The sequence below is a fragment of the Mauremys reevesii genome, linkage group 10, assembly GCF_016161935.1.
Source record: "Mauremys reevesii isolate NIE-2019 linkage group 10, ASM1616193v1, whole genome shotgun sequence".
Lineage (NCBI taxonomy): Eukaryota > Metazoa > Chordata > Testudines > Geoemydidae > Mauremys > Mauremys reevesii.
This window is the reverse complement of record NC_052632.1, coordinates 3,668,460-3,736,650: the sequence shown is the minus strand read 5'-3', so window position 1 is coordinate 3,736,650 and position 68,191 is coordinate 3,668,460. Positions and strand designations below refer to the sequence as shown.

Genomic DNA, 68,191 nt, shown 5'->3' with positions numbered 1-68,191 from the left:
TACCAAGCTATAGGACAGCCTTAAGTTGTCTCTTTGGCTCAATAATTGGTAATTATTTTTAAGAAGTGGCAATTGATAGAGGTTCATCCCAGAATACCCCATAGCCTACTGCTTGGGGCTCTCACTTCAGATGTGGGCAACCCAGGTTCAAAGCGGAGCAGGGACTTGAACTTGTGTCTTCCACATCCCAGGTACCTTAATCCCTGAGCTATTGGAGTAGGTAGGGACATGTGCTCTCTCTCACAGAAAGTTTGGTGGAAATGGATAAACAACAGGTTTCACTTTTGACAAATTAGCATTTTCTGACCAAAAAAAATTGTCGAAAAATTCCCGACTAGTTTAGTCTCAACAAGGAAAATTTTTCTCCCAAGGAGTTTAGTTAACAAACACAAACAAAACCCAAAGAATTTGAAACCATCTGAATAAAAATCACTTTCACTTAATCAAGTTTTCCCTTCCTTGGTACCTCTGATATCACCTCAGTCTCCAGTCACCGATAGTATTCAAGATCTGAGTTGCTAATGTAAGATGTCAGAAACAAGCAGGAAAAAGGTTTCCTTTAAACAAAGTAACTCCATTTGTTATATCATTATGTAAATACCATAAAGAGGCAAAAAAGGGTTAAAAACATTTTTTTTTCATTGTAGGTTACCTTTGACACACATAGGAAACCCTTTGAGTCTTTCCCTTGAACAACTTTACTTCATTCAGAATAGTTTCTCAGAGTCAATTTGCTCACTCTCAATTTAGCTTTAAATGTTTGCTTACCTGTTCTTCCATGTGTGCGGTCAAAAGGGTATTCAAGGTTACAAAATATTTAATGGTCACATCTTGAGAGGGGCTAAGCACCTGCAACTCCACTCAGCGACTGGCAGGGTCAGTCCTTAAATGTTCACATTTGAACTATTTGCCATGTCTGTTTGTGTAAGGTTTTAGTTTAAAAATAAGACCACTGAATGGTTCCATTTAACATTAATTATTGGCAATTTACAAGGAAATACTGAGGCCAAGTGTATATTTTGTCATCCTTAGGGTTTGTTTGTACACAGTGTTTGTACCTATATAACTTTCTGTTTAGAAAACAGTATGGTTATTTGATTAGCTATCCTGATAAAAACACCTTTGTACTGGTATAACTGCATCTACCGAGGGTGCTGCATGGATTTAACTATATCTGTTTCTAAACCAATGTAGTTAAATCAGAACAAAAACTGTGTGTTGACAAGCCCTTACTAAGACTAATTCTATAGAACAGCAGAGCTGCATAGTGCTCTACTGTGAAGAGATTTCAGCTGAGGGCGAACAGAAGAGATTACTAGAAATGTAGGGCTGGAAGGGATCTCAAGAGCCCTCTGCGCTGTGGCAAGACCAAGCAGACCTAGATCATTCCTGTTCCTAAAAACCTCCAGTGATGGGGATTCCACAGCCTCCCTTGGAAGCCTCAGATTGAATTTTTGATCCACAATAATTTCCAGATCCTTTTCAGCAGTACTACCACCTAATCAGTTTTATTCCCTATTTTGTAGTTGTGCATTTTGATTTTTCCTTCCTATGTGTAGCGCTTTGCATGTGTTTTACTGAATTTTGTCTTGTTGATTTCAGACCAATTCTCTAATTTGTCAAGGTCATTTTGAATGCTAATCCTGTCCTCCAAAGTGCTAGCAACCCCTTCTGGCCTAGTGTCATCCACAAACGTTATAACTATACTTTCCACTCCATAATCCAAGTCATTAATGAAAATACTGAATAGTACCAAACTCAGGACAGACCCTTCAGAGACCCCACTACATAAGTCCTCCCAGTTTGACAACAAACTATTGATAGCTACTTTGAGTATGGTCTTTAAACCAGTTATGCACCTACCTTATAGTAATTTCATCTAGATCACATTTGCTTATGCGAATGTCATATAGAACTCTGTCAAAAGCCTTACTAAAATCAAGATATATCATGACTACAGCTTCCTCCTGGCCACTAAACCAGTGTTTCTCAAACTTGAGATGCCGCTTGTGCAGGGAAAGCCCCTGGCGGGCCGGGCCGGTTTGTTTACCTGCCCTGTCCGCAGGTCTGGCTGATCGCGGCTCCAACTGGCCGCAGTTCACTGCTCCAGGCCAATGGGAGCTGCTGGAAGTGGCACAGGCTGAGGAACGTATTGGCTGCCGCTTCCAGAAGCTCCCATTGGCTTGGAGCAGCGAACTGCGGCAACTGGGAGCCACAATCGGCCGAACCTGCGGACGTGGCAGGTAAACAAACCGGCCGGCCTGCCAGGGGCTTTCCCTACACAAGCGGCGTCCCAAGTTTGGGAAACACTACACTAGACCATTGTGAAAGATGGAAAATAGGTTGGTTTGGCATGATTTGTTCTTGAGAAATCAGGATAGTTTGCTGTTATGCCTTTAATATTGTCTCTCTGAATAACTGCTTCCCCCACCTGACTTTCTTTGGAAGGGACACCCAGACTGCATTCCCAACAAGGCATGACTAGGACCTGGGTAGAAGTATCCAGGGTCAGGATGCCTATCTGGCCAGGGCCCCCAGAGGTGCTGGCTGAGAAAGAGCTAGCAGTGTTATTGGCAACATGCCATTTTCCTCCCATTGTGAGTTTTTCCTCATTAGAATACTTGTAATTTTAAAAAGCAAGGAAACAAAAAAAAATCCACACTACCTCCTTGCCTTCGTCTGCTGGCGAACTCAGCTGGCTAGCTATCTTAGTCTCCCAGCTGTCATCTTCAGTTCAAGAAAAGGACAAAACAGTTTAGGAAAAGAAAGGAGTAGAGAAGGTTTGGTTAGGAGAACAAGGGGTCATTGAAAAAGTTGGTTTTGAAAGAAGGTATCTGGCAGATAGGAATTAGGAAATTGTTCCAGTTTTGGGGGCACCATGGAAAAAGGTGAAAAGCCAACGGTGGGATATTGTGAAGAGTAGTTACCATAGTAGTTGTGGTTCTTTGAGATGACTGCCTGCATGGATCTACACTGGACATTGTGCTCCTCTTGAACACGTAAGCTTGGAATGTTTGAATGGCGGAGTCTTTTGGGGCAATGCTGTCCAAAAGTTCCAAGCTTGCTCAACCAAAGACATGCACCTCCCTTGCAGTGGAGATCTAGGCAGGCAATCATCTTGAAGAAGAATCTGATCTAACATTTGTGTGCCATGCCCATCACTGTGGTGTCTGAGCAGCCAGCAGATAAAGATGAAGGAAGGAAAGAGGAGAAAGGTTTGGGATTCTTCACTGATTCTTCTTCACTGATTTGGATCATTCCTTTATAAAAATTTCTAACTTGAAAATGGCAATGGAATCCACTGACCTGTGTATTTTTGCCCTCTGGAGGGAAGCAGTACGCTACAAGAAGTATGCTACATCCCACCTTTGGATGGGGAAGAAGACAGCTCTTAAAAGACAGTCATATGGCATAACAAGTAGGCATGCTACCTATACACATACAGAACAGAAAAATAGACCATCTGTGGAGCCTGATCCCTGAAGAAGGGAGGCTTTCTGTTGCAATGATGACCATCCCTCCTCCAGGACTATTCTTGCTCAGCATGGGAAAGTTAACACGATTTCATGCAGTAGCCTATGGTATGCCACTTAGGGCTGCTCTACACTAACACTGTAAGTCGATTAAGTTATGCTACTTAAGTTATGTAACTGAAGTCGACGTAACTTAGGTCAACTTACAGCTGTGTGTACACCGCGCTACGTCGACTCCACCTCTTGGCACATGGATGAGAGAGCGCTTTCCCATCAATTTAGCATGTCTTTACTAGACCTGCTAAATCAACATTGCTGTATTGATCGCAGCAGAGCTGATTTAGCCGGTAGCGTAGACATGGCTTTACACTGAAAGTAATTGCAAATCACTGCTCAGCTACTTCCATTTGTTTGACAGGGGAAGGATGGTCCAGGACTTGGCTCACTAGCCCAGGATTTAGAAGATTCAGTTCAATTCCCTGCTCTGCCATAGACTTCCTTTGTGACCTTGGCCAAGTCAACTGCTCTGTGCCTTTGTTCTCTATCTGTAAAATGGGGATAATACACCTCAACCTTAATATAACGCGACCTGATATAACATGAATTCGGATATAACGTGGTAAAGCAGTGCTACGGGGGGCGGGGCTGCGCACTCCAGAGGATCAAAGCAAGTTCGATATCCGCACTTTCACCTATAATGCGGTAAGATTGTTTTGGTTCCCGAGGACAGCGTTATATCGAGGTAGAGGTGCAGTATTTCCCTCCCCCATAGGGGTGTTGAGAGATTAAAGATTATTAGGTGCTGAGATACCATAGCGATGGGTGCCAGATAGGTGCCTAAGATAGATAGCTCTATTAACCAGTCTATTTTACTCTGCTGCCATCTACCATTGGGAATAGTCTAGATAAGTCCATGGGAAGAGAGGCACTTGAAACTGCTGAAGTCAGATTAATCTCTAAATGTTGCTCATCTTTATGGTAATTCTCTCTCTCTCTAAGTTTTTCTAGACACATGTAGTTCTATTGACATCAGTGGAACTACTAACATGCATAAAACAGCTACATAGGTGTTTGCAGGATCAGGGCCTTAAACCAGTTAATGAGAACACAGTTTTAACCTATCCCTGGAATGATAACTTCTGGATATAATTAAACTGTCCAAAATTCTTTGTAAAAAGAGCCTAAATTCCCTCTAAAGATTTACAATGGTTGTAACTTAAAATTAATTTTAATTCAGTAAACAAACAGCAGTGTTATCTTAGCCAAACTTCTATCTAATTAAATATTTACTGTACTTATGTATCTGGTGACTTAACCAGGAAGCTGGAAGTGCTTATGCAAGCATCTCTAAAATGGCATATCTTGTATTTCTGCAGACTGACAATCCTGACCTTGGCTGGCTGACCCTCCACCTCCCACTCCTTCACTTTGTTCTGGCTACTCTCACCCTGGCAGTGTCACTGTAAGTCTTTGAACCCTGAAGCTCTCTTGGCTTGTATGGATTTCATTTCCAAAAATCTCTTGACAGGTGAAAATGTCTGTCTTTGAAGTTGTCTTGAGAGGCAGAGTCCCCTTTGGTCTGCAGCTTGCCATATGAGACTCTGCCTTTATTGTGTTAAAGGTTCTGTTTGGTTTATAAGCCTTTTGCCCCTGTTTTCCCTTAAAATATTCCTCATTAACAAAGGCGACTTTTAAAATTATTCTTATATATTTTTTTAAATTGATCATTCTTTGTAGACTGGCTCACAGTCCCTTGATCTTTTGATATTTAACTGAAAGGGAAGTCTTTAAAACCATTTTCTGACTCCCCCTAGAGGATTTCTTTCACAACCTGGAAATAACACTACAATGTGAGAGAAACGGAGCATTCAGTCACTTTTTCTGCACAGCTGGGTCTCCGTGCAGATTATATCTTTTTCAGTATCCAGAGAATGCTTATTTCTGTCAGCTCCCGGTAATGACTCCCTGATTCTATTCCCTCTTTAAATATAAAAGCTTTTTGTCCATTTTTCCTCAGACACCATAAGGGTCCAGTATTCTCTGCCAATCCAAATACTCCATCACTGCCCAAAGGTTTCCCATTGTTGTAATTCTACTGATCCCTGCAGATCAAGCTAGAAATCCTAATATCTTTCTGGTGGATCATCTCCACTTATAATATGCATGAACATTTGACTAACTATTGTAAATAAACTCTCATCTTCTTAAGGATGTGATACATTTTTCCTCTTATCAAGGACCACAAACTGTATTTGTTGGAGATGAATCAGTATCTTTACTATTCTTTGGCCAATACAGAAATATCTACTAGTAAAGTCACGAAAAGTGTTACACCCTTTCTAGAAAACCATACCTAAATGTGGTTCTTGTTAGAAAGGGACTAACATAATCTCCGTGTCCAGAGGGAATCTCAGAGGATCTGTTCTTTTTTACATATAATTTAAGTGCATGATTTGTGGCCCTACTTAGGGTCACCAGATGTCTTGATTTTATAGGGACAGTCCCAATTTTTGGGTCTTTTTCTTATATAGGCTCCTATTACCCCCCACCCCCATCCCGATTTTTCACTTTTGCTGTCTGGTCACCCTAGCCCTGCTTAACAATACAATACCACTCATTTGCCATAAGAATGGTCTATTAGAGGAACATTGTTAGCTTAATATGAACAAAAAAGATCTGTCTTTTTTTACTATCTCCTTTAAGTACAAAATGCATCCAAACTCTGCTCAGCAAACCACGGTGTGATAAGGTGGGTGAATCAAGGCTGAAAGAAAGCAGGACTAATGACTGTACTAGTCCATTTTCTCCAGTTGAAGTTGGTGGCACCCATCCCTAGACCACTCTCTCTTTCCTAAAGGAAATGTTTTTATTGATTATGAGTAGCAATATTACAATAGTAAGTAGAGGCCCCAGTGTGGAGGCTCAGATTTTTAAAGGTCACAAGTGCCTAAATTCCTTTTGAAATGAGATTTAGGCTCCGATTCAGGTGTTGCAACGCTGAGTACAACACCTGAATTCCTGTAAAAATTTGAGCCATGGTGAGAGAGAGTCTTGCTTGCCTTAAAAGCTCATATCTAAGTTCTACTGAAAGTCTGGAACAACCATTTTGGTTTGTTTAGAAGCTGCCATCCATGGAAGATCTACATCCCTTTTTTCCAGGTGCTTACGTACTTTGATCACATTAGGGATAGAGAGGGAAATAACCTTGAAAAAATTATTAGGGAAGGAATGGTGGAGAGTCATTGTAGTAGAGGACAACTAGCGAGGAGATGGATGGATGATGTGCGACAGATCACTGGAAGGTCAGCTACTTAGTGCTGGAAGTTAGCGAAGGATCATGAAGGCTTCTGAAAATTCTGGGATGTCATTGAGATTCATACATAAATAAATAGATTTACTTAGCCCTCAGAAAGGAAATTCAGAGATGAAGAACCTCCCTATTTAAATAAAGTTAAGCATGTAATATTAATATAAAAGCCAGGAATTTGAAAGCCACAGTTAACATTCTTAAATTTATATTGTGTTGTATAAATTTCCACAACAGCATGGGCCACAGACAGTAGCAGATTTAACTTTGTTTGTTTTGTATCATGGCTTTTACCTCATTAAACAAATCTTTGCCAATGATTATAGGCTGCAGTGCCAATGCACAGAACTGAGTTTTGCAGATTTTATTTGATTCAATTAAATTTTATTAAAATCCACTGTTTATGTGTAGGTTGTGGGTTTTTTGGATCACTTGGCAAACCCCCACAAAAACATACAGATGAAATAGCACATGGAGAATTAGGAGAATCAATATGTGGTTTGCCTGAAGTCTTTCTCAAGGACACATGCCTAATCAATAACAGCAGGCCACAATGTTACAATTGAAATAGCTGTTTTTAGTCTTAGAGCCATTTTAAATCAGAATGTATTTCTCAATCCTAACTGCAACAGGTTCTGACTTAAAGATACTTCATATATGCATTCTTCTACGATCCACAGATGATCCCTAAATGCCTCAATTTTAGAGTATGTCTACACACCAGCTAGACACCTGCAGCTGGCCTGTGCCAGCCTATTCAGGCTTGCAGACCTGTTTCGTTACTGTGCAGACTTCCAGGCTCAGGCTGGAGCCAAAGCTCCAGCAGCCTGTGAGGTGGGAGGCTCTGGGACCCTCTGGGACCCTGAGCTCCAGCCTGAGCTAGCAAATCTACACAGCAATGAAACACCCCAGCAGTGAGGGCCTGAGTCAGATGGCATGGGCCAGCCGTGAATGGCAAGTTGCTGTGTAGACATACCCTTACTTTCTTACAGAGATCTGTACCCTTCTGATATTATTAAAAAAAAAAAAAAAAAAAAAGTAAAAATATTGAGGTATCATTAAAGTGCTGGGTTTTTTTAAAGTAAATTCTAAGATAAGGCTGAAATATACAAAAGCTACATGTAAGCCTCCTGGAACACATCTGATGAAAGCCATTGTGCCATGCTATAGATCTCCATCGAACTAGGGTGACCAGACAGCAAGTGTGAAAAATCAGGACAGAAGGTGGGGGGTAATTAGGGTGACCAGATGTCTTGATATTTGGGGCTTTTTCTTATATAGGCTCCTATTACCCCCCACTCCCGTCCTGATTTTTCACACTTGCTGTCTGGTCACCCTAGGGGTAATAGGCACCCATGTAAGAAAAAGCCCCAAATATCTGGATTGTCCCTATAAAATAGGGACATCTGGTCACCCTTCCATCTAAGAGTTGTTTTTCAATCAGGGCCTTTCTTTTTGCAGGTTTGAGTTTTGCATGTGCAATAAATTATGCTCACTGTACTGTTCCTATAGCAAATTGCATGTAAAATGCATGAATGAATTGCTGGTTTTGAAAAAGAGGCCCTGAAATGTTGGTTGTGACTAATGTGCATCAAGCTGTATGGAGGGCACTGCTGTTACCCTCAGGGATGAAAATTCTTTGAGTTGTGGGAGTGCTAAGGAACTAAGAACCAGATGTGAAAATCCTGAAGGGTAGTGTGGCTGGTGGAGTGGCAGAGGGAGGGAGCTTTATGCCTCTGTGTGTGTGTGTACAGGGACAGTGACAGGTGGAGTCAGATGCCTGGTGTGTGTGTTGGTGGGGCAGGGCTGGTACCCAGTGTGTGGTGCTGGTATGTGTGTGGGGGGTGGTGGTGATCTGTAGGGGGAGCTAGTGTGTGTGGGGGCACACAGGGCTGGTGCCCGTGGGGTGGTGGTGATCTGTAGGGGAGCTAGTGTGTGTGGGGGCGGCGCCCTGTAGGGGAGCTAGTGTGTATGTAGGGGGGCACAGGGCTGGTGCCCGTGGGATCGTGCCCTGTGGGGTAGCTAGTGTGTGGTGGGGGGGGGGGGGCACCGGGCTGGTGCCTGTGGGGGCGGCGCCCAGTGGGGACCGCGGGGCCGATGCCTGGGGTGGGGCGGGGCACAGCTGGTGCCCGCGGCGCGGGGCGGGTTCGAAGCGGCGCGCGCGGGGGCCGGTGACGGTTGCCCGCCCGCCCGCCACGAGCCCCGGGCCCGCGGCCCCTGTGTAGCGCGGAGGATGGCCGGGGAGCGGCTGCTCCTGCTCGCCGCGGCGCTCGCCCTCCTGCCGGCAGCCCCGGCCCTGAGCGCCTCCGCGGAGGAGCCAGCCCCCGCCATGCAGGGTACGGCGCGGGGCACCGCCCTGCCCGGGGTGGGGGGAGCTCGCGGCCCAGCTCCTCGCACGGGGCTGCCCCCCGCTGGGGCCTGTCGGGTACGCAGCCGCCGCGGCCCGTGCCGGCCTCCAGCCCCGCCTCGCCCAGTGCGCGGGCAAAGGGCGGCAGGAGCCGCCGTTAGCAGCCCGCTCCCGCCTGCGGTAACAGAGCAGGGCCCAAGCAATAGGGGCCCCGACTGAGGGCCCAGCAATACCTGCACGAGCCGTTACTTTAACCCAGGAAACATCCCGGTGCAATGTTTGATTAGCGCTGTCAGGGGAAGGATGAGAATCACACAAATAACCCCCCTGTCAGGCTGAAGTTGTTTAGTGCTGTTTAATAGTGTACATCGTTTTACAGGCTGGACTCTCCATTGGGCAGCTTGAGCCATGCATGTAAAAAATCATGGGCTCTGTCACTAAAGTAGCTGACTTTTAATGCAGAAGCCCCCCAAAGGCGTGGGGTTTTTGTCAGGGAAGGTATTACGCCCATGGTGAACATGCGCCTGGCCCTGATCAAATGCAGTCACATTCTAAATAAAAACTCTAACACGTGCAGCACTAAAGGCTCTTTGGATAAGGTTCTAAGGACCTGCTCCTGCTGCCTTTGATTTCAATTGGAGCTGGATGGATCAGATCCTTAATGCCTTGTTTCAAGATGGCTAATTGCATAGCACATGTAATATTTGGACAGAGCATTCTGCGGGTGTGGGGCTGAAGAAACAAAAATATTGGCAGTAGCTTAATCCGCTGGAAGAGAAACCCGACTACTTCAGACCTAAGAGGGCGCTCAGCTGCGAATTACAATAATGTACTAAAAGGCATTTGTTGTACTTACAGCAAATATAAACCTTATCCTGCAGTCAGGTCTGCTGGGGTGAACTTATTGATTTCACTGGCGTTATGTGTTGTCTCAAAGGTCTACCAACATGTAGCCCCAGTGACTTCAATAGGTCCACGTGTGTGGATTCAGTTGCAGGCTTGGAGCTTTATATATATTGGTTTTGAAGTTTAGTGTAGGCCTGTAAAAGGAGCTAGTGATGTCAAATAATTGTTACTAATAGAGCTATGGAAAATTGGCATGACTTACTAATAAGATGCCTGATGTGTTTAATTGCATACATATTTCCCAAACAAATGATATTATTATGAATGAAAAGGGAAGGGGGGTTTATATACCTAACTGAAACAAATAATAGGGATCTGGTGTAAGAACATTAGATATACCTTTTCAAAGTGGTGGATGGAGATTTAGTCCAACAATTAATTTCTTACATTCCTCTTGAAAATATGTATGTAAAGGCCTAAGTCACACTGTTTCTCTAGGGTATTAAAAATAACAAGCATGTTCTGTAGTTAGAGGTCAGGTGTTAAAATTACTAACCTGTCACATCACCCAGAACACATGGGATATAATGTTCACATATTTGGGGGAGTGGCAAGGCAAAATAGAGGTTTTGAAACTTTAATGGATTGAGCCTCTCTACCAGCAAGTGGGGTAGTGTGCAAATTGATGAATGAATCTGACCAACTCTCTCCCACTCTATTTGTCTCTGGCAGTTAATTTGTGTGTGGGTTTTTTTTTTCTGCATTGTTTGTTCATTTCATTCTCTACATATTTATTAAGGTTACCTTTTATCTTGAGTCACATTATTGACAGAAATTTAAGTAAGTGGTTAATAGGTTGCTCAGCACCTCTGGAAAGCAGGTGATAGAAGTCTTAAATCAGGCTACCAAAACCAAAGACTTTCAAAATTAATGGAGGCTTAAATTTTTTTACCTATACTGGTAAATATTTGTAGCCTACATGTAGCTTCTGCTAACACTAGCACTGGAGCACAACAACCTTATTTTCCTGTCTGTTTACTGTGCAAGAACTTGCAAGATTAAGAGCAAAAGGTAGATTTTCCTGCTTGGAGATGGAATGAACTGTGTGGATCTATGACTTTCTCTATCCAATTTTTCTATACCTTTTTACTGAAAACTTTTTTTTCCAGTATTTAGGCACTCCAAATCAGTTCAACAAAAATGAAAAAAAATGTTGTCCACTTCTATTTTTTACTAAAAATTTGTACTTTACAATTTTTATTTGTCCTCACAAATTCCTGCCTAAATGGAGTTCTTAAAGTGGTATTCTAATCTTGGGTTGGGGGCTCAGGATGAACCTGTTGCAAGGGCATCCCTTACCTGCAGTCTTTTCTAGTTTGCCCAAAACATCATCAACATGTCAAAAGTTGCGGGTTAATGCAACCATGTAAAAGGTAATGCTGTGCCATTTGATAGAACAATGAATCTTAAGAATTTTTAGAGAGGAGAGCAGATGGCAGCTTGCAAATGCCACTGAAGCTTGTAATTGTTCCAGTATACCTGATTCTAATATTTAGAACTATAGTCCACAGGTACAGGAGATGGGGAATTCCTTTTTTCTTTATACATTTAAGAAATTGGTGCATGTAATATCTGTGACTTTTAAGTTCCTGGCTGACAGCATTTATAGTCTGTCAGCATTTTTGTGTGTCATAACTCCCATTTCAAAGGATAGAAAGACTATCTGGTAATATTATGGACAAGAGGATACAGTGTCAAGTCACATCTGATAGGTCTTCTGCTCCAGGATGATTTGCTATTCTATGAAGGTTTGGAAGAAATTTAAAAGAAGACAGCTGAGTACAAATCAATATTTTCTTGACAGCCCAAGTCCTCTTCCTCTCTTTCCAATTTACATCTGTCCTCCAGAGATGACAAATCACAGTATAGTCACCAGAGGCTTTCCATATTCTAAATTACAGTATCATTTTTCTAATTTCACAGACAAAAATTGATTTAATCAGTCTTCACCTGTTGCCTATAGGTGTTTGCTAGGTAAGGCATAGGCATAAGTTAAGGTAATAAAGCATGAGCCTACAGGCCTGTATCCTGTCAGATGGTATTTTTCAACCTTTTTAAATTTGTGCATCCCTACAAAATATCAAATGGAGGTGCGAACCCTTTTGGAAATCTTAGACATAGTCTGTGGACCCCAAGAGTCTGTTGACCACAGGTTGAAATCCACTGCTGTAATACATTGGCTTAAGCAGTTAGCATAAGGCGTTGAGGCCTGTGAACTTTGGCATGGGACTGAAATAAGTGAATCGACAGATTTGGACAGAGTCTGAACTACTGTGGCCTATTGGTGGCTAAAACGAAAATGAAATCACCTCCCCTGCCACCTCAAGGTGTGGGTCACTGGTCCCGATGCTACTTCTTATTAAACTTTAGGTACCTTTAATATTACAAACAGTTCAATTTACAAAGCCCCCCTTAACACTTGTTAAATTTTAAACAGCACAGAATCCTCTTGTGAGATTCTGAACACAAATGACTAGTCAATAACACCTAATGAGGATGCAATCAGAGTTCAATGAGGCTGATGTCCCACATCACCCCACACAGTTACAATTATCATGGAGACCTAGTGGTGGGAGACAGGTTGCTATCTATCAGGGTCCTACCCTGCCTCTGGCATGCCATGTTAGTCTGATGGTTAAGGTCTTAATCAGGGTGGATTTGATTTAAATCACTAGTCAGGAAGACTCAATTTAATCATGGTTTTCTACATAAAAGTGCCTTCTTGTTGGTTGTTATAACCTTAATACATATTCTTCACAACTCAGAGATAGAGAGAGGTTTCATTTTTAGAAGGTACACACTATACATTTTTAAACAGTGATTTATTTTGAAAACTTTTCAGATTAGTTTTACAGCTATATCAGAAAATGAATGATTGGTTATTTCATTTACCAAAGGTAATTGAAGCAGATATTTATGAAGTCATTGGGAGGTGAACTATCTCCAATTCCACAGGTTAATCATTAATATGTGGAGGATTTTCCTGCCATGCAGTATTAGGAGGAGAACATCACCAGACACATTTAAATTGTTTTATTTCCCTAAAACAACAATGCTAAATATTTTGGATTTTTTTCTTCAACAGTAAACATATAATATTTTAACAAAACAAGCATATGTCCCTCACTTCTCACATTTATCTCCAGACTTCTTCTCCTTGTCCAGAACTATTCCGCCCCCAACAATCTTCTATTCATTGAACTTTTTGAAACTTTGCACTTTTAGAGAGAGGTAAGGGATTGACTCTGTGTAACCAAATTTGCAGAGGGACAATAGAGTTGAGGTCTGTTATTTCTCACCTCTCTATATTATTTATTTATTTAAAACATTTTTGCTGTTAACAAGCATGTTACCTCTTGAGACACAAATCCACAGTTTGAGAACTGCAAAACTAAGCATCTCTGATGGTATCTTCTAGACTGAACACTGAGTCCCATTGGGTAGATAGAAAGATTAACCTAAATGATCTATACAGAAGCCCCTGGAACCTGATAAGATTGGGTCTATAATCCATGAACTATTGGAACTCATTTACAAAACTTTTCTTAAACATTAAATGAATATATTGTCTCATACTATAGAATTAGAATTTATTATCCGTATTCCATGATGAGATATCTTTGAGCTATAATGCATCTTAATTAAAACTATCTTTAGAGATAGGTTTTTTCCTCAAAAAACATTTTATCAAAAAAATCCGATTTAAATAAAAAAAATCCATTAAAAAAAATCATTGATTTGTATCCACTGTGTCTTAAATACCTCTGCTTGAGGGGTGTGTGCATGCACGTGCATGTGTGTGTGCTAGTTACTATTCCTCCCAGGAGAACAATACTCCCTCTATTGCAGAGTTGGTCAACTAAGTACAAGTAGTAGTAGTATACTAGAGGCAGAGAAACAGAAAAGAAGAATAATAGCAGAGGAAGTGAGAAAGTCCCGTACTCTGGAAACGTACAATGTTTGTGACAGGCACTACATTCTAATTGAGAGATTAGTTTGGATTTCAACTTATATTTTTATTGCAGGTGAGTTACCTGTTACCCGGGTTTAAACTACAGGTAGGGGGGTTGCCACTGTGGACCCTTCCCTGTTTGGTCACCAAACCTGTTGCTTGATCTATGGATTGTGAGTGTTGCAATCTTGCACATCGGGGTTCCCAACTGAACCCTAATTTTAATAATACTGGGCCTGGTCTTGGGACAAGAACCTATCAAACCTCAGAGTGTTAACTGGGAATTCTTAAGTAATCAGTATAAATACTAAATATTCTTTGTTTGACTTTGGACTTGCAAATCCTCTCTATACTTGAGTGGGGGTAAGATTAACCTTTTTTTTCTTCTTATCAGCCTTGGCCCTGTTTTGAGTTCCTTATGATTGTTCAGCTGAACTATGAAATTTATTTTTCTCTCTAGGTCAATCCTTTGAGACGCTTAAAGCTCTCCATAAAACAATTTTGTTGGAGAATTGATCATGCAAGAAAAGTTCTTCAACTTTAAGGGCTAGATCTGTATTCTGTTGTGAACTAGACCAGAGCTTGGAGCCTGATGGTTTCTTGTATGGATACTGTCCCCTAGCTCAAGTTTTTATCTGGGAGACTTATAGAGCCTCAGTTTGAGCCAGTGGACTCAAAGTACGCAGGACCAATATTTTCATTGTCAAGATAGCTTCAGTCAGTGATGTTTGAGTCACAAGATTGTGTATTCCTGTGAGCTGCAGAAACAAAGAAAAGGTCAAACTGAACAGTTTTGTGTGATAAAGTGCCTTGCTCAGTATCCTAACAATACAAGGAGTCTTGAGTCATGGGAGGCTATAATCTCTCTTCGGAGCCTAGGGGATCAGGATGGAGGAAGAAGCAGGAAATAGAAAGCAGGTACACATCATATTTGATGTAGTGGTGATGTGAAGTATCAAAAACATAAGACTTGGAAGCATCAAGTTTCACCCATCAAAATTATGAGCCAGCAGATGCTCATAGTTCTTCAGTTTTATTTCACTGGGCAGAAAATCATTTCAATAGCTTCCTAATAGACCACGTAGAGCTCACCCCAATATTAAGGTTGATTTGATGTAGCCAAGTCTTGGAAAATATGACTTTCACGTTGAGATGTTCATGAAACATTATGAAAGGCAGGAGAAGTCCAGAAGTAAATCTGTTCTCTTTTAGCAAGAATCACAAGCTACCTTTAGCAAATACAGAGACTTGCACAATTTTTTCCCCAATGGCCTAGACAAGAACCTAGAAGCTGTAGTTGATACATCAGAGGAAGAATTTTGGAAACTCATGCTGATAAGTGGCAGTCAAAGTTCTAAGTGCTAGAGTTTTCTGCTAGTTGAGCTGGAAACTTGCATAGATCCTTGGTGCATCAGTGGAAGATCAGTTTAAAATTCTTAGGTTGTCTTTTTTCCTCTTTTCCCCCCAAAGCTTCCTTTTAGTGGCTATGTGTTAGGCAGAAAGGACAAGTGAGAATTTCTTTGGTGAAGCCATTTTTCTAGTTTCAAATAGACAAAATAATGTAGAATTATCCTTAATTTTCACTTTGATTGATCGATCCATCAGCCCTCATATCATTTGTGTTGTTCTAGCCAGTCCTTCAGTCACCCGCTGGCCAAGCTGTCGGTGGCACCAGACACCTGATTGGCCTTGTGCATCACAGCCCAGAACTCCTGAGCGATCTGCCAGCCTCAGTGCCACCATTCCCGACATAGTCTTAATTTTTTTTTAAATCAATTTTAAATTTGTCTAGGGTCACAAGATTATTTTGTGGTTCTTTATGTCCCACAACATTATTTTATATTTCATAGATGTCTAAGGGGCTTTCAAAATGTACCTGGAGGACTATTTAGGCAGCATAGAACGGGAAAGAAAAGTGTATTACAATATCTATAAAGTCAACAACAAGGCTTTACCAGGCTTCATTATAATTGTTCAATAAAGGCATTTGGAATGTCTTTGAGTCTTTGATAGGATGTTTCAATCCAATACATTTATTAAAACACTACATAGAGTTCTGTTCATTCCTCCACTGACTCTTTGTGTCTAGAAGTCTGGTCTTCTGCAGAAGTAACTTCCTGCAAATGAGTTCTCCAGGCACTGCTTCAGAGATTGTCGCTTTACCTTTGTTGCATTGCTTCTTAGTCAAGGCAGTCCTAGGTTGATAACAGCCAATTTTATAGAATGAACAATTTTTTGTTACTTAAAATGTTTGCATGGCATTTGTAAATTGAATGTTATTAGTCCAGAATACTACCTTTTCTCTTGATTCTGTTGTCTTTTTTTCTTTTTCCTTGTGTTTAATTTTACAGTTATGTGGTTTCACAAGTGAATTTCTTAAACTGAGAGAGATGACACTTACTGTGATCTTGAGCAATCTTTTTGGTTTTCTTTCTTCACCTGCTGGCAGAAACACTCAATCCAACATCCCCAGAAAAGTGAAGTCTAATTTAAAGAAATAATATTTGCAAGTAGGAAAAATTCCTGATTACCTGGCATGGCATGTAATTCTAAACATCACATTGCTTGGCTCCATCATTAAGGTTCTGAAAAACAGTTGTACATTTCTTCTCTATTTTTCATGCAGAAGTTAAGGGACTAGCTTTTCAAAAGTGCTCAGCTCAGTCTCCAATTTAGGCACTTACATTGAAATGGCCAACTTTTCAGAGGAGATCAGCACCAGCAGCTCCCATTGTTCATGTTATTTAGGTGACATGAAAGCTGAGAAGTTTTGAAAATCTGGAGACTTCATTTAGGTACCTAAATCAGATAAGCTGGTACTGAGTTTTTTGAAAAACTGGCCCTAAATTTCCAACACAAAATTACTTGAAATAAAGAGAAGTTAACTTATTTTTTGTTATAATTTCAGATTTTAACTTTGCAGTGGGCTTTCTTTCCCTGTTTGGTGTAATATGAGGTGAACACTTTTAATACAATGCACAGGGCACATTTATAAAATAAAAAATCCAAATCCCAGTCTGGGCCTCAGCATTGACATTGTGTAATTTAAATGTTAAGCTCAATAACTAATTTTAAGTGTTTTTTTCTTTTAGCATTGCAACATACTTTCGAGAATGTTAAACACATAAAGGTAACTCTAATTTTGGGATTTTGAAAATAAATGTATTTATTTATTTCTGTTTTGGCCACAATGTGCTAGGGCCCTTCCAAACAGAAAAGAAGTAATTGTCCCTGCCCCAAAGAGATATGCCTACCAACATTTCAGTATAATTTGGGTTTATCGGTCTTCTCATTTCTTATTTCTCTAACATCAAAACAAAGGAAAATACTTGTTAATTACTAATTTTCACTATTACAGTGTATACAATATGTCTAATTCTGCTGCTAAGAGATTTTTCTATTGACTTCTGTGGGAGCAGGATAAAGTCCTACATTGGGAGAGAAGGAGAAGAAAGGAAAATTCGACATGTTCTATGACAGAATTAGACAATTTATTAATTATGTCCTGGTCCTGCAAAGATTTACACGTGTTTAACTTTAAACTTTGCAGGATCAGGGCCTTAGTAAAGATGCTTATGCTTTCTACCAAGCAGGGGCGGCTCTAGAAATTACGCCGCCCCAAGCAGGGCGGCGCGCTTGCCGCCCTTCCCCGGTCCCGCGGCCGGGGCAGAAGTGCCCGCGGACGGTCCCGTGGTTCCGCGGCTCCGGTGGAGCATCCGCAGGCGTGCCTGCGGGAGCTCCGTCCGAGCCGCGGGAGCAGCGCACCCGCTGCAGTCATGCCTGCGGGAGCTCAAGCGGAGTCGCGGGAAGAGGGGATCCTCCGCAGTCACGCCTGCGGCAGGTCCGCTCGTCCCGGGGTTCCGGTGGACCTCCCACAGGCATGACTGCGGAAGGTCCGCCGGAGCCAAATGCCGCCCTGCCGGGACAATGCCGCCCCACGCGCCTGCTTGGCGCGCTGGGGTCTGGAGCCGGCCCTGCTACCAAGCAGGGTGTTTTCACTCAGTGACACTTTTTTAGGTTATTCTAGAACGGGTTGGCAACCTTTCAGAAGTGGTGTGCCAAGTCTTCATTTATTCACTCTAATTTAAGGTTTCGTGTGCCAGTAATACATTTTAATGTTTTTAGAATGTCTCTTTCTCTAAGTCTATAATACATAACTGAACTATTGTTATATGTAAAGTAAATAAGGTTTTTAAAATGTTTAAGAAGCTTCATTTAAAATTAAATTAAAATGCAGATCTCCTGGGTAGTGTGAGTGCCACTGAAAATCAGCTCGCGTGCCGCCTTCGGCACACATGCCACACGTTGCCTACCCCTGTTCTAGAATGTGTGCTGATTTTTGTTTCTTTGTTGTTAGTGTTTTCATTTCTATTTTAAAGAAAACATGTGCCTTGTGGGGAAAACTGGAAAATATTGGTATTTAGGAACAGTTCTGTTCATATATAATTTTCTGATTTTCACTTTATTCTTTATTAAGAAAACAGCACCAGTATTTTCTTTCTCTTTCTCTCCTCCCAGTCCTTAGCACACTTGACTTTGTTTAGATTGTGAGGTCTACGGATATTGCAGATTAGAGTGGTTCATCTGCAAGTCACAGATGATATAGATGCAGAATTGCTTCCAAATAGAATATTTTCGAACTTTTTCATGTGGCCCCACGGCTCTTCAAATAAATTTCTGATATGCCTTAACTTCATGCCTTTTTGCTGTAGACATAAGTTGTAAACATGGACTATTTCAGCATATTGTTAACTGAAACTGACTAGACTGTGTTTACTGTTGGCAAACATGTATGTGTTCAAAGAAATCACCTACAAGTCCTGTCCCCTACCCAAAGTGACAAGATGGAGTGTCAGAAGACTTCTGTTGTTCTGTACATGCATTTGGACCGTAGTCAAATCAAGTGGACAGTCACAGGTTAACCTGCTGAAGAGTAGTCACTACCACCTGCAGCACTATGCGGTCCCACCAGTCTGTGCTTGTTTGCGAACAGATTTCTCCTGTAGTTAGACTAAGTTTGAGGCAGAGAAGTTTGCTGCTGAAATAAATATTGAACAGTTTTAGAATACAGAGAACAAATTTTCAAAGAGGTCTCACCCCAATCGCTAAATGTATGTCTTCAATTGAACTTCTGCATACATTTATTAATACCTAAATTTTTTCATGGAAAAATTCAAATTTATGTGTGCAAATTGGATTTGTCACTAAAATAACATTGTTAGTGCAAAGCTACCTAGCTTGCATGTGGAAATGAAATTGCATACATTTGAATTTCTTCACATGAAAAAACCTGAATGTGGACAAATGCACAAGCAAGTTTAGATAGATGTTAGCCTGCTGGTATATTGTGATCACTGCCTATCATACTGACCAATATTATCTCATTTTTCCTTGTAATCTGACTGTCTGTATCCATCTGTTGTCTCTTGTCTTATACATTGATGGTAAGCTCTTTTGGGGCAGGGACCATCTTTTTGTTTGATGTTTGTACAGTGTCTAGCATAAAAGAGTCTTGGCCCTTGACTAGAGTTCCTAGGTGCTATAGTAATACAAATAAATAATAATAATATAATAAATTAAAAATAGAGGCCACATATAAAAACAAGGCCCTACATATCTCTTCAGTACATTCTTTTATCGCTAGGTTTGGTGTTTCCCTGGGAGTGAACTAGCACCAAGAAATGGATTTTGAGTTTTGAATATTTGAGTTCACAAAAGTTTGGTCATTAATTAAACCCATATCAGGCCTCTGACATCAGTGAGACAGCAAGGTGGAAAGATTTAATCGGACATTGAAAATACAGTTGTGAATGTTTTGGAGCACCATCACAGAGACTGAGTTATGCACCTACCATTTTTACTGAAAGCAAAGAAAACTGCTATGAGTTACTCAGCAAAATGCACTTTTCATGTTTGGACATCAGCAGACTATTCCAAATATGGTTGGGGTTCAAAAGGAAAAGTGAGTAGAAATTAATCATTTAGATTATGCAGAAGAAATAAGTACATAACTTTGTCCCTGTGTGTCTGAAGTGTTAGGGGCAGTGAAATTGTTTAGAAGATATGGTTCTTCCGTTCCTCAGGCAAAAAAAGCTCAGGAAGAAGCTTATAGAGTTATTATGGATCAAATATATGTAGAGTCACTGTTTGAATCTTTGAACACTTGTACCAAATTTACTGTGGTACATAAAGACAATGTTGAAATACAGGAGAGGGGAAAAGAACAGGAGTACTTGTGGCACCTTAGAAACTAACAAATTTATTTGAGCATAAGCTTTTGTGGGCTACAGCCCACTTCTTTGGATTCATAGAATGGAACATATAGTGAGGAGATCTATATATACACATATAGAGAACATGAAAAGTTGGGAGTTGTCCTACCCACTCTAAGAGGCTAATTAATTAAGAGAAAAAACGTTTGTAGTGATAATTAAGATGGCCCATTACAGACAGTTTGACAAGAGGTGTGAGAATACTTAACATGGGGAAATAGATTCAATGTGTGTAATGGCTCAGCCATTCCCAGTCTCTGTTCAAGCCTAAGTTGATAGTGTCTAGTTTGCATATTAATTCAAGTTCAGCAGTTTCTCGTTGGAGTCTGTTTTTGAAGGAAAGTCATCCAATAGGGATTATAGATGCTAAAACATCCTAAAAACACAAGAATGGAATAATAATAAACTTTATTTGGTGTGGGGTTTTCACACAAATGTGTCTGAAAAGGCATTGTAGAATTAATATAACTATAGAGTGAAATAGATAATAAAGAAGACAGTTACAGAATTACAAAGCACACTTCTAGTTCATCCTTCCTTAACAATACAGGAACACAGCATCTTTCTTCCAAAATTTCATGTACTTTTCAAAGACATATCTAACTCCCACTCTCCCTTCCTATTATATTTCTCTCATGCTGCACATACTGGAAAATTTATAATCATTTTAACTCCTTTCTGTTCACAGTAGTTGGACTGCCTGCACCCGTGGGCAGTTTAAACATACTTACCTTTGTGTTTAGATTATTATAGACAGAGCTGAAAGGTGCCTGTGGTTAAGATTGCCTCACACTATCTATTATAAGCTCCTGTTTTCAGGTACTCCTAATTTTGACAAATTTGAACAGTTTAGGCTGAAATTTTCCATGCTAAGTATTTGCCCCAGACTCAGTGTCTTTGAAAGTTTCAGCAAAAAACAGTTCATCTGTTCTCAAGAAAGTGGTCAGGGGAAATATATGTTGTTTGCCAATGTTAACAAATTCTTACAACTTTTTTGTTGAAAAGTTTTAGCGTCACTGTGTTTTGGATCACAGACTTGAAATTTGTGAGGGGATCCTCCTGGGGTCAGAGAGGTGCCTTTTGCTGCCCCTGTGAAAATTCACTCAAATTTGGCTGAATTATAAGCAATATTACCAACCTCAAGCATTCAAAAAGCACCAAAAATCACAAGTCTGGCTTAAAAATTATGAGTTTTTTAAAAATAAAAAGATTGAATTTCTTTTTATTTGGCTTTTGTACCATTGGGGTTCACATTTCAAGCTTGTCTCTGCAACCATATGGGGGCTTTTCTGGAGGATATCTGCCTCATGTTTTTAAGTCATTAGTTGTATAAATTGGAAGGTATGCAGTGAATCAGACTGGGGACTGCATGAAGATAAAGGGTTGTCTCATGGTTAAGGCGGGTGAATACCATTCTGGAGTCTATCTCTGCCTCCATCACATAATTTCTGTGTGAGACTGGACAAGTCACTTAAACCAAAATTTTTGCAGATGGCCCTTAGGTGTTCCCCATTTTCTGGGTGTCCAACATGAGACACGGGTTGGATTTGCGGAAGTGCTGAGCACTCATACCTGCAACTGACGTCAATGGGTGCTGTGCTTTGAACATATAATGTGCAATAAAAATGCTAAGTGCTTTGAAAAATTAGGCTGTAGGTACACTGAGGGGTACACCCGAAATTAGTGGACACTTTTGACGATAGCTCCGAGCCTCAGTTTCCCATCTGTGAAATGGGAATAATAATATCACTTCACTTCAAAGGGCATTGTAAAGATAAATTCATTAATGTTTTTGAAGCACTAAGGCACTTCAGTGATGAATGCCATAGAAAAGCCCATGTAAGAAAATAAATAGTTCTGTATTTAGTACAGGGCTTGAATGGTGTGCAGTAAACAAAGAATGGGGTCATACATTGAATGATGAGGATAAAAATAAATATTGAATAGCTACCTATTCAGTACTTGTTCCTGCAACACAAAAGTCAATAGGAATCTGAACTCTCCTTTCAGTAGTAGCAGGATCAAGCTATGAATGAGCACCATCCATCCTGTGCACTCAATACGGCAGAGGTCTTATGAAAAAAATAGTATGTGGTCATATAATTAAAGACTACACAAGGGGGAAAATTAAAGTTGCATAGGCAATCTTAATTCTGGCATTTCCTAACTTTTGCATGCTTAATTTCCAACCTTGGCATTCTTTTTTTGTAAATAATGGAAAATGTGGTTTAAGATGGCAAAATGCTAAATACATAGTTTTGAAGATGTTTCCAGATGTCAGGGTCCCAGGCAGAACCATCACAGTATTTGCAGTTTTAACATTTTAGGTGACCTTGCCAAAAACATATGTTTACCTTGTATAGTGAAAGTAGAAGGGAGGCAAAGTTATGATTGTGTGTGGTACAACAAATATCTGAGATCTATGTTCTCTGTTGTTTGGAATCTCTCTTTCTCACTCTCTCTCTTTTTTTTTTTTTTGGTAACCTTAACTTTGAATTTGTTGACTTTGTTTGTTTTGTTTTAGCTATAATGTTCTGATTAGGTCAAATTATTTTGTCTGGAAATCTGCCTTAATTATTGCCCCAAAATAATGTGGACTAATAATATGAAGAAAAATATTGTTGTTATGACATGAAAGTCATATTGCAATTACAGTTATTTTTGTGCTTAACAGATCAGTGTGCATCCAACCTCATCTATCCAGGTTTCAAGCTCAGGAACAGACAACTTAACAATCTATGGTAAGAACTCCTTGCTCTCATTCACATTAATTTCTTTGCAGATCCTAACTGTAAAATCGCATCATTTAGATCTGTTTCAAAGCAGCTAGCTCTTGGGGAGCGGTGCCTGAGCCTATATTTCAGCATTCTAGAACTAAGAGTAGAAAAGTCCCCAACTTGCAGGCTTGCAAAAGAGAAACTCAATGCAAATGTCCTACATCATTCATTTAAGAAGGCAGGGTTACATTAAAAATGTAAAAAAGCATAGATTTTCTATAAATATGAAAATCATTAAAGTTATGGCAAAATTCCAGATATAGCTGGAATTTGTTTTACGCATGATATAGGTGAAAGTATATTAGGCAAATGTGGACCTGCAATTTCTATGAGTGCACTTTATAATCATTTGATAATCTTTTATAGAATCTCATACAACACCTTTTGGGTCTGAAGAAAAGAAAGAAGAGAAAACCCTGAGGAACCTCGTGGAGATTCTGCAGGATATGATACAAGATGTTCCTACACAGCGCACACCAACTGAGCAAACAATCATTACACCCAAAATAGTGAAATCGTATGTTAATGGAAATATTGACTCTCTTTGGTTAAATGTGGGCCAAAAACATGGTGGAAAGCTACAGAAGTCAAAGAAAAAGGCTGCTGTTACAAGACAATTTACCACATCTACAACAACCCCATTTTGGAGACTGCGAACTGGCACGGAAGTTTCTGTTGTTTTACACACTAATGAGTCTTCTAGCTCAACAACACCACTGAAAAACATATTTATTACATTTGAAAATGCTGTTTCGAAAAGAAAAAGTAAGACTTTTGATCAGCTAACAAATGGATCCCTGGAAAATCTAGTTCAGTCTTTAAAGAATGTAAAAAAACTCAAAGAAACAGAAAACATCACCAAAAAAGCAGAAAAACTGAAACACGTTGCAAAGGTGAAAAAGCTACATGTATATGACAAGGTGAAACATCGACCTGCGGGTGAAGCAATCTTGGAGAAGATTGAAAAGCTAAAAAAATTGTTACAGAAGCCACCACATTATGTTAAACAAAATCCACATCTCCAAGAGTATGTTGAATCATCTGAAAACTATATAACGAAATCTCTTATGCTGGAAAAAGAAGCAGAGGCTTCACTAGGTCTGCTGTATCACCAACCTAAGCCTTCACCTCTGAAAAAAAAGGTAGAACAGAACACAGAAGAAGTAGAACAGGACACAGCAGAAATCAGAAAGTTAAGAGCATTTATTAACCTGCTGTATGATTTTAGTCCTCAGCTAACTACATATATTGATAGTGCTGACAAGAAATATGTCCCAGAGGATATTAGTGTAAAAGCTATTGCTGTTCTTGATGCTATGAAACATGTTTTCTGTGGAAGTCAGGCAGAGCAAAACAAAAAGGTGTTGAAGAAGTTGCTAGAGGATGATATAAAGCTTTTAAACATGGTTCTTAAGAACCACGAATAGACTCTTAAAAATAGTTATTTATTGGTGCCCTTCATTGCATTAACTTTAATTTTAAAGTTCGATTTTCTAGTTTGTCATTGTCATCTAGACCTGATCTCTGTTGTAACAATATTCATCTCAGTAATTAAACACCATTTTTAAAAAATGTTCATTTTCAGTGTTTACCATGATGGGTTGTTGACCTTGGATAAGCTTATTCTGTTGTTAAATTTGTGTTGGCATCTGAATGAATTATGCTTAGATATATTGTTAGTTTAAAATTTTACAGTTTCCTTTTGTAAGGGTTGTTGTGCAATGCTGTTGTAATATTTACCACTTAGTGTAGAGGGCTGAAGTAAAGTTTTTAGTCTTTTAATGTTTATTTGTTAAAATTAAATAACACCAAATAGATCTACACTCTTGGGCTAGTGACTCTCAACGATAGGAATGCAAAGGGGGTTAGTCTGGTACAGGATAGTGGTTCCTGTAGCTACCAAATAAACGTCAAGGAGCAACCCTTGGCTCCCTATTCTTGTTCACAAGTAGAGAAGGCCCTAACTGCAGTCAAACTACCATGGTTCTGATACATGGGGAAGGAAGTGGGCTGCAAAGGGGGCTTCTTGGAGCACTCCATAAGAACGTAAGAACAGCCATACTGGGTCAGACCAAAGGTCCATCTAGCCCAGTGTCTTGTCTTCCGACAGCGGCCAATGCCAGGTGCTTCTGAGGGAATGAACAAAACAAGTAATCATCAAGTGATCCATCCCCTGTCACCCATTCCCAACTTCTGGCAAAACAGAAGCTAGGGACACCATCTCTGCCCTTCCTGACTAATAGCCATTGATGGACCTATCCAACATGAACTTATCTAATTCTTTTTTGAACCCTGTTAGTGTCTTGGTTTTCACAACATTCTCTGGCAAGGTGTTACACAGGTTGACTGTATGCTGTGTGAAGAAATACTTCCTTTTGTTTGTTTTAAACCTGCTGCCTATTAATTTCATTTGGTGACCCTTAGTTCTTGTGTTATGAGGAGTAAATAACACTTCCTTATTTACTTTCTCCACACGTCATGATTTTATAGACCTCTATCATATCCCCCCTTAATCGTCTCTTTTCCAAGCTGAAAAGTCCCAGTCTCATTAATCTTTCCTCATATGAAAGCTGTTCCATACCCCTAAACATTTTTGTTGCCCTTTTGTGTATCTTTTCCATTTCCAATATATCTTTTTTTGAGAGGGGGCGACCACATCTACAGCAGTATTCAAGATGTGGGGCATACCATGGATTTATATAGAGGTAATATGATATTTTCTGACTTACTCTCTATCCCTTTCTTAATGATTCACAACATTCTGTTAGCTTTTCTGATTGTCGCTGCACACTGAGTGGATGTTTTCAGAAAACTATCTACAGTGGCTCCAAGATCTCTTTCTTGAGTGGTAACAACTAATTTAGACGCCATCATTTTATATGTATAGTTGGGATTATGTTTTCCAATGTGCATTACTTTGCATTTAACAACACTGAACCCTAGTCGTCATGGAAGTTCTCCTTTATGGGACCTCTTTCTCCATGGCTCAAAGGAAGGAAGCACAGGAGAAGTGCAAGCGTGGTCAGGGAATCTGCTACCACGTGGGGCTCTGGACAAAATGCAGACACAGACACATTATATAGGGGAATTTCCTAGACTGTAGGAGCTGTGCTAGTACTCTGGGCTGGAAAAGGGATGATTTTTTTCCCATCCTCCAACTTCTGAGGATATTCCCCATTCAAAGCTTATTTATTCAAGTTTTGTGTCCAACATTTGACCGCAAGTGAATTTTTTTTATGACAAGGCTGATACCTCTTGCCTTTGTTTGCTGGAGCCCATGTTTTTCTTATGACTTCATTTTTTTTAAGGCTTTTTGACTTATTTTGGAAAGTAAGCCATAATGAAACAAGAGGTTTCCTTGAACATTCTTGGTGGCTTCTTCCTAACTTCCCCATATACCTAATGTGACCTTTGAAGAGGAGATAATCCAAATCAACCACGTTTTCAGGTTGGGACAGTGCATGAATCAATGATCAGAGAGATTTATCTCCTGAATTATGCTGTATAGATGCTGCTTACAGAGCCATATTTTTGCTCACTAGGTACCAAACGGTTAATGAACTTTGAGATCTAGAGGATGAAAAGCCAAGCCTTGTGAAGTGTTAACAAATCAAAGGCTCCAACCCTTTCTTCACTTTACTAAGGGGAGCTTGCTCTCTTCTGATATATGTGCAAGTTGTTCTTAATTAATTCAAAATAATTTATACTTTCGGCTGCTTGTGCATAGGCACTTGCTGTTCTATATTGTTTCTGTTTTCTTAAGATTTCTTTTAAAATAACATGAGTTCTTAAAGACTTTTGTCATCTACCGTTGTTCCTACTTTTCTGTATATTTTTTATCTGTGCGTGTTAAAAACTGTTTGAAAATTGAAGCTTCAGAGTTTTTTGGCATAATGTCTAGAACTTCGTATTAAATCCATTTGATCTTATAGATTTCTTGATTCAGTATCTCTGACGTGGAGTTTCTTACAACTTTTTCTAATAAATCTTGGATCATACCATGATAGTACTAATCTAACAGTCGGACTACTGCAACATGCTCATTCTTGGTCTTTTAGTAGTATCCACTCAAATGATGCAAATTTTTAAATAAACTTAACTTGAAAATATATTTCTGGCTTTTAAACATATCATTCATTCTGTTATTGATTTGGGATATTCATTTCAAATATCAAAGCTCTGCTATTTGGTTGTTTGTTTTTCCCTCTAAGAAACCAGAAACAAGAGGTTTGGCCAAATCAGCAGTTGGCTTGACTCATTGGCTGGGCAGGTAGTGTCTTCCTAAGTAAACGTTACAAAGAAATAGAAATGTGGAAATGGAATGGAAAAGCATAAGATACCACAGAAGACAAGAGAGTTCTGACCCTGATTGTCATATGACAGAGCTTTGTAAATGTTGACAATCTTAGTAAAGGAGAGAAAAATAAAGCCAGTAGGGTCAAAAGTTGAATTGTCATGGGAAAGTTCAGAAACAGAGATTACTTGACAGATCAGAAGTTTGTTGTCTAGCCTGCACATAAGAGCTTGTTGAACTGTTTTGTTATGAATAATTGTTATGAATTTAGCTCCTTTTTCAGTTAGTGAATTATTCACAAACCAAGCCTGATTTTTTTTTTTTTGAATGTACAGAATTTGTCGTTCATAAGTATTCATTTGTAGACAGGATAAATAATTGTCAGCATGTGTCCTATTTACAGCCTGTTCGCGTTGAGTGTTTGCTGTTCAGTATTCATAGGCTTGATTGTCTGTGTCTTATGGTGTTAATGCTGCTTCTTGATTGAATTATTGAAACTTTTTAGGCAGGAAAATAATGAATAGAGGATAACAAATACTGCACTTTCTACTACAGATTTTGGACAAATAATCACTTGTGATAAATTGTATGAACGTTTTTGAGTTTGTAAACATTTTCACCACTACGTGGCAGCTGCTGAATATGTGTGATTAAAGGAAAATGACTTCATAGCAAACCGAACTTATTCCTGTTATTCATGAAAATACTAAATAATTAGTTTAACTGTTCAACCAGCCCTAATGTGGACTTGATCTTGCTCCCATTAAATTTAATGAGATTTTTGCCTATTTCATTTAATCAAAATGATATAACCTTTTATGGGGGTAAGGAATATTAAGAAAAAATAAAAGATTCCTTCCAACCAATTTTAAATCAAAAGTTTGGAAAGTCAATAATGATGATCCCCACAAAAACTGCCTCCGTGCCTCCTCCTTGTATAACTGAATAGGCTAGTACATTTATGCTTTGATATATGTTTCTTAAAACAAAAGCTTTTCATAAAAGGAATTAAGGTTTGTTGACTATGACACCCCACCAACTCAAATCTATGCCAAGTTATTGGACATTCTGTCACTGTAGTCGAACTCGTGTTCATTGAAAGCAGCAGACTCTTCATCTTCATAAAGAACTGTCTTTTGCCTGTAATAGATAAGCAAACTTATTACCAGACAAGAATACATATAAGCCTCCCTTACAGCATTGCACAAAATGTTATTAACCACCTCAGGAACATTAGCAAATATTCAGTGTTGAAATATGTGCAGCAGTTAAGTGTGATGTGTTATGTTTGTGTGGGAAGCATGAGATAGGGGTGAGCATGAGCATTGGAAGGGGTGTTTGTAGTGGCTTGGTAAATTATATTAAAATATGCAAGAGAGCCGAGGTGCCACTCTAATACTCTAAATACCTTTAATGATGTACTCTTAATATCTTAACCTTTATATCCATTAGAGGCAGATATTGGGCTTTGTTGACCTTTTTTTTTAAAGTCACATTTGGGGAAATCATACAGCTATATTTCCTGCCAGGTTTTGTGCAATCCAAGATCAAAGATGAAAGTCTGATTTATTGACTACAAGTTTGTAGAAAGGTAGGACAGTAATTTCATGGGGCTGGCTTTTGAGGTTTTAAATATTCTTTACTATTCCATGGCTTGAGCCTACAAAATGCTGAGCAGTCTGGCCCTGCTCCTGTAATGCACTTAAGCACAGGTTTAACTTTAAGCACTTTATTCCCTAAAGTTAAGGATGTGTTTAAATGCTTTTCTGGATCAAGGATTGAGTATTCAGCACCTTCCAGGATCGAACTCCAGATGTCTGTGATCTCTTGTATAGAGATGTTGTATGTGGAATTTTCTCGGAGGGCCCCTTTTAATATTTTTTAATGTTAGTTTAATTGTGCTAACCATTTTTTCTGTCTTAAGTTACCGCCTATAAATACATTTTAAAACCTCCCCTTTAATTTATAAAAACTTCAAAGAACATGAAAATATAAAATCAACGTGAATAAGAACTCTCTTTAGCGATCATGTGCATTGTCCCATAAAAAGTGACTTCCAAAATAAAATTACGTTTTTGTTGTGTGGAATTTTTTGCAATAACATTCAGATGTGGAGTTTGATGCCACTAAAGAGTCATACAATTGGTAGTGCACCGTTTATAGTGTACTGGCATAGCAGAATGATTTGACTGTTGTTTATCAAGCTATTTAGATGTGTAATCATAAGCCACTCTAAAAGTAATTATGAAATAGGGTAATTATTAAAATGTCACCACCATATGTTCTGTAATGATTCAGTTGAAATCCTTTTATTTGACAGACAGAAACCTTTTAGCATGACAGTTAACTTAAACCTCTAAAAGAGAGACATCTCTACACCTTATTGTAAAATCATTTACAGCTGAATTATTAGATAAGGCCTGAAAAGTAGGATACGCTAGAATTGTCCTATACTTCACTGGAAAAAGCAAGAATTCTGAAGAATGAAAGGCATTTCATATGTATCGTTTAAGGTGAGGGCTTTTATTCTGCAGAATGGCATTTTTTTATGATTCAATCTAAAATGAGTGAATTAACCAATATATTAAAATCACCAATGATACAAAAATCTTAAGAAAAAAAACAGTCATAAATATTTGTTATCATTTTATAGATTTTTAAAAACCTTTAATTGTTCTATTTGTTTTCTAGGCACATGTTTACAAGTTGGAATAGAAAAACCCATTTTTTAAATAATATTTTATGACTAACTCTAAATGATATATAATGTTGATCCATGTATGTACTTTGTTTTTAGTGAAAATACTCTGCTGGTAAATATCAAATCAACTCAATAAGTATTTATTGAAAAAAATCAGAAAGGAAATATAAATACTTAAGGGAAATTCTTTAAATTGATATGCAGAAGCTGTTGGCTGTCTTTTTTTTTTTTTTTTAACTCCAGCTGTATCCAGCTTGAGTGATTAATGTTTGTATGGTAGTTTATAACTTGTGAAATTATAAAGTAGTAAAAGTATGCTTAATTTAATTCTCAAAAAGAAAATCTTTACAGAATTTAATTAATTAGCTTTTATAGCTATTTTTTGCATCTGAGAAAGAGGCAAAGTTATATCGTCCTCATGCAGAATTTATTCTTTAAATTTTATTTATTTTCAGTTCTTTAAAAACAATACCTGTCTTTGGTCAGTCACGGTTGTTCTTTTTAACGGAGTTTTTAGAAAACACTGTGTCAAAGGGTATTAATTTTTAAAAAATTGGATTTCTGCACACTTTATTTCTTCTCTGCATTTGTCTCTGTCTTTCTTTCATTAGCTTTACAGGTAGTAGTAGCTCTTCTTTTTCTGTTTGCTGTTTTTCTTGTTCTGACTGACTTTGCCTGGAGACCCATTACTGAGTAAATACACTGATTCATATCATTGTATCTCCGTTTTGTAACTACCACCATAATCCACTTTAATTAAAAATGAAGCCAAATACATTCTTGAACAGTCAACTTAACGGTGTATAACCCTTAAAAGTCACCTTTGATGTTTCAAGTGCCTTCAAAGAGAGAGCATATTTTCATCTGTGCAAAACACCCAGTATTTCCCAAATTAGGTGCCTTTACATTAGTCTTAGGGACATTTGAAGCAAGAAGTCACAATGTGAAAGGGAAACTTATTCAGTATTACCAACCCCAATCCTTCAAAAACCATGAGTTAGGCCCCCCAAAACCATGGGATTTGCTTAAAAATCATGAGATTTTAAAAAATAATAAATGTTGGGTCTTTTTATTTGCCTTCTTGTTTTTTAGCCATTCGGGGTCCCTTCATAGTTTTCCTCTGCAGTTCTAATTTTTAAAAAGAAAGCTGAGATTCTCATGTAATCACATGAGTCCAGGAGCTGAAGCTTTAAGAAAAACACCAAATATCATAAGACTTGTGATAAAATTGCAGGAGTTGCCAATACTGCTAGTAATGCATGCTACTACAGTCAGCCCATCCAGTCAATGGGAGTTCTTCTGGGTTTGCAGGAGCAGGCCTATAAAGATCAAAATGTAACAGGACAGAGAGTTTTGTTGATTTTTTTAATGAATTCCTTGATAGTTGTGACAAGCCGTCAGAAGCAGTCTTTCCTGACTCTCAGCTGTGGGTGGTGGTTGGGCTATCAGAATGCTTAAAAGCCAGAATATAATGGGCCCTCTTTCTATGGTGGTCAGAAATAACCCCAATCCTTTCCCTGCTCTCTCCAGCATTATGATACTGCTCCTGTGTTTAAATTTCTCCATTGAACCAGGATTCTGACACTCCTCCTACATCCATAATCCTCTAAATTTTCAAGCTGTTGCTCCATCAGATTGGAAGTTTTCCTTTGAACAGGTGACTCAGAAAGGCTGGTGAACATTTCAAAGTTGCTACTTGCTGAGATACAGGAAGACTGCTCAGAAGTTACCTTTATTGTTGCTCAGTAGTAGTATTGAGCTATATCTCTTTTACATTAATTACAGCCTTGTATTGATTGAGTAGTCATGATCCAATCTCTTTTGTGTCACTGCATTTGTGCTGTATCTCCTTTTTGATACTCCGATGGCTTGCTGATTCAAAATACATTAATTGGGCTTGGGATCCATTTTTGAACGTGGGACAACAAACAGCTCAGTAAAATTCAAAACCACTTCTCTGGAGTTAGTGCTCCCTGACATTACAACCCAGACACTATGAGTAAGCATCAGCTGTGCATGTTTCGTTTCTGAGTAAGCTGTCTGGGGTGGTTGGTTTATTATGTTTGGGTTGAAATAAATCAGTACTGAAATTATTTGGTGGAATGGGGGGTTGATTGTAAAATCCTGGGCCACATCCTGAGGCCTGTACTCAGCTTTTATGCATTCCTTAGTCAAGTAAAACTACCAACATCAGTGGGAGCTTTGCTTGAATAAAGTCCAAGTCATCCCGTGGAGGGGCAGAGCTCCTCTTCTGTGTATGGCAGAGCACTGAGCCACCTCCACTGCACACCTCCCTTGCATTCTGGATCCCACAAAGGCCTCTCCATGGGGTGTGGGATCCATGCGCAGGAAGGGTGAGGAGATTGGGCAGTGTCTGCACACTCACTGGGGGAGTGCACTACAGTGACAATAGCAGCTGCTTGTTGTGGTTATGGAGTCAAATGCTCAATGGCAAGTTGAAGGCTCCATCCTGCAAACATACACATGTGTAACTTGAGTCAGGTGAGTGGTCCCAATGAGTAGTGATTTGAATGGAACCGCTCATCTGAGTAAAGCTGCACACCTGAGTAAGTCTTCAGAATTGGGCCTTTTATTTATAAGCTGCCTAGACTACTTGATTTGCATGTACAAATTCCAACTGGAAAACAAAATTGCTGAGTTTTGTGGCTGTTTGTAAGCTGAAAAGGAGAATCTCTGCATGCAGAGAAATAGTAGGGGCCTTCTGGAAATATTTGATTGATTAAACAAATTTGGATGAGCAGCTTAACAGACAAATGCTGAAATAAAACAGACCTGTGAATGGTCCATCTGCCAACCCCCAAGTGATTAAATAACACAGTATCTCACTTCAGGCAAACTCATGCTACCCAATATTAGATCATGCTCTTTTTGCAGCAGACTGCTGAAATTTCATTAGGAAAATTAGCAAAGTTTAAGGCATATATATAATAGAAATACTGTGAGGGATCATGGGTGTTTTGTTTGCATCAGGCCCTGGGCATATTTGAACACAAAATTTATATCTCATTCTCTTATCCAAGTAAATACTTATATGATGTGATCTGGCGAAATGACCTTTTAAAATAATGTTTTAGTAAATGTGTCTTGATTCTAGCTGATGTTTTTAGATCTGTTTTTTAAACTTGTGTTAGGGTTTCTGTTGGAATCCCACTATGGAACACCATGAGTTAATGTAAAACACATGCAATTGAAAAGAAATACTAATGTATTGGGAATTAATAAAAGCAATTTCTTTGTTGTACTATTTTGCACTGAACTCAGTTAAATGGTGTGCCTACAATACCTGTTTTTCAGCTCTTACATGAATTAGAACAGGTATAGTTATCATTACATTTGCTATTTTAAAATAACAGTACAAATGTACTTCATCAGGGTCATTTTAACTTAAAGTAAATAGATTAAACACTGGATCAAGATTAAGCAAATTAGCACTTTGTGTCTCATGGCACACTCATTTGTGATATTGAGTTAGGAAGAATGGAACTCAAGACCGTGACACTGGGAAAAGGAAGAGACTCTGGACACAGACACCTCAGATGTTTCAGGTAATGTGCGTTCTCTGTGGCAGGAGCGTTGTAGTCTGAAACATTCAGTCATGCTTTTGGTTGTTTTAGGGAAGTTCAGCATTTTGAACATTTTATAGAATAAAGAGAGCATAGAGGCTCCAAGTGCAAAGTATACTTCCAGCACAGAGAGCTTTGAATATACTTGCATGGTCTCAGCTTTCTTTATAAACTGTTAAAAGTAAGCTGAAGAATTTCAGAAAAGTGCTGCCTTCACTCTGGGGAAAATGCTGACAGTTCAGGTATATCATCTACAAATAACCCAACTGGCAAATCAAAATTTATTTTAGACAGTTAGGACCTAATTCTGATCTCACAGGAGTGTGAATTAGAAGTAACTCAATTGCACTTAATGGAATTAACTGGTGTAAAACCAATCTGAGTCAGCTTGTGGCCAGATAGTTGTATGCTAATAAAAGTTTGCAAAGTGCTCTGAGATCTCTGATTGAAGAGTTCTGAGACCTTCTTGTGCTGTAGTTGATTAGCACTGAAGGGCAAGCTAAGGTTTCATGGATCCTTTCCCTCAGAGTCTCCCTGTACCTTTCTGTAACACTTGTAAGATGAGTACTACCATGATATTTAAATAATGAGATAAATTGTGCCCAGAACCTCATAAAAAAACTAACTGTGCACAGCAAACTTGGTGTACTACAAGGTTTCTGGGACTCTGGACCCATGGAACTGCTAAGGTCTAAAAAAAGTTGTTTCAGTGTTCATAGAATCATAGAAGATTAGGATTGGAAGAGTCCTCAGGAGATCATCTAGTCCAACCCCCTGTTCAAAGCAGGATTAACACCAACTAAATCATCCCAGCCAGAGCTTTGTCAAGCCGGACTTTAAAAACCTCTAAAGATGGAGATTCCACCACCTCCCTAGGTAAGCCATTCCAGTGCTTCACCACCTTCCTAGTGAAATAGTTTTTCCTAATATCCAACCTAGACCTCCCCCACTGCAACTTGAGACCATTGCTCCTTGTTCTGTCATCTGCCACCACTGAGAACATCCTAACTCCATCCTCTTTGGAACCCCACTTCGGGTAGTTGAAGGCTGCTATCAAATCACCCCTCACTCTTTTCTTCTGAAGACTAAACAAGCCCAGTTCCCTCCGCCTCTCCTCGTAAGTCATGTGCCACAGCCTCCTGATAATTTTCATTGCCCTCTGCTGGACTCTTCAATTTGTCCACATCCTTCCTGTAGTCGGGGGCCCAAAACTGGATGCAATACTCCAGATGTGGCCTCACCAGTGCTGAAGAGAGGGAATAATCACTTCCCTCGATCTGCTGGCAATGTTCCTATTAATGCAGCCCAATATGCCGTTAGCCTTGGCAACAAGGGCACACTGTTGACTCATATCCAGCTTCTCATCCACTGTAATCCCCAGGTCTTTTTTTTTTCAGAACTGCTGCTTAGCCAGTTGGTCCCCAGCCTGTAGTGGTGCATGGGATTCTTCCTTCCCAAGTGCAGGACTCTGCACTTGTCCTTGTTGAACCTCATCAGATTTCTTTTGTCCCAATCCTCCAATTTGTCTAGGTCACTTGGAACCCTATCCCTACCCTCCAGCGTATCTACCTCTACCCCCAGCTTAGTGTCATCTGCGAATTTGCTGAGGATGCAATCCATCCCATCATCCGGATCATTAATAAAGATGTTGAACAAAACCAGCCCCAGAAACGACCCCTGGGGCACTCCGCTTGATACCGGCTGCCAACTAGACATCGAGCCATTGATCACTACCTGTTGAGCCCGACAATCTAGCCAGCTTTCTAGCCACCTTACGGTCCATTCATCCGATCCATACTATTTTAACTTGCTGGCAAGAATACTGTGGGAGATAGTATCAAAAGCTTTGCTAAAATCAAGATAGATCACGTCCAGTGCTTTCCCCATATCCACAGAGCCAGTTATCTCATCATAGAAGGCAATCAGGCTGGTCAGGTATGACTTGCCTTTGGTGAGTCCATGTTGACTGTTCCTGATCACCTTCCTCTCCTCCAAGTGCTTCAAAATGGATTCCTTGAGGACCCGCTCCATGACTTTTTCCAGGGACTGAGGTGAGGCTGACCGGTCTGTAGTTCCCCAGGTTCTCCTTCTTCCCTTTTTTAAATATGGGCACTATATTTGCTTTTTTCCAATCATCCGGGACCTCCCCTGATTGCCACAAGTTTTCAAAGATAATGGCCAATGGCTCTGCAATCACATCAGCCAACTCCCTCAGCACCCTCGGATGCATTAGGTCTGGACCCATGAACTTGTGCATGTCCAGCTTCTCTAAATAGTCCTTAACCTGTTCTTTCACCACTGAGGGCTGCTCACCTCCTCCCCATACTGTGTTGCCCAGGACAGCAGTGTGGGAGCTGACCTTGTCTGTTGCTATGTTTGCATTTGGCCTGGAGTCTTCCTTTATTGCACAAACCGTAGTGTGTCAGTTTGCCAACTTACTGAGTTTTTAAATAGCTAAGTAAACAGAGGGAGCCTTCCAAATGAGATTTGCTGCCTCCACGCCAGTGATGAAGTGAAACTATACCCCTTGCTGCGTGAGCTGCACTTTACTTTCTAAACTAACTGGCTTATCACACATGGACCTGAAGTGCCTATTACATCAGTTCATAGTAAAGTGCAAGTGGTTTACTATCTGGCTTCTGGTTCTGACATTCCCATGGCAACTTCCCCCCAATTTAGTCACAGTTTACTGCCTCACAAGTAGGATTTGTTCAAAAACTGAATAAAGGTTGCAGCATGAAAAAGACACTTCCCCATGTGTTCCTGATGGCTAGTAAATAAGGACTGAAACACAGTGTGAGGACGAGCTCTTTACTGAGTTTGGCAGGGTGCAGTTTTCAAGGTTAGACAGTTTAATAGAGCCAGCAATGTAAAATAAAGGAAATTAAAAGAATAACATAAACAGCTGTGGTCAGCTACATTTTAAGTACAATGAGGCAACAGAATAACTAGGCTACAATTTAACATATGATAGAATAAGTGGACCTGAGTCAGGAAACGTGTGAAATCATAAATTAAAAGACTTTATAGACAGTTTTATAATATAGTATATAAAAACTATGTAGCTGTGTCAAATATTTTATACCTAGTTTGTGTGTGTGTCTCTCACACGCATATAAACTGGATATAAAAATACCTGATATATTATTGGAAGATCTTCTCAGGAGGAATGTAAAATTCTGACGATGCTCCCTATTTGGCTGACTCCTGCAGGTGTAAGAATGGGATCTGGAAGGGTTTTAGTTTAATAAAACATGACACATGGGCTGATTTACAATATTGAAATGACTTGTTGACTGCTCTCTCTTTCCAGTTTTTATGGACCATTGGTCTAACCTACTATGGTCATTCTTATGTTCTTATGATAAGTAAAGCTGGTAATGCAGCCTGGTAGTTAAGGTTGCTTGATACCTTCCCATTATAAAACCCTGTTTTCAGTTACTTGTAACTTTACCAAATGTTAACCATTTGGGCTGAAATTTTGCATGCCAGGTCTCTGCCTCGGTCTGATTTTTTTTTTTAAAGTTTCAGCAAAAATGGTTCTGCCATTTCTGAGAACAAGATTAGGGAAAAATATTTTGCCCAGGTTAAAAAAATTCCTATAGTAGTTTTATTGACCACCTTTAGCATCCCTGGGTTTTGTGATAGGGGCCTGAAATTTGGCCTGTTCTGGAGATGTGCATTTTTGCTGTTCCCTTGAAAAAGTGCCAAATCTGGCTAAGTTACTAGCTTTTGACAAGTTTCAGTTTGCACATGCACAGTAGAGACATGTTAGAGTTTGGCAGCTAAATTCTTCGAAGATTCCATCTATACTGAGCTTGCTCCAGCCCATGGCTGCAGGGGCTGAGCAGGGTTTTGCCTGCAATTGCTGCTCCTGACTGCTCTGGTTCTGGGCACAGGAACTGAGAGCAGGGCGATGGTCTCTACTGTACTCCCCAGGTTCCCTGTGCTGGCACTCAAGCAGTGTGGAGGAGAACACAGCTTGACTCAAATGCAGAAGATAAAAGAGGCAAATGGAATGCAGGGCATAGCAGAGGGAGTAGTGGACAAAGACCATGGGATGGTGGGGAGAGACTGGGACTTGGAAGGAGAAGAAACTGGGTCTGGACACAGGGGAGACTGGCACTGGCTGGACAGCGGTACCTGCTGTTTTAACAGAGGCCTGGGGGAAACACCAATGATAATTCCCAAAGCATTATCAAACCAAAACAGTTCCCTTACTGCTATGTGTCTGATCCAATGCACTAAATGCCCTAATAACAACCATGTGGGTGAAACCAGACAATCATCCTCTCACAGATAAATGATACAAGAGAAAAACACCCAGGGGAAAACACCTTTCAGAAAACAGTCACTCCATATCTGACCTCTCGGGCCTCGTCCTCAAAGGAAAGCTGCACAATACCTTCAAAAGATGCGCCTGGGAACTTGAATTTATAATGTTGCTAGACACTAAAAATCATGGACTGAACAGAGACCCTGGATTTATGGCTTATTACAACAATCTGTAACCTACTAACCCCACTTCTTTGTCCTATGACTGGAGAGTTGTTAACAGACCATTTCACCTTGAATGGGCTCTTTTAATAAGTGTTAAATACTTACACTAAAGAATCTGTTCCACCTTGTATTTAGCTGTGACCCGCTGAGTACATTTCCCAGAGCTGAGGAAGGGCTCTGTGTAAGCTTGAAAGCTCGTCTCACTCACCAGCAGAAGCTGGTCCAATACAAGATACGACCTCAGCCACCTTGTCTCTCTAATGTGCCTAATAAGGCATTTCTAAATCTGAGCAATTAACATGAAGTCAAAATGACAGTGTTTAACGGTGCCTTTTTGGATTTCCTAGCACAATGAATATAGACGATGACACCCAATGGCTGGAGTGGGTAACGAAGCAGTTTGAAAGCATCGCTGGGGAAGATAAAGAAATTGACTTGGAAGAATTCAAAACCGCTCTGAAAGTGAAAGAGGCAAGTTCTTTGGGGCTTGGGGGGAGTTTGGCTGATGATCTGCCGTGTTTCTGTTCAGTAGCCAGATGTGAGCTCAGACTGTAGAGTATTATTAGACTTCACCCATTTGTCAGTAGTTAGTGCAGAACAGCACTGGCAGATTAAAATGGGTCTCTGGTCTGTTGTTATCCTGTCTTAATTAGAAAAGTGAAGCTTCAAAATAGAATGGAGGGGCTAATGCCGAAGGGTTACAAAGAGCTTTGATTGTCACAGCACTCGTATATTGTTAGCGGTGATGGAAATCACAAGTGAAAGACAAGGGCTAAATCTTTAAGTCTTAGTCTTTTTGTCTGACTAGTTTTTTGTAAGGTTGCTAATCACCATGATATTCAGCCCTTACTAAGCCAAAATTTCCATTGATGTTAATGGAAGAGTTCTGGCTTGGGTCTACAAGGAGTACCCCTCAAATGTTGTTGAAATATTTGTTCTCCTTTCTGTAGTCCTTCTTCGCTGAGAGGTTCTTTGCATTGTTTGATTCTGACGGGAGTGGAACCATTAGTTTAGATGAGTTACTCAAAGCCTTGAACCTTCTCATACATGGAGACGAAACAGACAAGCTAAGATTCCTCTTCCAAGTTTACGATGTGGATGGTAAGATTCTGAAGAATTTACTTACCCCCACTTGTCATTTGGATATCAATGCTGCTGTCTTCCTGAGCATGAGAGTGCGTCCGCCTTCTTAAAGATGGGTGGGGGAACATGCCATTAGCATGTATTTATACGAATCAGACCTCTCAGCTGAAGCCATTGTCTAATATTCTGTAGTGCCAGCCTTGTTCTCTTCCAGCACAACATAGACTTCTCTTCCTGAATTAAATCAATCTGGCTGAGAAGTATCGGGAATGGATACTACTAAACCATCTATCAAGCTTAACTTTGCAATCCGTGACACTTCAATCTTCCCCCATCTGTGATGAAGATCTCAAAAATACCCTCAAAAGGCAGCAATTAAACTAGCTCCAATTGTACGTCCTATGTCGGTATGTTCTTACCCTAGAGAGGAGCCAAGCCGTTAGGGCAAGATTCACAAGGGGGACTTACACACCTCACTGCTGCGTTAGGCACCTAAGTCCAAACGTTAGATCATCAGAGCTGCTGCCTAAGTCCCTCTGTTTCCATTTGTAAAGGTCCCTCGGTACCTCCGTCTCTGTCATGGGGCACACACGCAGCCACCTCAGTCCTGACACCGCCAAGCAGCTCAGCACCTCACTCGCACCTCAGCCCCGAACTAGGCCTTCCTTCATCTATCTCACTTGTAGGGCCTGATTGGGTTGGTGTGCTCAGAGACCACCTTAGAGCACTTCTAATGGATCGGAGCCCACACAGAATACAGCTGGGGCAGGTGGGTCCCCCCACCCCCCTTTTACCCCATTGCCCAGTGGCTGCAGCACTCACCAGGATGTGGGAGACCCAGATTCGAATCCTCACTCTGCTAGAGGTAGAGCAGGGATTTGAACCCAGATCTGCCACCTCCCAGCTAAGTACTCTCACCACTGGACTATGGGGTGACTCCCTCCCAATCTGTCTTGTTGGAGCTGCTCCACTCAGTATAAATAATTAAATATTAATTGGGCCAGAGAGAGAGGGTCTGCCTACGCCGCAATCAGAGGTGCGACTGTGGCATGCGTAGCCATTCCCATCAATAGCAGTGAAGCCGCGGTTGCACAGGCTGTACAAGTCCATGCAGGACTCTGGATGTGTATTCAGGTGGCTAGCCCATGCTGCCAGAGCACCAATATTGTTGTTATTGGCGCAAGCTATGTGAAAGCTAGCTTGGGGATGTCTACACACGCTGCCGTCACACCTCTGATTTCGGTACACACAGAAAGAGATTCATTAACTGACTGATTGCACCAATGTCTATTTTAATTATTTCTACACAGTATTTAAACATACTCAGTGAAGAACAAGTACAGTCAAAGACAATAAAAAGTATTTTGTTAACAAAAAGTATTTGTTTGCAAATATTATTCATAGTGAATGGTTTGATCAAAACCACAGGGGCAGGTTTGAAGCTAGGGATCTGACTCCAAAACATACTTGCCGCAACTTGAAATTTGCGAAGAGGTTTAGTTTTGAGGGTCATGCTTTTTTGTTTGGTCTAATATTGAAATTCTGGTACATGTGAAATGTTGGTTTATCTACAGGCTAGGAAAAGTGAAAACATCAGCAAAATAAACATCCCAGTTCTGCCCTGTCAGTATTTTCTGCTCTGACCTAATTGATCTTAAAGGATTGGCCACAAAACTAAGAACCAAATCACTTTCCAAGCTAATTTGTCTTTACATTTTGCAGCCAGTTAAACATGTCTATATAGATTTCATAATGGTGAACACTGGAATTCACCAACATCAAGACTGGAATTCACACTCTCAAAATAGTTGTTTCACGTAGATCACTCACTACTTAATCTAAATTAAACCAATTTTTTTCCTAATCTATCAACAATTAGCCAACCTTACCCTCGGGGCACAATTTCCTAATGAAAATCCTGAGTTCAAGGAAGGAAGCCTGTTTCTGTATCCAAGGGGAAGATAAAACTAAAAACACCCAGGGTTTTCATAAACTGGTTCACTAGCTGTTGTATATCCTTCTGTTGTCTCAGTAACACAGGAGCAAACATGTTATTACTTTAATCTGTGTCGGATGTAAATTCTTGCTCACCGTAGGCAGTGGTTCCATTGACCCGGATGAACTGCGCACAGTCCTGAAATCATGTCTGAAGGAGAGCGCAATATCCTTGCCAGAGGAGAAACTGGACGACCTCACACTGGCTCTTTTTGAGTCAGCCGACAAAGACAACAGTGGCTCCATCACTTTTGAGGAACTCAGGGAGGAACTCGAACGCTTTCCAGAGGTCATGGAGAACTTAACCATAAGGTATTTTATCCCTAGTATAATAGCTTTGACAGGCCCCTCTGGGTTCCTAACCAGCGCTGTATATTAGAACTGCGTTTTCCTTGTTAGCACCTTGCTCTTCCCTGATTTCACAGGCTCCTTCAATGTCATTATTTATGCTCACAGCGGCCTAGCTGCGGATGGGTGCTTTTTATTTTTTCCCTTTGCGATTAAGAGTCCCTCTTCCATGAATCTACCAAACCCTTCCCCGTCGGGAGAGCATGAGGCCTGGGATCCCGTCCAAGGCCTGGGGGTGATTTTTGAGAAACAGAGCACTTAAAGGAAGCTGAATCCCTTCTGTCCACAGCAGGGCTGCTTGAACATTCGCAGGGCAAGACGCTGTCCATGCTGTACTCCAGCTACACAGACTTGGTCTGCTTGAGTCTACTGCTGGCAGCTGCCATCTAGCTGGGAGCTGGCATGTTTTTGTGACACTCGCTTACAGATGCCCAGTGTGAGAAACTGGACAGCACTTTCTGTGCTGTTTCAGTGCTGGACTAACAATCAGAACAGGGCAATGATGTTTAAAAATGAAGGGCCTAAGATCCTGCGCATCTCCTGCGAGGTGCTGTGAGCATCCCCTGATGAAATGAAGAGTGCAATAACACCTCAGAAATGCTGCTTGTCGTGTGCTTTGAAATGCTCTGCCTGGAGACGAAGAGGCCAGGAGAGAGTCTTGCCATGTGAACCATCAGAATGTGAAAGGGAGCAAAATAGTGTAGTGTTCTAGACATCACAACGGACTCTCCTCCTAATCTGTACAATTAAAGGCCCACCGAGAGCCGAGGGTAGCAGTATCTTTCAGGATAGTGCCCCTCTATCAATGGATTCTTCAGTGGAGATGCCTTCAGAATGTGAGGAGCCCCATGGGATACCTCTCACTCTTATTTCCATAAGGCGAATCTCCTGCTTCCACCTAATCAGCATTAAGTGAGGGACGTTGGCCCTTCTCCGGCATTGTGGAATGATGTAGGCACATCATCTCCACCTATTTGGTTTCCTCCTGTTAGTGGCTTACAACTGCCTTTCCACTTTCTGTGCTTCAAGAAGTTGGGACTTCAGGGTGCCTCCAGCTGTCCATTTATTGTAGGCTCCCACTTCCCACTTTTGTGACCATGACAGCCCATGGGAAGGAGGGTTTATGTTCCAGTAACTTTATCCAAATCCTCCTCCACCAATCCTGATTCATCTAGGAGCCAGTGGTGCACTGCATGAGCAGAGCAGCCCAGGGGACATTCCAGTCGGTAAACCAAGAGCTCAGGCCAAATGCACCCAGAGTTTATACTGCTTTTATTGCTCTCAGTCCATCCAGAGGGTCCCAGAGGTATGATATCCTCAAGGTGGTGCAAAGTGGCTGCAGTCTGTTCCCTGCAGCCCGGAGGAAGACCAGCACCAACATGTGAGGGCATGGAGTCATCATCATCATCATCTTGGCAAATCCCAAAGGGACATGGCCTTCTTGCAAATTCATGCCACCCGGATCGATCTCTGGCAAGATGTTTAAGGTGGTCTGATTGTATATTTGGTTTCTCTCCAGCACTGGCAATCTTTTTGCACCACTGAAGCTTTTGGTGCCCTCATGGTCACTGGCCGTGTAGCAGCATTCCTTGGTACATACACATCTGGAATTCGTTTGTCTTCCATTCTAATAATATGTCCATACCAGCCAAGCCGCTGAAACCGCTGATGGAGGCGGTTGCTGGGTTTGTCTTTGAATATCCCTGTTGCTGAGCTTGTCCTGCCATTTGACATGGAGCAGGAGACAACGAGAATTGAACACGTCAATCCGGTGACCTTCAGCCCTCCTCTGCGCCCATGTTTCGCGTCCATACAGCAGAGTTGATGTAACTGGGCTTCCATAGATCTGCAGCTTTGTAGCAAACGTGATGTCACGACTTCCCCACAAAGGCTGCTGAAGAGCCCCAAACATGGCAGCCGCTGCTGATATACAAGCGTCCACATCTTACAAGCCTCCTCCAGCCCCGTCTGGGACACTGCCCATGTATTTGACAGCTGCCCCCTGCTCGATGACCCATCCGGATGGGTTAATATCCAGCTGGTTGTAAGCTGGAGCTGGAGGCTGTTTGATGGTATGGCCAGGGACGTAGTTTTATATGGATTATATGGAGGTGTCGAGTCTGGGGGCAGGGAGGCTGGTTGGGAAAGGAGCTTGTCACAGGCAGAGGTATGTGCTGATTCAGGGGCCTGCACCGGCAGGAATGCTGTCTGCAGTCGAAACCCAAAGGAGAGCATCCTACAGCTGTTACCACTGGCACCCCTGCGAGTTCCCCTTGGAGAGTGGGTGCAGGGCCACCACCTCCCCCACCTTTCCCAGTGCTCTTCTCACAGCTGCAGAGCGTTGGAGCTGGTTGCTTCGTAACAAACCTCTTCCCTTCGTGTTCCCTCCCTTTCCAACAGTGCCGCGAACTGGCTAAAGCCCCCGGCAGTCGAACAGAAGAGCCACACGCCGCGCTACTTAACCCCAGCCTACTGGCACAACAACAGGAGCAAGCTGCTCTCCATGGGCGGCTACCTGTGCCTGAATACCCTGCTCTTCACCTGGGCTGCTCTGCGGCACGCGCCTCTCGGGGGCTGGGTCATGGTGGCGAAAGGCTGCGGGCAATGTCTGAACTTCAACTGCACGTTCCTTGGGGTGAGTCCTGCGCCTCTCCTGGCAGATGGGGACAGTCACACCTCCCTCCCGGTGCTGTGGGAGGGTTCGTGAATCAGGGGTCACAAGGGGCTGAGGGTAGTGCTTGCGTGGCAGGCGCTCTAGAAGAGTGAAGCTTGGAATCGGAGAAATGTGGGGCTGGAAGGGACCTGGAGAGGTCATTGGGTCCAGCCCTCTGCGCTGAGGCAGGACCAAGCAGATCATCCCTGACAGGGGTTTGTCCAACTTGTTCTTAGAAACCTCCAGTGACGGGGATTCCACAACCTCCCTTGGGACCCTGGTCCAGAGCTTAACTACCTTTATGGTTAGAAAGTTTTTCCTAATATCTAACCTAAATCTTCCTTGCTGCAGATTAAGCCCATTACTTCTTGTCCTACCTTCAGTGGCCATGGAGAACAATTGATCACTGTGCTCTTTATAACAGCCCTTAACGTATTTGCAGACTGTTCTCAGATCTCCCTTCAGACTTCTTTTCTCAAGCCTAAACATGCCCAGTTTTGTTAACCTTTCCTCACAGTTCAAGTTTTCTAAACTGTTGATCATTTTGGTTGCTTTCCTCTGGACTCTCTCCAATTTGTCCACATCCTTCCTTGTATGTGGTGCCCCGAGGTGGATGCAGAACTCCGGCTGAGGCCTCACAAGGGCTGAGTAGAGAAGGGACAATTACCTCCCGTGTCTTACATATGACACTCTTGTAAATACATCCCAGAATGATATTAGTCTTTTTTGCAACTGCATCACATTGTTGACTCTCATTCAATCTGTGATCCACGCCAACCCCCAGACTCTTTCCAGCAGTACTATCATCTGGCCAGTTATTCCCTTCCACCCCACCTGGAGACAGGATTTCTAAGGGAGAGAGGATTCTTGCTGTAATGCTTGCTTTTTCTATGGGGGCATGCAGCAGTTTTGCTTTGCTTATGTTCAAAAGGGCAAATGTTGGCAATCATTAAGACAAGTACTTTGCCTTTGTCTTTATTGAATTTCATCGTGTTGATTTCAGACCAATTCTCCAATTTGTCAAGGTTGTTTTGAATTCTAATCCTGCCCTCCAAAGAGCTTGAAACCCCTCCCAACTTGGTGTCACCCACAAATTGTATAAGCCTAATCTCTACTCCATTATCCAAGTTATTAATTAAATAAGGAAATGGAACGTGTGGTTGTGTCACTCGCTGGGGAATATTTCCGAGATTCAGACCATTGAAGTTAAAAATAAAAAGTTAAAGAATAGCAAACAGGAAGAAGGATATGAGCTCTGCGAGAGCAAGTAAAACCAGGACTGGCCTTGCCCCAGAGCAGCCAGCACACAGACATCCCTCCAGTCTTCTTTAGCTTTTACTCAAAGGTAAAGGGGGGTAGGATGGCCCCATGAGAAGAGCACTGGGCTGGGACTCAGGAGAGTTGTGTTCAAGTCCTGACTGTGACGCTGGGCCAGTCTTTTTACATCTCTGGGCCTTGGTTTGCCCTTCTGTCCTGTCAGGATGATGTTACTCACTCACCTTAGCAAAGGGCTTTGAAGTAAGTGTGTTGGGTGGAGTTAGGGGCTATGGTACACGGAGGTCAGACCAGATGACCTGATGGTCCCTTCTGGCCTTAAACTCAGTGGCTCTGTGTCCTGATGGAAAGGGCGGTAACAGCGAGGCGTGACTATCACTGTCGTCTGGTTTTCAAAGGTGCTCATGCTGCGCCGTTGCCTGACGTGGTTGCGAGCTACCTGGGTTGCGAAAGTTTTCCCACTAGACCAAAACGTCATCTTCCACCAGCTCGTGGGGTATGTGGTGGGGGCTCTCACAGCAGTTCACACCGGAGCACATGTGGGGAACTTTGGTGAGTAGTAAATCCTCTGCTTGCCCATACCCTCATGCAATAATTGCCATGATTCTTTTATTTGCATTATGCTTTGCTCATGCAACTATTCTTCTAACGTACCCTGCAAATCTTGAGTGATCTAAAGAGGAAAACCCATCAGTTATTAAAATGGAAAATGCCAACCCCTCTAACTATAAAGAACATCAGCTACTAAAAAAACAAGGATTGAAATCTACATTAAATACAGACTTGATAAAGCAGCATTTCCTAAAGAATGGGGTTCACCCTCTGGGAAGGGGGAACAGGCATGTGAAGGACCAGCCAGCAGGGTGCAGACAAACCTCTTCATTGTTCTCCAAGGTCTGAACTTTTATTTAACGAAAAAGTTGGTCCCTACGTGTTATGGTTGCAAAGAAACCGTTCAAAACATGACCTCGGATAACCAATGTAGCCTTGTTCTACCTGAATTAAAGAGATCCTGAGACAATAGCTCTGATACAGGGAACTGCCCTGAGTGTAACTGATGTAGCGACATCTGCCTGAGTCTGCAGAGAGCCTAAAACAATAGCTCTGAGGTGTGATTTGCCCCAGTCATTTTGGATATCAATAATAAAGCTTCTTTAAATGTCAGCCTCTTTAACTATTTAGCTGCACCTCAAAGGGTGTAAGAAAAGAAAGGAAGAATTGTAAAGCTTGCTCCAACAGGTCCTAAAGTAGAGGGGGGTTCTAAGGACTATCTGGGGGAGGGCATGGGGGGCATAGGAGATGTATACATTTAACAAGAGCAGGCCTTTAATTAGATATGGTGAGACTGAAGGGACAAAATTGATTCTATATTCCTAAAGGGAGGGTTCAGCTTTCAAAAGTTTGGGGAGCAATGGATTTAAGGCAGATGTCGCTTGTAAGATCAGCTCAGCATTTTACTTTCACTCTTCCCATTGCTGCTAATTGTGTAAGGTTTCAACTAAGGTAGAAGTGTATGTGAGACAGGAAGGGATTGAAGCTGTACGTAATCCACTGGTTCATTGTGCGCTGTCCCCCTCTAGTGGCTTCCCCCCGATATGAGGTTAAGAGCTTTCTACTGTTACCAGCTAATGGAGTTTCTCTGTAACTCAAGGTTTTGGGTTCAGTCCCTGCTGACAACCCATGTTTGGAGTGAGTTGTGGAATATGATCCTGCTTTAGGACAAATCAGTCAGAAATCCCAACTTCAACTTCCTCTGATTTATAAGGGCACCCCTGAGGCACTTTGTGGGAGGGTGGGGTGTAGTTTGGGTTTTTTTTGCATAAATAATATTTTTGATTAATAAATACAAAGAAAGGAGACCTGATTGCAACTGGAACGCTGGCTCCAAGACAAAGAAAACAGGTTTAGTGCCATGGGCTCCCAGGCCCACAACCCAGTGAGGGGAAGGATTGCTTTGTATTCCATTGCCCTCGAAGCTTTTTTGGTCAAAGATGGGTTAATATTACTCTATGGGAGACCTTGGTACAGGGGCCCCTTGTTGTTGTCATCATTATGTACCTCTGAGTTACCCTGCATCCGAGGTGTGCGTGGCATTTTACAAACAAATGAACAGATCAGGGACCGCAGCTCTGAGGAGTTCATGGCCACATTGGGACGCCCAGTATCCCCTTGTTGATCCCGTACTTCTTGTGGAAAGCGCTAATCCCCGTGGCCGCTGCTGCTCCGCAGCCCCATGTTTCTCTGTGTTTAGTCAGGCTGACTCAGACCCGGGATCGCCCCGCGCTTTGGGAATATCTGTTCACCACTCGGCCAGGGATTGGCTGGATTCACGGGAGCGCCTCCATCACTGGGATTGCACTGCAGCTCCTCATCTGCATGATGCTAGTGTGCTCCAGCACCTTTGTCCGGAAGAGCGGCCATTTTGAGGTACTCCCCAGCTACATCCTGCAAGTGGGGTTTGGTTTTGCTTGTTCCCCCTTCGTTACAGCGCAGTCATACATGCTCCAGTGTCTCCCATTCTGCATCCCTTTTCTGCAGGGTCATTTTCATGCATTTCTTTCCACAGCGATTCCAGTTGCAGCACGATGAGAACGTGTTAGTCCCTCTCCATGTGGCACTGAGTAAACTGGTAGCTGATCTTAGAGGGTCATTTAACTGAATCCCATGCAGCCAAACTCCTATGTAGAAAGACAGCAGGAAAAACCTGCTCACAAGGGCAGGGGGTGGGTGGGGAACAAAGCACTTTAATGGGTTAAGAAATAAAACCCAGCAATTCAGACAAACTCAGGTAATTACATCCCTCGCAAGGCCAAGTTAAGAACTCTCATCCCACTGCACGGGGGCAGTTAGTGCAGGAATTGGCTCCTTGTCTGCAAAGCCGCCCAACGCAGATGGGCGTTCAGTGCTTTAGGGGCTTACAAGGGCTTTGCTTTACTCTGTGTCTGGCACCAACTTCCTGTGCACAACCACCAGATCTTCACAGAGCCCCGCTCAGACCCTCCGTCTGGAAGCACGGCCCCCAGGACCACCGAGGTAGTGTGCCCTCTCTTCCATGGGGGCCTGTGTGATAACATGGTCCCTAGGCTTATTTGCCTCTTCAGGTGAAATGGAGGAATGTTGAGACTTGCAACAGGGCCTCAGTTACTCCTCTCAGTTACACCTGTATAAATCCAGGGGCCTCTCGGGGCAGGTTCTGACCTCCGTTACTCTTGTGTTGGCCAGGAATGGCAACGCTGAAGTCCCAGGAGGTTCCACATTGACACTAGTGTAACTGAGAGCTACATCTGGCCCCCTACTGCTAAGAACGACTGGTTTCTCATTCCTGTCCACGGCCGTGGTTGGCTGGGCTGGGAAGCCGAGCTGGAGCTTACTGTACCTGGTGCCTAGAAATACCAATGAAAAGAAATGATGGAAAACTAGTGACACTTTACCTGAACTACAGCCACAACTGGGCTGCATCTTTTGCCACCACTGCCCTCATTAGTCTCTCTTACTATTCATCACCGATGACAGGCCAGTATCCCCAGTGATCTGTTGTTATTGTGACCTGCAGGTCTTCTACTGGACTCATCTGTCCTACATCTCCATCTGGGCGTTGTTAGTCCTCCATGGGCCTAATTTTTGGAAATGGTTTGTGGTTCCTGGATTTCTGTTCGTGGTGGAGAAGACAATTGGCATTGCTGTGTCACGCATGGGGGGGCTGTACATTGTGGAAATCAACCTCCTGCCATCGAAGGTTTGTTCCCAAAGTGATCCAAGGACGCCCACTTACGAGAATGCGTTTTAAAAATACCGCTGGGGCTGGGGTGAGATGTGAAATAAAGAATTGGAAATCGAGCTTATTGGGGGTCTATTCCTAGCTCTGCCGCTGACTTGCTGCATGACCTTGGGGAAGTCGCTTCACCCCTCGTTGCCTCACTTTCCTATTCCCTAAAATGGGGATAAAAATCCTCGTCCCACTTCACGGGAGCGCTTTTGGCATTTGTAAAGTGCTTTGTGCTTCTGGTGAAAAGCACTGTGTAATAACAACTATTTATATGTGACCCAGGGGAAAAGTGAGACAAAAGGGGCATTAAGAAGACAAACTCAGATGATTGTCTACTGTGTATTATGGCAGCATTCCAGAGACTCATGGAAATTAGAAATGGCAAAGCTCAAATAGGGAGGCGGCGTAGTAAAGCACCAGCATGGGACTCAGGAGATTTGGGTTCAATTCCTGTCTCTATTCACCAGACATTGGGCCAGTTTCTGTGCCTCAGTTTCTCCTCTGTAACATGTGGATACTGGTCCTCTTGTAAAGTGATTTGAGATCTGCTGGTAAGAGCGAGGGGTTATTATTATTTCAGCTGGTGCAAGGGTGGTCCTTATGTTATATAGCCCAGAGCATTCATTAATCTATTTTAATTGTTTAAAGAGTCTAAGGACCCTTCTTTTGGGTCACGGCTCACAAGCCAATGTGAAAAGCACAACAAATGGCACAAAATCATGCTTTAGCATTTGGCCAGTCAAGACGTTCTCTTGAGCTGCATCCTGACTGGTCTGATGAAGAAACGATCTGTATGGTGCAATCCTCTGTCTGCATTAATAGGACCTTTTCAGCAAAGATTGACACAAAGGCCAGTGCCTGGGAACCCGTTCCCAGAGGCCTCTCCAGGGAAGCAGGCTTGGAGCAGATATAGGTCACACCTCTGCAGTTGAGAGGGCCTGGCTGTGCCAACAGAGAGGTAGCTAGATATCTGCATGCTGTAAAATATGCCCACAGGTATTTGCATGCTCAGAACTGCAGGCACAAAATTGGAGGCTGTTGTGCTTTGGAGAAGCTATGTCAGTGGAAAAGGCTTAGAATAACGTACAGTCTGCAGCGTTTTCCTGTGTGCAGAGAGATTCTCGCCCTCTCGGCTTTTCATTTCAATCAAGGTGACTCATCTTGTGATTAAGAGGCCACAGTTTTTCCACTACAAGCCTGGAGACTATGTTTACCTGAATATCCCAGCGATTGCGAAGTACGAGTGGCATCCTTTCACCATTAGCAGCGCTCCTGAACAACAAGGTATGTGGTTATACTGGACACCAGAACTGCGTCATTTTGCTGTTTAATCGGAATGGTTACTTACAAAAAGGCTAGAATGATAAAATAGCAGATAGAGACCATTTGGTATGGTGCAGCGAGATTTTGCAGCAAATGGGCTACATTTGAAGCAGCTGATTCAATATCCAAGAATCATGTAATTAGGCGCTCTAGCTGTGGCATGCCGTGAAGCAGGTGTGTTGGGTTTGTTTTTTTTTAAATCACATGAGAAAGGAAGCTCTTTGCCAGCCTAGTGTCTGGTTTCCCTGTGCTGAGCTGGGACTTGTATTCCACCTCATCATCTTCGCCCAGCAGACGCGAGCTCCACACTTCTGGAAGGAGAAGCAGACGGGCATAACTTCACAGCAGCTGCCTCCGACCTCTGCTTCCCCTGTTCCCTGCTAAAAGGGAACATTTCCACCTGCCCTGCAGCTCGGCCCTTCCCCCTTGTGTGGAATCATGGGAAATGTGGCTTCTCTGAGCAAAATCAAGGGCAAAAAAACTGTCTCCTCCAAATCACGTATTTCCCTGCAATTAGAGAAACACTGATGTGTATTCCGTTCTCAGAAAGGGGCTGACTATCTTAGGGATAACATGTGTCATCTGATGTACGGATCCTGCGACTGCAGCTGATATACTGGATGACTGACCTAATTGAAATGGCCAGAGCATTTATTTGGTTAGCTTTCCTTAGCAGCCTTGTTACTCCCTCTGGTGTTTCTGAAAGCTTGGAATTCAGACTTAATTTAAATGCTGGGCCAAAATCTGTTCTCCAGGAAGTCCAGGGTAACTGCACTGGACTTCATAGAAATTCCTTTAGATTTTCACTGGTGTAACCGAGACATTAACTTGGCCTGTTGATTTAAAAATATATCACTCTGCTTCTTGCCTGGAGAAAGTTTCAGTCCAGCTGTATGATTCTCACATCAGAATATTTATACAAGGCTCTTTCTTATTTCACCATCGTCTGCCTTCATTTCACAGATACCATCTGGCTGCATATAAGATCACGAGGACAATGGACCAACAGACTCTATGAATATTTCAGGTGGCCTGAACCACTCAGCAGCCAGGAGCCTAAACGGCTAATGAGAAATCTAAGAAAGCAGAGGTACCACAAATGGACCCAGGTTTGTCATGGACGGGGATTATTTTTATGAACCACTTTTTGTAGTTTAAAATAGGAGTGCCCTTTAGTTTGCTTTTCTGTGAAATGTGGTAGGGTACCACAGTGCTTGCTGCTGCTGCCTCTAGGCAGTGCCAGTTGGGGATGGTGATATTGGCATTGGCATGGGTGAGGGGCCCTGCCTGTATTTATCCTGGCACATTGCCCTGTGTGGAGGCTGTTCGTTTCTTCCTGTTGAGGACACCCAAAAAAATAAGAATATTCTGTTGCTACAAGGAACCCCAAAGCCCGTTGCTTGTGGAATCAGAAATGTCTGGATTTCTCAGGCTGATGTCCTAGTATCAGACATACAGAGGGCTCTGCTAGCTCATTAAAACACGCCCCAGAGTTCAGTATCGGATGCTTCACCTGGGACAGTCACCTCTACGTTTCGGATTGGAATTGTGTGTCTTCCTGTAGAGTTATTCCTACTTCCTGTTTCTCAAACAGCATGTGTGCTGTAGGTCCGATCTGGGCTTCTGGGTACATATAAGAAGTGTGCAGCAGAGGGGAGAGGGCTGTAACGCATTTCCGGGCTGAGGTTGGAGTCCCCCACACTGCTCTCTCATGGGGATTTTCTATCTATTCTTTATGGGTTTGCTGATTTTCCCTAATCTAAAATAAAAGCCATCAAGATGGAAAGTGAATTACATGGTCGTGGTGACTGGAAAGCAGCAGAGTGGTACTGAAACCTGAAACAAACAGACCAGGCCATTATCTGAAAGGCCTAATAATAATCCCTTGCTCATATACAGTGCTTCTTCATCAGCAGATATCGCAGTGCATTACAAAGGAGGGCAGTACCATTCTCCCCATTTTACAGAAGGGGAAACAGAGGCCCAGTGGGATGAAGTGACTTGCCCAAGATCAACCAGCAGGCCAGTGGCAGAGCTGGGCACAGAGCCCAGGTCTCCAGCATCCCAGTCCAGTGCTCTAGCCATTAGGAAACACTCCCTCTAGAAAAAATAAGATCGACCGCAGGCTGGTGCAAATCTGCAGAACTCCACTGACTTGAATGGAGCTACACCAGTTTACACGAGCTAGGGATCTGGTTCTATATCTCACTGCTGTCCGATCCTCATGACATTCTGCTGCCCACGTGGCATCAGATTTGTGCATGTAAGAAAAGCAGGAAGATCTGTGTCCTGGACGTTGTCTCCTGTAATATGGGCAGTGAGAAAGGAGGTAAGAATGCCCAACAGTTTCATGTCTAGTTACAGTTGATGAAATAGTTGGGCATTCTTACCTCCTTTCTCACTGCCACGTGACCCAACACATTTTTTAACCCTCGTTCGAGTTGTTTTCTGCCATGCGGCCTAAGCAGCGAAGCCCTGGATGGATCAAATAGCTCCTGCAATAAAGAGAAGAAAGTTTCATCTCTCTCAGTGCCATGGCTCACAGTGTTTTCTTTGAATTTGGCTCTAGGAACATCTCTTCCGCTCCTCTGATTCGGAGGCGTCAGTAGCCACCAGTAAGGATGAAACAATTGAACTGACGTCTTACAAAGCCACCAGGTACCCTGGCTGTGAACCTGCTGACCTCACCGTCACCAGAAGGGATGAAGAAGGGAGCCTGCACGCCAGAGAAGTAAAGGCCGTTCATTTGTTGGCTAGACAACTTACCATTGATTACATGCTTCCGGGGCTACTGGGTTCAGGTGGCTCTGGATCAGCCCCCTCTGGGCTGGGTCTGGATGGCATGAATGAGCCCTTCTAGGATAGGCGCAGATGAGCAAGAGGAGAGGACCGTGTAAATGCTGGCCATTGGGGGCCTGCATTCAGGAATCAATAGGACTGGTCAAAATATTTCCATCAAATATATATATATTTTTTATCGAAAGTTTTTTTTTTTTTAACTTAATTTTTTTTTTGCTAAAAGTATCTGTTTTGGTTGAAAAATTTTATTTTTCATTGAAAAACTGGATATCCAAAAAATCCAGTGTCTTTGGTTTTTAGCCACAAAAAGTAAAACGGTTGATGTGGAATTGCCGCCTGGAGGGTCACAGTTTGGGTGTCTCATATCCCCGTTCTCCACTCTGGGCTGGGTTCCATAGCCAGACGACAGCTACCCTGCACTGTCATGCATGTGGTGGCTCAGCAAGAGGGGAAACCATGGTGCATCCTGGGTGATGTAGTCCAAGTTGTACTGAGTGATGGATAAGGCTCCAATCCTGCAACCCTACACATGTTTAATTTTAAGCATGTGACTATTCCCATTGACTTCAGTGCGACTATTTATGTGTTTACTGTTAAAACACATACATAAGTGTGAGCCCAAATCCTGATAATCTCTGATGGGTAGACACATACAATTCCCATTGACATTCACCTTTTGTCCTTTGTCGAGATAATACACAGGCAGACGCTGGATGATATTTGTGCTTTTTATCAGTGTTTGCGACTGTGGCTTAATAATGAATTTCTTATTGTGAATTTTAGACAAGATTCCTCTACAAAGCTGAAATGTGTAGTAATACAGTAGTCACTAGTGGACCAGTTTAGACAGACAAGGAATAGAAAGGAAGTCATTTTAAAATCAGCGAAGAGTCACACGCTCTCTTTTTAACGGGGGGGAAAAAAGCAAAATTAGATATAAATCATACTAATGTTAGGAAGTTGGAGAGTCACGTTTACTGGCTTTTATCATCTGATATGAAAAGCTCTCAGGATATTGATTCTGCCACAGCTGAAGGAGCAGTCATTACAGATAAAGAATTTATATGCACCATTTTTAATGAGTTTCTCTCCCTGTTGCTCTTGAACTATTATCTTTTCTCTCTGTTAGCAGAGATCTTCCTACCATTGTCAATCTGATCAAAATTCTTGTACATCTCTTATTCCCTCCCATGCCCTACGAACGCATGATTTGTGGGAATTTGAATAATTACATTTCTGAATCAACCTTTGATTCAATTACAATCTGGATAATTTACACAGACATCTTGGGTGAGATTTAATGCCTTTGAAAATCTTCCCCCTAAACTTATGGGCCTTCCCATTTTGGATAATGATAATTTTTATTAACGTGGACTGTAAATGGAAAACCTTTATTTTATGTTGCCCCTCTCTGGAGAATGGGTATATGGCCACCTACCTTGAAAGTGACTCTTGCAGCGCTAAAATAATACTGTGTTTGACTTATTCCTGGTGCAATGAGTAGGTCAGGAATGATATAGCCCAAATGAATGTCTCCACCAATCTGGAAAAACTGGAAAGAAGGAGATAAGTATTACCGGGAGATCTCTGGGTGCATCAGAGTACAGGTGACTTTAATACTCAAGAAGACGGAATACATTCTGAGGACAATGTCATCTGCTTGACTATTGGTAACATGGTTTTCTTTACGTAATAGGTTTCTGCCAAGCTGAGTGAGAATCACAGAGTTTGTAATATCAAGGTAAGAGTCTCCTTTGCGTGGCTGGTTAAGGCGTCTCCCCTGCAGCTGGCTCTGGGCAAACAGACCCCAGAGCCAGTTGCAGGATCATTGATTCATAGACTTGAAGATCAGAAGGGACCATCGTGATCATCTAGTCTGGTCTCCTGCACATTGCAGGCCAAAGATCCTCACCCACCTACTCCTGCTGTAGACCCCTAACCTCTGGCTGAGTTACTGAAGTCCTCAGATCATGGTTTAAAGACTTCAAGTTACAGAGAATCCACCATTTACACTAGTTTAAACCTACAAGTGACCCATGACCCAAGGTTAAACCCCCCGCAGGGCTCTGCCAATCTGACCTGGGAGAAAATTCCTTCCCGACCTCAAATATGGTGATCAGTTAGACCCTGAGCACATGGGCAAGACCCAGCAGCCAGCCAGGGCAGTAGGACTCTGGCCTGTCAATCCTTTCTCTTGTAAGTAGTCCTTACGTGCGCAAGCAGTGCCACTCTGGGCTAAAGTAAATCTTACTCTCTCAGGTTCCCCTCCTTGTTCACCTGACTATGGGCCCCACCATTCCTAGACATTGCGGTGCCCTACGCAGCCCTCCTGTGGGTGGGAGGCTGTGCCCAAGGTTGGTTGGGGGCAGGAGCAGGCTTGGGGGGGTAGGGAGGAAATCGCCCCCCAGCATGAGCTGGTGGCACGGAGCAGGCTGGGGCCGGGACGCTCCACTTCCCGACCCCGACCCCTGCTGCAGTCCTCAGGGGAAGTGGTGGAGTGGGGGTGGGGCTGGGGCAGAGCGGGGGCGGGGGCTTTGGGGAAGAGGCGGGCTGGGGCAGAGCAGGGGCAGGGGCAGCTTTGCTGGCTGGCTGAGTCAGGCTGGCCGCTGGAGCAGCATGCAGCTGCATAGGGCACCAGGAAATTTGGGGCAATTTGGTGCCCCAAATTTTCTGGTGCTCTTCACAGCTGCATAGTTTGCATATGGGTAAGGACGGCCCTGGTGTGGGGTGTGACTGGCTGGTGCCAGAGCACTTTCCCGGCCCTGCGTCTACACCAAACAGAGAAAGCGCAGCTGTTTCTGGCTGAAAAGCCAACCTAACAATTGCTTTGCAATGTTTGAGTTGATTGTTTTCTCCCTGAATTTTTGGGCAGGTGGAGAACCCCCCCAAAAGCTTCTTGTGTCCATCTTTTCTGCCAGCGATGCTGAGCTGAAGTGCTGTTAAATCTCACAGTTACAGCTCTGTTAGCTCATGTTGTGTGGCCAGACTGGACGCTGCCTAAACCGCCGGGCTGGAAATAAGAGAAATAATTAAAATGATTGAAACATTTTTTCAGAAAAAAATCCCAGGCCAGATCCCCAGCGGGTGTAAAACAGCAAAGCTCCACTGGAGCCCATGGAGTTACAGTGATGGACATAGGCTGAGAACTGAGCTCCCCGACTTGCCTACCACAGTGGGCAGGATTTTCAGAAGGGCTTAGCACCCACATCAACGCCAGACTTTCAAATCAATCTCCGCTCTCAGCTAGGCCCTCAAAGAAATGACCACATTTCTGAGGCCATGATGGGTGCTGAGCATTTGCCTTGTGGGTCGTAGAGTCATCTACTTCCATTAAAGGCAGAGAAGCTCCATGAAGATGCTGATCTTCAATCCTGAATCCCCTATTGAGCTCAGGGGGTGTTTTGGCTGTGCAAAAAATGCAGGGTGAGACCCTAGGCTGCTCTCCATTCCCCTGCCAATGCAGGGTTATTTTAGATTAAAAAATAATAAGCGTCTCTGTGAAACTGAAGCAAATGTATCTTGTGTGTCTCCAAACTGCAGCCTTTCTTCTCTCTTAGTGCTATATTGACGGCCCCTATGGGACACCTACGCGAAGGATCTTCGCCTCGGAACATGCTGTGCTGGTAGGCGCTGGAATCGGCATTACTCCCTTTGCCTCTATCTTGCAGAGCATCATGTACAGGTTGGCATTGTACCTTTTTAAGGCTTTGTAAGTAGAATTAATACTAACCCACGGAGGCGGAATTTTTCTTCCATTGCCAAATAAAAGCCACACAGTGATTTCAAGATTCATGCTACGTGTGAGTTCAGGGTCAGTTCTTTCCTAGCTGATCTAGACCTCATCGCCGTATTAGCTGGACACTATTCCTGGTTCTCCCACTGGACACCTCTGCCTCGGTGCCTCAGTTTCCCCATCTGTAAAATGAGGATAATGATCTGATGTCCTTTGGAAAGCGCTTTGAGATCTGTGGGCGAACAATGCTATGTAAGAGCTAGCTATTGTTAGCTGAGGGGTTCACGATCATTGAATGGATTTTAACCTCACAAGGGCCCTGCTGAGGTAGGCAACTGCTATTATCTCCATTGTACAGATGGGAACTGAGGCCCAGCATAGATCAGGTGACTCACCTGAGGTCAGACACGAAGGTTGTGGCTGAGCCAGTCCAGTGATCTCGCCACAAGATCGTCCTTTCCCCCTGACATTAAGGACTTTGTCCTTAGGGGTGGGTGAAAAGATGTTCCTAAAACCAAATTCGTCCTTCCAAACGGACAGACACTCCACTGGAGATCGACACCCGAACAGAAAGTTTGCAAAGAAGCTGGATCAGGATTTTCTAGAGCTGGTCAGAAAGGTGAACACTAGAAAAAAATGGTTGAAATTTAGAATTTTGGAAAAATGTGGCCCAGCTCTAATGACTTTCTAAGGAGAGTTTTCACTCCTGAGAGCGGGGGGTAGGGAGTGAGGAGGGTGCCAAAGAGTTGACGTGACAGTGCTTGTTACCACATGTGGGTTGTGTTGCATTCTTCTAGGTATCGCATGAGAAAACAAAACAATCCCCGCTGTGGCTATTCATGGTGTGAGAGCCTCAAGGATGATGAAATGAAGCTTAGGAAGGTGAGCTCCTACTTATAGGGATAACTCAAAGCTTCCCATCGACGACCTGACTGCTGGTAGAAAATATCTGATGGAAATCCTGTGAGCTGCTCTGTGCAGTGGGCTCCTCGGCAGAGCAACTTCCCGGATCAGGGCCCCACGTTGTGTTGTCCGAGGATCTGCTGGCTTACCAACGTCTAACTACCGCACCAACTTTTGAAATGCAATAAAAGCTACGTTTTGGTGCAGAAACTGTATCTCAGGGCTTGTCTACACTAGAAGCGCTGCATTGGTGCAGCTGCACTGACATAGCTGCGCTGCTGTAGCAGGTCTGGTAAGGATGCTCTAGGCCGATGGGAGAGAGCTCTCTTGTCGGTATAATAAATCCACCTCCACGAGAGATGGTAGCTATGTCATAGTGCTGTCCATATTAGCGCTTAGGTCGGTGCAACTTACGTTGCTGGGGGCGGGGGGTGGCTTATTCACACCTCTGAGTGATGTAAGTTTATACCAAAGTTAGTGGTAGGTAGACCTGGCCTCAGGCTGAGACTTATAATGCGCCATTTAAGTCAAGAGGGGCTAATGTACCTTTGGAAGCGCTGCAGTTGATTATAATAGGGATGGCAACAGATTCATAATGAAACCATTGGCACCTATGTCGTAACTGTAACAATAATGTAAGAGGTATAAACCATCCAATCATTTATAGGTCTTTGAGTTCTTCAATGCACCTCTGCCAAGAGGTCTCCAGACCCTTGTCCTGCACTCAGATACACCCTTACTAAATAATAAATGCCCAAACACCACTCCGCTAGAGCTATGTTCACAGCATACAGACAGAGGCATTAGATAGAAACATAAAATACTCTTTCTGGAAGGTTACAGTGTAACGCAACTTTATTTCTTAGAATCCAGAACAGAGAGAGACAAAGCAGGCTGCTCCCTAAGGCAGCGAGGACAGTTTACCCCACCTTGCTCTAGGCTGGTTGTTTGCAGACTGACTGCTGCTCCCAGATTGCATGCCTCCCTATAGACCTCTCCTGCCTGCAAGCAGTAGCAGGGAAACCCCTGAAAATTAAAAGGGACAGTTTACAATTTTAACACAGGTTTGAATACCCCACTCCCCCAGGCAATGGGTCTGACCTCACCTGGCGCAAGCTGGCAGAGCCCCAGTAGAGTAAGTGAAGCTCCATTGATTTGCTCAGGCTGAACTGGCCCAATCTGTGGGACTCTGCTCCTTCGCCAGATCCCATGGTGCTGAACATGGTATAAAGGCCCAGGCAGAGACACAATTAGAACCTGGCTCTGTCTCAAGCCTGTCCGTCCCTTGTCTATTGTGACTGAGCGCCGCTGGGGACTGGGGCCTTGTCGCTTTGCCAGTCTGCAAAGAGGGGGCTGCTGGGGCTCTAAAAGGCACAAGCACCAACAAGTCGACTGATTCGTAGTTTGGTATGAAACCGTGCGGCTCACTATCACCCAAGCAAAAACTGTGCTTTCAGGTTGACTTCATCTGGATCAACCGAGACCAGAAGTCCTTTGAGTGGTTTGTCAGCCTGCTCACCAAGCTGGAAATGGACCAGGCTGATGAGGAACCGGAAGGTAAGTGGAAGCCAGGTGGCGCTAGTGAATCCCTCCCTCACCCATTCCCGTGGGCATGTATGAATACTATTGACCTCAGCCTCCGTGACACATGCCCCGCAGCAGAGTGCAAGTGTCTTTAGTAACACAGTAGAATGTTGCATTGTCCTGATTGTCTTGTGATAGGCCCATCTGCAAATACAGGAAAAGAGGCAGCTGGAGGGGATTTATGAGCTGCAACCATTGTGTCCCAATCCTGGCTCCATCAAAGCTCACTGAGGCTACGTTCCACAGGCTCTCGGCGGGTCCTTACCAGGGAGGCACTCCTGGGCCAGACTTAAATGTGGCCCAGGTACCCTTGGTCTGACTGCTGCCACCACACTCCTTGCCCTGCTTGGACTGGCCTGCTCCTGGCAGGAGAACTCTGTGCGAATGGTTGGGTGGGAAGCCTCAGCTGCCTTGGGCACTGGCACTAAATAATCCTGCTTTGCTACTTGGTGCTACAGCTGCTGCTGCTCTTCTGATAACGTGTCCCGACCACATACAGTCTGACTTCCAGAGGCAGCACCTTCTCTCCACGAGCAACACGAGGAAGACACAGTTGGGGGTCTGTGAATTGGTGGGAGACTCTCCTACCTGGAGGAGGGGGCTTAGAACATCAGGCTGGTGTCGAGACCAAAAGAGAGTCTGTCTGGTTGAAGTGACATGTTGTTCCACCTATTTCCCCAGGGACAGGTGTTCTCCTAGCTGAGGTTTTGGTGGCAATGTGTTTTGAGCCTGCCTCGGTCAGTAATTCTGCATTAACAAGCTGAACTCCAGATGCTCAGCTGTCACTTTGCTTTTCCCTTTAATGTACAGGCCGTTTTCTAGAGATGCACATGTACATGACTTCAGCTCTTAGTAAGAACGATATGAAGGCTATTGGTCTGCAGATGGCTTTAGATCTGCTGGCTCAGAAGGAAAAGAAAGACTCTATCACAGGACTCAGGACCAGAACCCAACCAGGCCGCCCTGACTGGAGTAAGGTAACGATCCTTGAAGCCCAATTAACAAACTGCTTCTGCGTGCACCCACCACAAGCACCCTGAGCAGGGTAATGCTGGAGTAACTCCAGAGTAGTCAGTGAGGTGTGTGTATTTACAATGGTGCCAGTGTGGTCAGTCTGGGACTCCTGGCCCAATCTCTGCCTCCTCAACCAGGCAGGTTCCTGTTAGTCAACGGGAGCTTTGCTTGAGCACGGAGCTGAAAACGATGCCTGAGGAGTCAGGGTTTCTGGTGGCTCTTGAAGTGGGAACTCTATGGGACTTCTTTGATGGCAGCTTCAAGTTTCATGTCTACTGTTTAAGACGATGTTACATCATCATCTTATCCATGCCCAGGAAACAAGCCACCCTCTCTAGCAATTGTTAACGGCCACCCATGAAAGGAACCTCCCTAGGTGGTGCTTTGTGCCACCTGCTTAGTTTTGTGGTGGAAGAGATCTAGTGAACCAAGGGCACGTTAATGGTGTTCACACGAGGTGCTAAAACAGACCTCACCTTGTTCTTTTCTTCTCTCTGCCTTCGTTTTGTGTCAGGTGTTCCACAAGATGGCAGAGGAAAATAAAGGGAAAGTCCAAGTCTTCTTCTGCGGGTCTCCAGCTCTTGCCAAGGTGGTCAAGGCTCACTGTGAACACTTCAACTTCAGATTTTTCAAAGAAAATTTTTAATAATCTCTTTCTGTCCATCGCTGCCTTTCTCCATAGCCTGGAGAGAGGTGTTTAGAATCCTCCTCCTGCAGGTGATTTATGGTGTAGTCTAGGTGTTTGCTTCTGTAATGGCTGGCGCATGCCTCATACTTACCTTCCTCTCGGATTGTATGTGGGGAAATGTACTGTCTTTGCCCCAAGCATGGTCTAAACATGCTCCATAAATAAAGCATGTTTGTGTTCAGCTGAACCTGCTGTCCAGCATCTCCAGCTGAGTCCCAGTCTGAGCAAAAATAATCACTCCGGCTTCTCTTATGTGCATGCTGTGCAACTGGGGTAGGATGCCCCCATCATGAAGAATAAAGCTCCCATTTTGGGGAGGAAATGTGGAAACTTTAAAGGGAGGGTGGGTCAGCACCAGTTCTAGGAGTTTACTGCCCCTTGATAGCTATGGACAGACCTTCATAAAGGACTAGGGACATGGGAGTTGCCAGGGTGGATCATCCCAGTTCTCCATCCAGTCTGGTATCCCTCCTCGGGCAGTGGCCAGTGCCAGGTGCTTCAGAGGAAGGTGCAAGAAGCCCCCAAGGGAGTAATTATGGAGTAAACTGCTCGCAGAGTAAGTTTCGTCCTGACCCCTGTCACTTAAAAGTTAGGCTGTGCCCTGAGGCTTGAGCATTTGTGTCCCTTCCAGACTAGTACCTGGGGGTTAAAGTGGGATATTTTTATTTGACTCTGACTCAGTCTAGCTCTGTGGAGTCAAAATATTTACCAGCACCTACAGTTCTGTGAGGCAGCCTAGTGAGATTGTCGGCTTACAGCAGAGAAATACACATCCAGAGTCCAAGTGCCCCCGTTTGGGGATTTTCAGTGCAAGGGTTTTGATTCCACCTGGGAACAAAATTCAGATCTTTATCAGGGTTTGGCTTCTGAGCCCCCAGAGGTCCAGGGCTCTGGCCTATCTCTAAATACTATCAGTTGGCTGATAAGAAACATTACACGAAAATAAACCCACTGGCCAGATTCTCTATAGTGAAGAGCGGTGGCCACAGGAAGCCTGGTTTACAGTTGAGTGGCCCTGGCGCAAGACAGAGCTGCCCCTGTGCAAAGCTACCTTATGCTAGCGGAGGATCAGTCATCGCAGAGCTCCGTCCCACCCCTAGACTGTCTGCAGCCCACCACACACACCCTGCAACACAGCCACCCTGACAGATTTAGTGGAGCAGAGAGTTCCCTTGGGCAGGAGAAATCTCTGCAGAGCAGCTCAGGCCGTGCTGAGGCCAGCGTGCACAAAGTGGCCTTAGCAGACAGACAAGTGTGAAGAACAAACTTGGTCCGAGGAGCGTGCAATTCAGCCTGAGCGGGGAGCACAGAGATGCAGCTCTGATCTCGAGGGCTCACCGTCGGCACTTTAGGAACGGGTTAAGTGCCTGATGGAGTAAATAAGCTTGTTTGTCTGTGTCCAAACTGACATCAAAGCATGAATTAGAGTTTCTTCCACTCGGCTAGTTTAGAACATCGTAGCACAAAGCCTGAAAATGCCTGTTCTTAGAGCCCAGGCAGGCATGAACTGACAAGCAGTTTGTTGGCTCTTAGGGCAGTTAGTTGCAGTTTTGTCATCACTCAGCTTGTTAGCCTTTTCCAACAGGACCATGTCACTGCTTTACTCTGCACACTTGGTTCCATCTTGGCTACGCCTCGGGGAGACCACTCAAATTTGGGGAGATTTCAGTCGTTCCCAGGGAACGCAGGGGTGCAACCAAAGCCAGGAGAAATGCAAGAGAAAAGGGAGACACAGAACCATAAGGAGACTGAGGGAGCCATTGGCGACCAAACCTCGCAAAAGCTGAGTGAGCCTCTTTCGTTCAGGATTCTGGTTGGGGCTTGTAACATTTTCAGCATAAAATTAAATGCTCAAGACTCTTTGAGCACAAAGTGCTGGATCATCATTGGTCAGTTTCACTTTGCATGTGAGGTTGCAAACGGTTTGGTGGCTGAAAAGCTTGGTGCTTAAGCAACATCAACAAGTGGATTTCCTCACATGGTTGTGAAAGTGTCAGAAAGCTGCCACTTGGCGTTTCCATTCTGAACGCTCATTTTATGTAATGCCGCACTCCCAGTCTCAGGTCTCATCCCCCAACATCCTCAGAGGTGTTTTACCAATGGGGAAGTTCTGACTGCAGCCCAGGTCTGAGCATGGGACCTTGAAATCCTGGGACCTTTAGGAAAGTCCAGCCCAAGATTCAGCTGTGAACATGGCAGCCAGAGCCCATCTCTGTGTTTGGAGGAACTGGTTGGGGAATTATTATTGCTTTCTCCTAAGAAAAATGTAGACCAAACCTCCCCCCCCGCCCATTTCTGTTGAAAATTTTCTTTTACTTTTTTTGGCTTTCGGTGAAAAACTGACAACCCAGAATCTGAGAAATTGCAGCTTTCGGTTCCTACAGTTTTCATTTTTTAGGGTTTGGGTGTGTCAGCGAAAACCTACAAATTTTCTAGAAAAATGGACATTTTCCCACAAAATGGTCTGTTTCACCAAACAGCCGTTTTCAGACAAAAACATTATTCTGATGGAACATTTTCACCCTCTCTTGCATTTTGGATGAAGGCCCCCTGGAACGTTAGGAAGACTTGACTTTGGGTCTCTCAGCTCAGTCTTATCTCAGATTCAGACTCTGTCCTCAGATTGCTGACAGAGAGCACTGGAGACACTGTTCTTACCTGTTGGTCATGGCTCCCTGCCATCACTATACACAGTAGTGTTGTAATCGGTCTTCTGTGAATGAAATCACGTATTAAAAGACGGGGCTTGATTCATGGCATTTAGACCCAGAATCGGAGTCAAATTATAACTTCCTGGGTGTTTCTGAGAGACTTGGTGTAGCCAGGATAGCCCGTTACAGAGGAAAGGACCAAATCTTATATATATCCTGATCCAGCAGAGTGTGTGAGCACATGCCAAATTTTAAGCACGTGTGTAGTCCCAGTGATGTCAATGTGATTATTCACATGCTTACAGTGAAGCATATAATTAAGGACCTTGCTGGGTCCAAGCCAAAGTCTGGCTCTAAGGATTCAGTTCTAATTTATTCTTAATCTGTCGCCTTGACCAACATTGGTATTTCTACAGAAATGGGATTAAGTTCCTGGGCTCTGTTGAGGTGCGGCGGGAGCACAGCACCCACCGGGTGCAGCTACACACCCCCTGCAATGATTTTCCAGAGCTGACGGTGGATTGTCTCAACTTCCGACGCAGAGCAAGGCGAGGGTGAGTTCTTCACCCTTGCGTGCCAGAAACCCACAAAAAGCGACTTTGCCAGTGGTGAACTCTTCAGCCACAAGAGGGTGCTGCAGACCTGCCAACCAAAGCACTGGCACAGCTCTGCAAAAAGAAAAGGGGAAACAATCCCCTGGAGCAGTGTGCTGTTAAACCTCCCTGGATCCTCCCTGGCTCCTTGCCCCAGGGGACTGTGACCAGGTTTCTTGTGCATTTTAAATAACAGTAGTGTCCAATCCCATGGGAGATTGGCCTGTGGAAAGAGGGCACGCCGAGCCCCTTCGTGGACGGTTTAATTAAGCAGGATTCCAAAGAAGAATCACTAGCATTCATTCCCCTTCAGCTGGGCTTGTCATTTTTGCTGGTTTAAACTCCCAGCTCTCTTCTTCCACGCTGTGCAGAGGACCCTGGTGGGTCCGTGACAAGACCTCATCCTGGCTGGCAGACGTGGGCAGGGGGAGAGCACCCAACCTTTTTGTGAATGCACCGTTTTGTCAACGTCTTTATATGAGAGCTACAAAGGGCCCCACCCTGCGAGGGACTGAGCAGCCCTGGGAACTGCTGAGGGAGGTGCACAATACTGAGTGGGGCTGGAGTGTGAGCCCATACGCTCCTTGTCAGGTGCACCGTCACTAGGCTTAGTTCTCTGGAGGCATCATGGGTGGGGCACTGTATGGAACTCAGGAGATCTAGGTTCTATTGACTGGTCTGCTGCGGGACCTTGGGCAGTCACTTCCCCACCTTGTGCCTCAGTTTTCCCTCCCACTCTTTGCCTAGGTTGTCTATTTAGACCAGAAGCTCTTTGGAGCAAGGCCTCCATTACCATATATTTGTACAGCACCTAGCACAATGTGGCCCTGATCTGAGCTGACGCCTTTAGGTGCTGCTGTTCCTAGTGCCAGGTGGAAAGGTGTTCTCAGCAAATAGCCCTCAGCTCCAGAATTTGCTCCCCTTGCCGGCAAGTGTTTCCCTGGCGGGCGGTGGGGAGGAAGAGCTTCCTGGTTAACTCCTCTTGCCTGTTGATGTGTTTCTGGCCAGCAGAGCACAACAAAACACCCGCCCGTCTGGCTGCGCTGGCCACGTGGGAAGCATCCCCTGGAGCTATCTGCACACAAGCCAGTGCAGCAGAGGTGGCTGCAGCATCGACACCCCATGCCCCTAGCCAGAGGGTAGCTGTGGGAGCCCAGGGTGGGATCTCCCAGAGCCAGTTTTTCAGAGGGTTGTAAACACCTTCTGGATGAATTCACCTCGCCTTCCAGCGCCCCCAGGGACAAGAAATAGACCTGCCATCACCCCGGGCAGAGCTCCAGTGGTGTGACGTTCTGTGGGGACTAGAGCGGGTCCATGAGATGATCGACACCTCCACACCGCTCCCTGGCAGCCGTGATAGGGCCGTAAGCATGATCACTGAGACCCGTCCGGGGAGTACCACCTCAGCTGGCCGGACTGACAGCGTCTCTCACGGCCCCCTGGGCCAGGCGCCCTATGTAATTCCAGGAGGCGTTCCAGGAGGTGTCTGCAATGAGGCAGACTTCCCTGCCAGCTGTGGCGAGGGAACTGCTTCTCTTAGCTCACTTTCGGACCCCCCAGCCCTGACTCTGACCCTCAGCCTCCGCCCTTGAACTGCGACTCTGATCCCAACCCCGGGCTTTGTACTGGGACTCTGAGTCTGGCTTTGCCCCTGGCTTCGGTGCTTGGTTCCCAACGCTGGCTCTGCCCCTTGGCGCAGACTCCTGGTTCCTGACTCCAGCTCGGACCTTCGGGGCTGTCCCTGGCCTCTGACCTGATCGCCCGGTTGTGCCAAGTAGAAGGGAGATGTGGGATTGCTGCGAGAGACCAGAGATTCTGCACCTCAGGTCAGACAGCAACAGATCACGACTGGTCTTCTTGGTCCCCTCAGTTCCCCGTACCCCATTCTTGTCTTATCCTTCTCTGTGTCTATGGGAACAGACCTTTGCTTTTCCCTCCCCTATAATAATCAGCATTTTATAGCTGCTCTTAGAGTGCAGAAGACAGCCCCATATTCCAAGGGGTTGGTTTGTTTTTAGTAATGCTAGCCAGTCTCGTTTTCTAACAAGTGCATCTGCCAAAAATGTTTAGCGTAGAAACCCAGGTAGGCCAAACCTTTAGCTAAAGGAAGATATGGGACTGCTACCGTCCGTTTATAATCAACGGCCCACGAGGGAACAATTGCTATTCTAAACAAATACTCATATTAAACGGCATTTCTTGGCAGATTTATCTGTCGTTTTATGATCGGCCTGGCTAATATGCTGACGCTTTCATTTTAAAAAATAAGATGAATTCAGTTGAGACATTTATTTGATGGCAAAACCATCCATGGGGAAAACAAAACGTAAACTGTAATGGGAAGGTTCAAGAGAAAGCTGGAGCTCTCTCCTTGAGCGGAAAGGCAGCCGTCACAGCCCGTTGGCTGGAGAATGGCCTAGACTCATTCCCAGCAAAGGACAGCTCGCACCGTGTGTTTTACGCTGACTCGGCTTGACAGCTCCGTGTAGCCACCTGCCTGGAGCTGTGTGTGCCAAGGCCCTGGCCTGGAAGGCTGTGGCTGGGATCAGGGAGAGCTGCTTTCCAAAGGAGGGGAGCTCTCCCTGCCCTATGGGAACTCCTGAGCGGGCCCTGTTGAGAATTCCTCTCCGAGGAAGAAGCAGGGCCTCTGGTCCCCAATCTGCTGAGATCGGTGCAGATTCTGCTTGAAGACACATCAGCTCGGGGGCCTTGTACCTGTGCGTGGGCTCTGATCCCAAGCGGCACTGAAACTCTCCATTACCCAGACTACAGAATGAGCTTGTGTCTCCATCTTGCGGTTGTACAAGGGCTGGTTGGTTAATATCGGTCCTGTGCTCTGCTAAGGGAGAGTGCGCACCGGTGCTCCGATGGTCCCAATCCTGCAAAGGGACAGCACAGACCTTTATGCCTGCACGGAGTCACACTGCCCTCACCGGGACTTTACATGGGAGAGGGAACCAGGCTGCAGTGTCCACTTACCGGAGCAGGGCCTCTGACTGCTAAGTCCCTTGAATCCCAATTAACGCCAACGGGAAGGGAGGGCGCTGAGCACCCTCAGAAATGCACAACCCCTTGCGTTGATCACAACAATTATCTGGTGTACAGGCATTGTGGCATCTCCAGGTCTGAATGAAAGAGAGGTCAAAAATGGGTGCTACTTTGTCTCTATCATTGTGAGCATCAGAGCAGCTGCAAGGGGCTGGTCACCTGGATCCAACTGCAGGATCGGGGCCTTAATTAGAAACCGAAAACTGTGCCCATTTCTTTTTTTTTGGTGCAGAAAATGTTGTGATGGTTTCCAAATATTCAGAATAAAAAAAGTGAGTGGGCCTAGTTTTGAGCCAAATGGAGCAAAAAATAGGTCCGTCCCCCACCCCTCTAAAAGATTGGCTTTCCATGGAAACAGGACAAAATTCAAGTTGCTGCAGATCTGGGACCCGAACTCAGCTATTTTGTAAATGAAGTGGAATTTGGGTGGCTCAAAATCACATCAAGCTAAGTGGCCACTATTTGTTGTGCATATAAAATGTGATTTCCTGCCCCTGCCCTCCCGGGCCTTTAATTCTGACCCTTTTAACATTGTTCTCACCTCAGTTTGGAAGCTGTGAGAGATCTTCAGCTGGTGCAAATTGGCACAACTCCATTGCTGATTTACACCCCCTGGGATCGG

General features: G+C 43.4%; 2 protein-coding genes across 2 annotated transcripts; both read left to right on the top strand.

The window, feature by feature from the left end:
* Positions 1-8,959: 8,959 nt before the first annotated feature.
* LOC120374051 lies at positions 8,960-24,781 on the top strand. The gene is made up of 4 exons (XM_039493261.1): positions 8,960-9,116; positions 17,078-17,115; positions 22,932-22,998; positions 23,401-24,781. The coding sequence occupies exons 1-4, from the start codon at positions 9,014-9,016 to the stop codon at positions 24,459-24,461; spliced, it is 1,269 nt and encodes a 422-aa protein (XP_039349195.1). The 5' UTR covers positions 8,960-9,013; the 3' UTR covers positions 24,462-24,781.
* An 8,775-nt stretch (positions 24,782-33,556) lies between these two features.
* On the top strand, positions 33,557-61,397 carry NOX5 (NADPH oxidase 5). Its single transcript, XM_039492211.1, has 17 exons — positions 33,557-33,595; positions 38,461-38,584; positions 39,064-39,214; positions 41,293-41,503; positions 43,940-44,174; positions 45,866-46,019; positions 47,719-47,894; positions 49,021-49,203; positions 50,385-50,517; positions 51,520-51,665; positions 53,126-53,287; positions 55,052-55,096; positions 56,913-57,037; positions 57,886-57,970; positions 59,449-59,548; positions 60,386-60,552; positions 61,104-61,397. The coding sequence occupies exons 2-17, from the start codon at positions 38,465-38,467 to the stop codon at positions 61,233-61,235; spliced, it is 2,325 nt and encodes a 774-aa protein (XP_039348145.1). The 5' UTR covers positions 33,557-33,595; positions 38,461-38,464; the 3' UTR covers positions 61,236-61,397.
* The last annotated feature ends 6,794 nt before the right edge of the window (positions 61,398-68,191 follow it).

Coding starts and splice junctions, on each gene's coding strand:
- LOC120374051 (XM_039493261.1), top strand. CDS start 9,014: ATGGCCGGGGAGCGGCTGCTCCTGCTCGCCGCGGCGCTCGCCCTCCTG. Junction 9,117..17,077: donor GCCAGCCCCCGCCATGCAGG/GTACGGCGCGGG, acceptor TTTTTCTTTTAG/CATTGCAACATACTTTCGAG. Junction 22,999..23,400: donor AGACAACTTAACAATCTATG/GTAAGAACTCCT, acceptor AATCTTTTATAG/AATCTCATACAACACCTTTT.
- NOX5 (XM_039492211.1), top strand. CDS start 38,465: ATGAATATAGACGATGACACCCAATGGCTGGAGTGGGTAACGAAGCAG. Junction 50,518..51,519: donor CAGCGCTCCTGAACAACAAG/GTATGTGGTTAT, acceptor TTCATTTCACAG/ATACCATCTGGCTGCATATA. Junction 55,097..56,912: donor ACAGAGTTTGTAATATCAAG/GTAAGAGTCTCC, acceptor CTTCTCTCTTAG/TGCTATATTGACGGCCCCTA.